The sequence below is a fragment of the Motacilla alba genome, chromosome 7, assembly GCF_015832195.1.
Source record: "Motacilla alba alba isolate MOTALB_02 chromosome 7, Motacilla_alba_V1.0_pri, whole genome shotgun sequence".
Lineage (NCBI taxonomy): Eukaryota > Metazoa > Chordata > Aves > Passeriformes > Motacillidae > Motacilla > Motacilla alba.
In genome coordinates this window covers 30,505,320-30,556,216 of record NC_052022.1, presented here as the reverse complement: position 1 = coordinate 30,556,216, position 50,897 = coordinate 30,505,320, and the positions used below count along the sequence as shown (strand labels likewise).

At 41.8% G+C, this 50,897-nt stretch overlaps 2 protein-coding genes across 4 annotated transcripts; one reads left to right on the top strand and one right to left on the bottom strand.

The window, feature by feature from the left end:
• Positions 1-5,593: 5,593 nt before the first annotated feature.
• Positions 5,594-35,269, top strand: MFSD6 (major facilitator superfamily domain containing 6). 3 transcript variants are annotated; one of them, XM_038142403.1, is made up of 8 exons: positions 7,233-7,389; positions 15,480-17,052; positions 22,081-22,178; positions 27,782-27,943; positions 28,514-28,612; positions 30,382-30,662; positions 32,813-32,831; positions 33,048-33,190. In XM_038142403.1, the coding sequence occupies exons 2-8, from the start codon at positions 15,533-15,535 to the stop codon at positions 33,056-33,058; spliced, it is 2,190 nt and encodes a 729-aa protein (XP_037998331.1). In that variant the 5' UTR covers positions 7,233-7,389; positions 15,480-15,532; the 3' UTR covers positions 33,059-33,190. The 3 variants fall into 3 exon arrangements, with proteins under 3 accessions (XP_037998329.1, XP_037998331.1, XP_037998328.1); XM_038142401.1 differs by lacking the exons at positions 7,233-7,389; positions 32,813-32,831 and adding an exon at positions 5,594-6,314 and having other exon boundaries at positions 33,048-35,269; XM_038142400.1 differs by lacking the exon at positions 32,813-32,831 and having other exon boundaries at positions 33,048-35,269.
• Positions 35,265-50,604, bottom strand: NEMP2 (nuclear envelope integral membrane protein 2). The gene is made up of 9 exons (XM_038142404.1): positions 50,378-50,604; positions 47,922-48,037; positions 46,216-46,444; positions 45,970-46,042; positions 44,872-44,965; positions 44,014-44,128; positions 43,141-43,366; positions 40,758-40,934; positions 35,265-38,728 (listed from the first exon to the last, which is right to left on the bottom strand). Exons 1-9 carry the CDS (start codon positions 50,505-50,507, stop codon positions 38,503-38,505), a joined length of 1,386 nt encoding a protein of 461 aa, XP_037998332.1. The 5' UTR covers positions 50,508-50,604; the 3' UTR covers positions 35,265-38,502.
• Positions 50,605-50,897: the final 293 nt, after the last annotated feature.

The following is a 50,897-nucleotide window of genomic DNA, read 5'->3' as shown; positions in this document are numbered from 1 at the left end:
CTAAAACACCACAGGCAGTTTTCTTTTATACACTGTGGAGACGCTAAATCAGAATGTTTAAGTTTTACTCCACGTTTTTTCTGGCAGTACTTGTGTACTGTGAATTGATAGCATTCATCAAGTTTGCTCCCTTTTTCCACTTTGCCTCCAAAACACCTTTAGTGAGGTGCCATAGCATATGGTTGAAAGCTTGACCTTGTCTAATAAGGCAGTGAAAAAAATCAGAACTGGGACGCGGTTCAACATCCCTTTGTTTCTGTTTGAGAAATTCCTTTGTAAGGTCATTTAGATCCTGCCAACACTTCCAAACAGACTTTGGAAAAACGAGTAGCTGTCCTGCGCTGAAAACTGATACCTGGGAGTGGTGGTGTTGTTCCCCCAGCCACACACAAATAGCTGAGGTCCATTTTCTTATCCTTTACTATATAATTGGGTTGGAAAAACTTGTTGGAGAAAGATGCTTTGGTAACTGTGGGTAAATGTCGAGATTAAATGGAAGGAGCAAACTTTCTCAAAGATATGTTTCAGACTTAAAGAGGAGCTGCTTCCTGAGGCCAGGCTATATCACAGTGGCTATATCATGGCAACTAGCTTAATACAAGCTATCTACTCTCAATCCTTGCCAAACACAAACCACTAATGTAGCACCTGGTCTTCACCTGGAGTCTGACCCCAGTTGTTGTAGTAGAACTTTAGGCCAGTACACACTGCAAAATAAAGTCCTTCAGACCTAAATCAGCATTCTGTTGCAAACTAAGCATATGTTGGTTTTTTTTTACTGTCAATAATTTTGTTTCCAGGTTAGGAAAAGAAACATTGCTGTGGAAGAATCCAATGAAATTATTAATGAGCTTAGTAAGTATGTAACTATTAATATCTTCTGAGATTTTGTTTGTCTTATTTTTATCTTCAGTTCCAGACTCTGAAATAAACAGATGTTCTGAAGCTTTCCACTGAGAATACTACAATATGCTTTCTTAAATACATTGTGCTAACTGGGATATTGTAGGAAACAAGTAAATAGCTGTGTACAGTATTTCTGAAACAATTTGTACCTCTTTACATTAAGTACTTTATCTCACTTATAGCCCTAAAAAGAAAACATCTAAATTATTTCTTGGATGTTATTAAAAGATTTTTCTTTGCAACCAGAAAAGAGAATACAAAACTTGAAAAAAAATACGTAACTTTGTCCTGTAATATTATCAGAGAGCATTAAATCTGCTATTATTATTCCACGGCATGACTGGCAATATAGTTTACCTGTCCTAAGCACATTTTCAATAGCTGAGTCCTTCAATTTGTCAAAAAAGTTTCTATTTATTTCACAATCACTTTTGATCAGAGATACTGCTTTGAGTCCCAGTGTAACTGAAGTCTGTGGCAATCCTCTTACTGAGACTTAGTACTCAGGTCCTTTGTTCTTTACAGTGAGGATATCATCTTGAATTTGGGAAGGGCATCGTTGCTCATTGTTCTCACACTTTGAGAGGAGGGACCCATTTGAAATTCATCTACAAACTAAATTCAACTACTAGTATTGCTTGGATGTTCTTCTGTTAACCAAGAAATTAAGAGATCAACCCATCAGTTATGTTGGAGGTCCTGAGAGGAAATACAGAATAAAAAGATCAGTATGCTTTCTGGGAAAAGAGGCTAGATGGCTTGGCTAACTGTGACTCCCTTCTGTATGAAAAGTGACATTTACTGCTTGTATTTATACTGAGGCAAATTCAGCTCTAGAGGGATTCAGATGTGAGGCCTCTGAAATCAGCAGCCAGCCTTGGTCTGAATTTGGTGCAGTGTGTTCCTCAGTACAAAAGATGATTTCACTGCTTGTGTCACTTAAATGTACAGGTACTAAACAAAAATGCCTTAGTCTTGGTTCAGGTTTACAAAGGCTACATTGTAGAAAATAGGAATTTAAGCAGGGAGATAAAACTACATGGCTGCACTTGCATCTCATTAAAACAAACAAAAACCAGTTCAAATGAAAAGTGCTCTGAGTTATCACCATTTTTTTAAAGTCATATAAATTGTGAGAGCTAGTCCTGTTATTAAAAGAGAACAATACGTAGTGCTGTACAAAATCAAAAGTAATAGTCTTTCCGTATGTAGAATATGGAACCTCAATTTAAATTTCTTTTGCTCAGGGAATATTTTGCCATGCAATGCTATGGTATTTCCTTTAAAAGCTATTGTCAGAAATATAATGTTTTTAAGAGCTGAGAACTCAAATTCCCGTTGACCTCAAGTCAGTGCCTAGTAATTAGGAAACCAGGGATATCTGACCCTCTATGCATTTCTTTGGTGGATGTAAAGGACAATAACAGTAAATAATTTCTTGCTGGAATGCTGGTGTTTGCTCAACCCCTTGCTCTCAGAGGGGATAGAAGGAAGTTCCTAGGGATCACAGAGAAGTGGTCAGTTTGGTGTCCCTTGGTCACATACCTGCTGTCATCAAACACGAGTTTCAGAAGGTACTTGGTACACTCAGAACACAGCATAAAAACCACACACTTGTTTTACCAAAGTCATGTAGAAGTAAGGACTCATTGTGCAAGGACATAGTGGGCAGAGGAGGTAGGAGGATGTGTCGCATTTTTAACTGCTTTGCCTGCCCTACTCATTTTGCATTTTAATTTTAACATTTCTAGTGTTTATTTAGAATAAGATGTACAAGCATGTGGGAGCTTTTAAGTTTTAAAAGTCGGATTTTTTTTCTAGGGACCCCCCCCCCCCCCCCCCCCCCCCGAGGGTCTAAATAGATCAATTTCTAAGCTCTGGCCATTTAAGCTTCATTCCCTCTGTGAAGACAGGCCAATGCAGAATTCATTGCAGGTTCAGTGGATAAATTGCATAAATTGTCTCTAGCTTCTGCCTGGACTACAGGGTCAGCAAGACTTTGCACACTTCCCAGTCTGGAGGGTCATGACAGGACCAAGGACATCATATTTTTGCACCTATTCAATGGCATCAATGTTGTCAGCAGCCCAACTTAAAAATTTATTCTGTGGACAGCAAAACCAATGAAGTTGTATTTCCTGCAGGTTTGTGTATTTGTATTTTTACAAATGCAAATTCCTTGCACTCCCTTGTGTCACCATTTTAAATGTATTACCTGTTTCCTCCCCTTTTTTTTCTAGTTCCCTCCTCTAGTCCCTTACCTGCCTCTAAGTTCTTCACTGCTGCTCAGGCACAAAGAGTGATTCACTGGACAAATGGGCACTGGACACATTGGAGTTCCTGCCCTGGAATTTCCTCCCGTGGAGGGCACTGTCTTGCCTTTCTTTTCTGCACTATGTTGTAGAAACACACTATGTTGTAGGAACTTAATATTTGTGCCCACCAAATTTAATATCTGCCAGTTAGTTCAAAGGTCTTGAGGTGAGGAAAGGTTTCATTACCATGCAAGGACAAATCTGAATTCAAGGGGGAAAATAAAAGGCCTATCTAGTAGGAAAAAGTTGGTGTATACACACAGAGTAAAGACAGTCACGGTATGCACAGTTTCTGTCTTTGGTGTTGTGCATTGCTCTCCCTTTGCTAATGAATGTAATGCTTCTAAAAGTGTTAGATTAAAATTCAGAGGAAGAGAACACTCTGTTTGCCTGCCAAACCGGACAGACCACTGCATGGGTTGTCTTGCTGGCAGTGAATATTTTGTCCTTGGTTACCATTAACATTGCTGCAGCTGTGCCTCATTTGCTGATTCACTTGGTGACTGTTTCTCAGTCCCTCTGTTGGGGTTTTTTTTCTCTAACTGGTACTGTAACTGCTTTTAGTCTTTGAAGAAGTAAGGAAAAGCCACGCTGTTCCTCATGCTAATTTAAAGTCTTCCCAGATTTACCCTGGGATATGTACAAACTGTTGTATTATAAAGAACTTCCACAAGAGGAAGAAATTAATGTCATAGCTGCCTTAATACAATGCCTCTCCTAGCAAAGAATTGACTGTAAAAAGTAGTTTTCATGTTATGCAAAATATATTAAAGGTCTCATGGAAAGTAAAGCTTTTCTGTTGACTTCATTGTATTCTGGAGCAAGTCCTAGCAGCATAAATCTCACCTTTGCCTTATCTTTCTAATCTGACTGATGTAAATGATTGTTTGTTTTTTGGCTCAGAGTTAAAAGCTGCCAGAGGACAGTAGAATATTTTATCTGGTTTATCAACCAGAATTTCTTGATTTGCAAGTACAGTTCCAGCTTATTAAAGAAACTCGTAAGTTCTTCTAAACATGAAAATTTAAGCTCCTAGAAACTAAATTTGCTTTATTTCCTCTTGAACCTAAGGAACAAATCATGGAGTCAGCTGACACCACTTTGTCCTTTACAATCAAAGTCTACTATGAGTCTACACAGTCTACTGGTTAGCCATGTGCAGTCCTAGCAGGTATTTGTAATTAATTTTATTTTACTTTTAAAATATAATTACTTTGCTTTAATTTTTCAGCTCATTTGGTGCTTTCTTTTAGGCATTAAATTTGGTTCTTTTGTTTTTAAGCCATCAAACATTTGTAACTATTTCTAGCAAGCATTCTCTCCATAATATATGGTAAAATTGTATGGGGAACACAAATCAAAATCTTTATGAAATAACATATGCATTTAAACAAAATCCCACAGAAATCCAAAGGCGTGAATAGGTTAACCCAGGTGAGTGTTTGTAGTACAGAGGTTTTATATGGCATGTTTATGTATTATTTATATTAATTTTTAAAAGTATTGATTCTGAATTTTTAAATAGCCAGTGGTCATGTACATATTTATTAGTCTCACTGTCTTAGCTAAGAGAAAAATATTGGTTTTTAGTATATCACATTTAGATAACCATTTTCCTTTCATTCAGAGCTTGAGGTTTTTGAAAAAGAGGTATTTCAATAATTTGAATGCATTTTACACCTTACTCAGCTTTTTGGTTTTTTTTTTTAATGCTAGCAACTATTAAAAAAACCCAACAACTTTATACTTCAAGTAACTTAAAACGACATTTCCTGTTCTCTGAAGACTGCTTTGACTAGAAATATTTGTGATAGATACATTAGGACAGTTTGTGAGCAGTGCAGCAGTTTGTCCACTTTTCTTAATCCTCATTTTCATAGCTGAAAAAACTCTGAGCAAGTGCAGTAATTTGTAACAGGCTGCGATCCAGCTGTTTACACACAGCCTGGCTGAAAGAAATAACCATGCAGAGCCCCTGCTATGTTCAGTTCTGCCCAGGCTAGAGCAGCTTATCAGGCTGGAATAATGCTGTTCTGTGCTCACACTCACCTCACCACACTCAGCTGGGGATGGATTGGGCTTTTAAACTCAGCAAGAAACCATTTTAAATATATATATATACACACATAAATATATATAAACATTGTTCATCACTCTTTATTGGTCATATTCTATTCTCTGATCCTCAGCTGTAACATCTTGTTCACATACCAGGTTATGCATATCCAGCAGCCTACAAAGAAATGTTACGTGTTTGGTCTTGATTCCTCTATTCAAAGAGTGTTTAGATATTTATTTTTTAAAAATTTTATTTAGAAAATGTCCCTGGCACCTCTGAGACCAAGTAGAAGGAAGGGGGATGATTACAATACAAGTACTCAAAAACAGAGCTACAACAAAAGGAAAAACACAGCTCCAAGCAAGGCTGCTGAAGATGGTCATATTCCTAGTGTGATGGGCAACAGTGAAGTTATCACAGATTATAGAAAAACTGCCTTTAAGACGTCAGTAAATGTAGTCTGTGCCTACAAAGATCTGCTTTTCCTTTTCAGTTGACAAACAATGACTGCAAATTATTTGAATTACATGTTCTCCCTAAAAGCTTTTCTAGTAATTTGCCAGAATAGTCTCCATCAAGATGAAATAATTTTGTTTGGAGCTTAGATCTAGTTTATTACAGTGCCATTTTGTAGTAAAAGCCCCACTACACGAGCTAATAATTGTCTGTCTCTGAATTCTGCAAGATTACAGGAGGCCTGCAGTCCTGGTCTCAGACGTGGTTTCTCTTTGTGGTTAATTAGCCGTGGGGGAGATTCTCAGAGATGATGAGTTCTGAAAATCCTTCCAGAGACAGATGATAAACAAGCCTTCTCCTGCCCCAGGTCATCTCCCCTAGGAAATTCAGCTTTTGTCTCCTGCCTCCTTAAGGAGAAGCCTTTACTGTAGAGATAGGCAGGATGTTAATGGGACGCTGTCCACCGTGGCGGGTGAATCCACACACAGAGACCGTGCCCCACTGGTGTGTCGCCGTGGCAGGGGGACAGCCAGAAGAGAGCATTGCCTTCCACGCCGGCCGGAGTCCCTTGCACTGCGGTGAGAACTAAATTAAATAGGTCGAATGCCTGTCGTGCCTCTGTTCCTGTTTGTCTGCCTCAATTATGCAAACTTGTAGTTTTCTCTCAATTTCTTCCCTTGGGCAACATAATGCAAATTATGTTTTATTCTTTGAAAAAAGGGGGATCCTCCCTCAGAAAAGGGAGGTGCAAAATAAGATGCAAGTAGTGATGTGCTTGTTCTGTGGTCAGCAGTGTCTGCCATCAGGTCACTGTCCTGGGCACAAGCTGCCGTGCTGTGCCACTGGGAGAGCTGGCCAGTGGAGCTTGTTCATTTTATCGACCTGCTTGGACTAGGGCCCAATGTGAACTCTTGTGTAAAGAACACCATCATTTGAGCTTAATCCTCGAACAGCTTCAGGACCTCCAGTTCGGCTCAGGGCTGATAAACACCTCAAATCTCCGGCTGGCCTTTCACTTCGTGACTATTCCCCTTCTTTAGTTTAACATTGCTGACCTTTTGATATTGCAGCACGACTGAGCTGTTGCTCAGGAATTACCCTTCCTCCCTTTTTCTGCCTCAGTAATTAGCGTGTGGGGAAGTTTATGTTGTTGTTGTTTTAAACATTTAGGGAATTTTATTTGTGTGCAAGTTCTAGAAGCAATACTACAGAAGAGGTGATGCCAGTGCCGTGAAAGACACCACGGTAATTAATTCTTTATGCTGTATTACGCGTTTGGAACTTGTGAGGAGCAGGAAGCGCCGCGAATGTCATTCGGCTCTTGGGGCCCACGAACGCTGCCAAGCAGTGTTTTGAAGCCCAAGGCCCTGCCGCGTCCCAGCAGAGGCGCGGACGGCCCGTGTCCGCGCAGGGCCAGCCCGGGCCGGGCCGCAGCGCGGGGCCCGCGGAGGCGTTGCCGGGCGGTGCGCGGCCCCCCCGCGGCGGGGCGGGGGGCGGCTCCGTCCCTCCCCGCAGCGCCCCTGCGCGGCGGCGGCGCGGCCCGGCCGGGGGGGCGGGAGGTGCGCGGAGCCGCCGCCCGCAGCAGCCGCGGCGGCAGGGAAGGGGCTGCGATGCTCCCGGCCGAGCGCCCCCCCGGAGCCGCCCCCGGGCGAGGTGAGTCAGCGCGGCCCCGCGGTGCGCGGGGGGCCGGGCCGGCAGCCGGGGCCGCCCGGCGGGGCGCCGCCGCCTCCCCTGCCCGCGCTCCGCGGCGACCGGCCCCGCGGGACGGCCGGGCCGGCTGTGGCGCACCGGGATGGGGAGGCCGTTCCTCCCCGGTGTCTGCCCCGGCACCGGCTCCAGCGCCCTCCCACCGGGGCGGCGGGCCTCTCCCCGCAGCCGCCCGGGATGCTGCCCGTGGGCCCGCGCCGCAGCTTTTCCCCAGCGGCGCTTCCTGCCGCGCCGGGGCCGGTCAGCTGCGCCTCCCCGGAGCCGGCCGGTTGTGTCAGCCTTGACGGCCGCCGTGGTGGGTGCCGACCTCGGTGGGGTGCCGGCCCGCTTCTCCTGCAGCTCAGCATCGTGGTTGAAGCGTGCTGCGGCCGGGCTGTGCAATACCCTCTGGCCTCCCCGGTGACAGAGTCGTAGTCCCGGAGGTGGCCGCTGGCCGGGCCGTGTCCCGCGGGAGCTCCTGCACAGGCATCCCCGCACTTCTCCTTGCCGCCAGCATCCAGGCGTGGCGTTACGTGTGGCTGTCACTCGGATCCAGAGCCCTTACATCCTTAAAATACCGTGGGGTTTAGTAAGCGGGTTGTCGGTTGCTCCTCTGTTTATTGGAACAAGCGTAGGAACAGTTACTTATTTAGGAAGTCAGCGCTGAAGGTGCCGTAGCTGCTACGGATGCCTGCGATGTTCTAAGTTAGATGGAGTTTAAAATCCGTGTCTGTTTAGCGGCTCTAAAGTTTTAGCAGCAGGCTCTTTTTAAAAGTTGTGTTAATGAAAAAGTGCAGTGTTGAAGAGTGATAAACTTGGTTGGATAAACTAGCACAGAAGAGAACAGCTGAATAAACACAGTACTGAAGTATTTCAGTAAAAACTTCTCCAAACATTATTACATTACTAAGATATATTAGGTCTTGTTGTCCACTAGTTGGTAATGTCCAAGGAAAGAGATGCTAGTTTTCTAGCTTGGTTATTTTGTGTTTGTTTTTTTTTTTGTTTCACTGGGTAGAAATAGTGGACAAAGGTGACGTGTATTTTGTTATTTGTATTCTCTGAAGACCCACCAAGGAACAGGAGAAAAACAAACAATCATTCCTTTAAGGGTTGTATTTGTGGTAGTAGTCATAAGTCCAGTAAAAATCATAAGAGGACTTAAATCAAACAGGTGGAGTGAGAATATGGGAGTAGAAGCTGACGATGTGAGGAGTTCATGGGAGGAAGCTGTGATTTATCAGTAATGTAGCTGGTAGTAGGGCACAGCTTGAATGCAGCCTAAAATTCATCTTAATCTTCAGCTACAGTACAATGGGCCTGAGTTTATATAGCGGTGTGGAAATTGTGAGCTGGTGACATGATCTGCCACCTGCAGATGTGGCAGTTGGTCCCGGAGGCTGGAACGGCCAGGAAGGCCTTGCTGTCCTGCAGCAGACCAGGACTGCTGCTGCTGCCGCCAGGCTTGGTGGGGCAGCTGGGTGCCCGTGTCCCTCCCCAGTGCTGGCAGCCTGTGCTCCTGGAATGCCCTGGGCACTTGCCTGGTTTGCAGCTGAAAGGACACTTGGAAATTACTGTCATTAATCAAGTGTAAACCTTGGAGGCAGTTGACAGCTGGAAAACTGGTTAAAAAAACTGGAGGCTGATACCAACTGAAAACAAGCTCTTTAACAAATAGAGTCTACTCAGACATCTTAATGTGCACATATTAAATGGAAAACAAGATTGGAATGCAGGAGTCCTAAGATGTGAGTTTAATGTTTTTTCTTTAATAGACGAGGATTCATAGTGTTCTTCACTTTAATGTTAATACTAGCACTATCGTAGCAACTTCAGACCTATCTTAAGTGCATTAAACCTATTATAAACCTGATCTTGACATATTTCAGACGTCCTATTATCTCCCAATCTAATTGACTAAATGTCTCAGTGTGTAGAGTTTTTATATCCATATTGAGGAAGCAGAAAAACCTATAGCCCAACACATTAAGTAAGTGCATATCAGCAACACAGAATAAAGCAGTTTGAAGTGCTGTAGAACAAGGTGGTTTCACTTTCACGGAAACCCTAATTATGTTGGTTAATGTTACAACACTTGTGTCTTGCTTTACAGTTGAAACAAGTACATTTCCCAGCACCGAGTTAATTCACTCTATGTGAATTATTTCTGATTTTATAAATTCAGTCAGGTGCTCATGCTGGGGCCTCACAGGAGGAACTGCTTACCATCAGAGAGCATGGGATGATGTGGGGCAGGTGGTGCAACCTGTGGGCGTTGTTCTGGATGGCTTGGCAGGGAACAGCCCATCCAAGGGCTCCGCCTGGAGGTTGCCTTATCTGCGAGAGGCTTGGGAACTCTTGGTGATGCAAGAGTGAATGGAGTCTAGGCACTTCTCTGTCATGACGTGAGTTGTTTGCATAACATTCTCCTTCTTTTTGGCATGGATGCAGCAGGCAACAGCGCCAGGATGCTCCTTAGGGGTGAAACTTGCTTGAAAATGGAAAACATGGTCTATAATTTATGGCTGTTGCAGCAGTGCCTTGTAGGCCTGCTTGATGCAGGGCTTCCTTCTGGAGGAGCTGCACAGATAGGCTGCAGAAAGTCTTTGTTCCAAAAGTTTTGGAGCTTGGATTGATGGGGCAGGGGGGCTGAGGAGGAGGTGGTGTTCCTGAGCTGTGTGATGGATGCACTCATGGCAGTTTGACCAGCTGGGGATGAGTGAGGTGAGCCTTCCTATAGTTTTCAAGTCTCCTTCTCTAGCAGACCTGTTCTTGATCAAACAATACTTAGTGACTTTAAAAAAGTGTTTTGAAGAAATGTGTTTTCTATTAACAGATTTTAAAATGTTTGTATGAAAACTTCCTGTGAAGTTTAATGTATTTGCCACAAAGTGAGTTTTCTAGTCAGTGAAAGGCTGGAAGGGGTCAACTAAAATGTGATGCCATTCTGGCTGGCTTTGATTTATCTGCACAATGCAAACAGCAAGCTGGCCTGCTCTGTTCCTCCAGCTGCATGTTGTTTGAGAGATTAATTGATCATTCCTGTTCTGAGTATGTTTTCTGAGGCTGTATAAATATAAATCTTCTACAGTGAGTCATTTTGTTAGGTATTTAATGGGTTAAGCCTCTCTTGATCATTTGCACTGTCTTCTCGTGAACTGTCACAGGGTTTTTTGGTGGTTTGTCTTTTACCATTCACATACATTCAAACCCAGATTTTGAGTCTCTGCTTAATTATATTTTAATTTTCAAAGCTTAGTGAATGGAATATTTATGCTCAATTAAACTTTATTTTAGAACAACAGTACACTTTCACCTCAAATCTAGCTTTCTGTTGGTCTGCAAATGAAGTTTCAATGCCTGGTTCTGTAAGTACCATGGTATTTTCCCTGAGCGGTTTAGGGATTTGCTACCCCAGGCTGATCTCTTGATTGACTTTTCTCTTTTTTTTTTTTTTTTTTTAAATTTGAGATATAGTTCAAAGCAAGGGGTTTTTTTGTCCAAAGTTTTGGGAAGAGTGACTCCAAGGATAGAGCTAAGTTTTTAGTATACTGTAATATTATTTTTCTTTGTTTCTTTTGGTTTGTTTTTATTCTTGTAATGTCAGGTTGTCTTGAGTAGATTAGCTTTTTATCCTTTCTGATCTTGAAATCCTGTTAATTATTAGGAGAGACAGACTAAATGAGGATCGATTTAAGAAATAAAAGCAAGAATGCCAAGAAGATACTTAACTAAATGTAGAATACCCTCTTTCTACCTACCTGCCAAAGAGGCTCATTACAGTTTTTAAATGACCACTGCACTGTCATCACTGAATTTCTTGGAACAAATGGTTCTTCCTCCATTCCCAGGATAGCTGCTCAAAGGTGTAAGTCTGCAGGGAAGTTGTATCTGTTTGCAGGAGATAACTGCATAAAAAACATGTTCTAGATGTAAGGGCTTGAAAGTGGATTTTGACTTGCTGGAGGAATAGGTATTAATGCAGGTGGCAGCAATCTGCATCAGGAAAAAATAATAGTCTCTACGTTGAGAAAAAAATAATAGTCTCTACTTACATAAAAAAAAATCTTATCTGTGCAAATCTTGAAGGGAGAAGAGCATTGTGGTTAACAAGTGCATTCTTTATATCTGAGGAGAAGCACATGCACTTGTGCATAAAGAGGTTCAGAGAAGGCGTGATCTCACGGAATAATCCCTGGTCTGAGAGAGCTGCATCTGCCGCGCTTGCCGTGCAGCTGCGAGCCAGGGATGCGCGCTCCCAGCCCGGCACGGTGGGATCACGGCTGGGGGGAAATCGGCACTTCAGGGCTCACTGAGCTCTCTTCCCATTGTAGCCTTGTAGGGCTGATGGGATGGTGAGGAAACAAGGGCTTGGTTCCCAGTTCTGAGTTCTGTAGCGGTTTGGAAATGTAAGCCTCTGTCAGGATGAAAGCTCGTTTGTTAGTTGGAGGACCAAAGTGCTGTCTTGTGACACACATGTGCTGCTGTGCTGTGCCCTTGCTGTGCCTCTTCCCTTGCCCTTTGCAGGGCTTTCTCAGGATTCTTGGAGGGGTTCTTTACAATTTACATCTTAGGGCTTTCTTGTGTGTTTCTGAACCCTAAGTTTGGGGGTAGCACCTCCAAACCATTATTCCTGTTTTCAGAGTGATGGTACCACTCGGCAGCCTCTCTGATCTCATTTGTCCTGGCAGAGCTGATTACATTCAGCAGGCCTCTACCAGAATGTTGTGTTCTCTTCAACTTCAAATAAGTTAAAATTTATATTCACTCTGAAGTCCATCTGTTGACTGTCTTAACCTTTCTTCCTTACTTCTGTTCTCTGTTGTTCATTCTCAGTTGTGCTTGTCTTCTGTCCTCCTATTGTCTTCTGCATTAGAAAAGTATTTGCAAAGTAAAGATACAGTATTTGAAGGCAATGGTTAAAATAACCAATAGATAATTAGTCTCTTATCACTGAGAAGTATATTGGTTTTTCCATCTGTCTAGTTTGCTGCACATTCAATCCCTGACTGGCACGGGGGTTTTGTCATAGAAGGAAATCCGCATTGGTTCAGGGGTTTTGTAGATTTTTTTTCAGTAACAATACTCTGTTCATTTTCTTGTTTTCAGTCATTTATTTTTAGAATTTAAAACATTGCTTAATATGACTTTCAAAAACCTGACTCCTAAACAAACTAGTGATCAAAACAATAAAGAATGCCATATGGCTCCTACCACTCTTGATGCTTTATATTTCTGAAGAGTATATTCTGTATTATTAATAACATTCAATGAAGCTCTTAGTGTGGGAAAATATTTACTGAAATTATTATGAAATACACTTTTCATAGCATTCTAACCCAGGATGTTCTAGTCAGAATAGCAGGAGTGGATCTTTTGGATTATGGAAATGCAATGCATTAGAAGATGGATGCTGAGGCTGATACAAATTGTGGAGGGGGGAAGAATATGCAGCAACTGAAGAGTTTATAGATTAACAGTATCATAATTTGTTATGTACTCACTATTTATACAACATATGGAATTGAAATTTCACTTCAAGAGAAAAGGGAAACAAAATTAATAGTAATTGCTCTAAAAGCCCTCAGTCTTATTTATATGAAACCAGATGGTTCAGAGCTCATATGAAGGAATAAACTTGTTTAAATGATGATGATTTCAAGCCTCACAATACTTACAAAGAAGTTGTCCTGAAATATCCACATGGTTAAGATGTGAGTTCTATCTTGTCATGTCTGGGGAACAGGAAATCTATTCTTCAGAAGTAAATGCTGTAAAGCTCTGATGCAGCAAGCAAGCAAGCTGCTGTAAACAGATGAGCATATACTGAAAGCTCTGTTACATCCCCTTGACATAAGTGGGGCCCTGCACAAGATCTGGAGTCTTTGTTGTCAAAGGAAGAGAAGGCATAAAGAAAATACAAGTACAGATGATGACTGATCTAATTTAGAAGGGCTTGTTTTATGCATATAGAAATGAGCAAAAACCCCCACAGTTCTTCCACCTGTCAGGTGAATGTGGTTGGCTGAACCAAAAATTGCAGGAGCTCACTAGACAGCTGCTGGGTTTTGGTTCATGTGGCTTTTGATGGTAACAGGTAAGAGCAAGAAAATGTGCTTTCACATTTGACTGTTTTAACAACTTAATTAGGACTGTCTAATCTTTTGACAGTTGAAATACTTTTATTGAAATTTAATCGGATTGTCTCTGAAGAAACTGGAGGAAAAAACTTGAATCTCTGTGTATATGCTGGCATGGTTTTAATTTACTTCTGACCTTGAATACATGAATATTTAAGGTTCCAAGATTTGTATGTAGCCTTTTCTCCCTAAGTGAAACCAGAGATCCTCGTAGATAGTATCCCATAGAAATGACATTTAAAAGTGAAAAACATAGGCAAACCTTATGAGTGTTTGGGATTTTAATGATGGTATTTTTAGCCATGTCTTTCACTGAACTATGTAAGGTTTAGATTATTCTGATGAACTGTTGTGTTTAGAAATATCCATGGCTTGTTAGCTGTTACATATATGTTGAATCAATAGGGAGCAATTAATTTAACATACTAGTGAATGTTAGTCTCTTCTCTCTTATTAGCCTTTCTCAGTATTAAATAATCCATTCCAAGTCCATTGTCGGTATTAAATAATGATGAATTATAATTAATTTAAAGGCACTGAATATACTGTTGCATGACTAATTCTAAGTGGATGATATTGTGCTTTCAGATGAGTAATGAAAGACTTATTTCATTGTCCTCTTCTACTTGAAATAAAGTACAGAACTGCAAAAAAATACTTATCATAAAATGATACTATATCCTGAGTTGGAGGGAACTCGGTAGGATCATCCCATCCAACTTCAAATTTCTTGAGCAGGTCAAGATCTCAAGATCATAAATGGAGTGCTCTTCAAGAAATTACAGGTTCTTCTGGCTCTCCTTTCAAATACCGGTCCTTGAAAAAGTTCCTCTGTGATAGTAATACTAATCCAAACAGCAAAGGATTACAAACCCAAAATATATAAAATGTTTAACTTTCTCACAGTGAACATGAGCTAATATTACTAGGTTAAATTTAAAGGTACTAATAGAGCAAAACCAGTTTTTTAATAATGATTTGGAGCTGATAGCCTGCTGGCAGAGCTGGTTTTTGTTCTTTGAAAAGGAAGTTTTTCTTAGCTAGGCTAGTTTACTGGAATGGGTTGTTTTTAAATGTGAAAGCTGACTGGTCACTCAGTCTAAAGAGTGTTTATTTTTTAGTGTTGCTTATCAATTTTGCAGGCACTTCTGCAGAAGGTAAGTGCAGGCAGCTCCTGTGCTGTTACCTTCCAGTCCACCTCTTTTCCATTTCAGAATTTGACTTGAAGATACCTTTATAGGGCCTGTGTCTGTTTCTTTGCTCCCAGGTCTTTGATGTCTTTGAGATTGTTACCCTAATTTTGATCTTAAAGCCCCATCCTAATTCCCATCTCTTCCCATTCAGTGTAGAAGCTCAAGCCTCCCACCAATTTCTGCTGTAGTTGTGGAGTGCTTAGAAAAGTGTGTTTCAAGAGGAGACTGATGAGCCTTTTGAAGGCCATCATGAGGCATTGGATAGTGTTTTGATGATCAAAATAACCTGGATGTATGTGGCTGCATTGCTTAATTACAAAATCATGACTACCCTTTGGCATAGGAAAGAATACTGGAAATAAAGCAGTTAGCCTTGGGGAAGAAAAAACAACTTGAAAGAAGAGACTTGCAAATGCTAGCACTTAATTGCCACAGTAACTCTGAATATCTAAGTTATTCTCTCTCCTAAACATGAATGATATTTCATTGCACAATATAAAAGCTGATGTTGGGAGAATTTCACAGAATTGGTCATAAACCACATTTTTATTGATGCTACCATGTACCACTAATTTAGACAAATGGCCTTCCCCACCCTGAATACTGCATTTATTGCTCAGGAATATTACATACAAGAAAGAAGCTGTCTTTGTCCTTGATGTCTGGCATTGCAGGTCTGCTCCCCTGTGGTACCTTAACCACCCTGTGTTTTATTTGTTCACAGGGTAGCCCTAGTTCCTTGAGAGTCCACCAGATCCTGGATGCTTGTGGTAAACCATGGCAGCTGATGATAAGGTGGCCATTCTAACCGACGACGAGGAAGAACAGAAGAGAAAGTATGTGCTTGCTGATCCTTTCAATGGCGTTTCCAAGGATCAAGACTTGCCACCCAATAATGAATCCCCTTCAACGGAGACAACCACTGCCCCAGATGAAGAGCTGGATTGGTTAGAAAAGCACTGTGTCAAAATAAACAACGATCTTCTGATCTCAAAGGTCTTTTATTTTTTCTTCTATTCTGCATATGGCTCTCTCTACCCCTTGCTGCCCGTGTACTACAAGCAGCTGGGTATGACACCCAGCCAGAGTGGACTTCTGGTGGGCATCAGGTACTTTATTGAGTTTTGCAGTGCTCCCTTCTGGGGAGTGGTGGCAGATCGCTTCAAGAAAGGCAAAATTGTCCTCCTGTTTTCGCTTTTATGCTGGGTTTTGTTCAACCTGGGCATTGGATTTGTGAGACCAGCCACCTTAAGATGTGTACCAAAGGGCCTTCCCCCTGCACATCCCACCAACGCAAGCAGCCTTTTAACAACAATTCCGCAAAACACCTCGATGTCTTCTCCACTGACCACAGTGAGTGCTGCATCCCCGAAAGTTCGTGGGAGGAGAGACCTGGTCACTTCCAGTTCAGTCACTTTGGAAACAACATTCCTGGTACCTACACAGAGCAATGGTGAGGATTTTACCTTGGAAAACAGTACCCATTTGATTTTGGAAAGCACCACCACTAGCCCAGCCTCCCTAGGGAACACGACTCTGAGCAGCACCCCAGCTTCCATCAGCACAAAGCCGATGCCTTCTGACCAAGCTGTGCTCGTTTATGATCAACAAGAAGTGGAGGCCATCTTTCTACTCATTCTGCTGGTTGTCATAATAGGAGAATTTTTCAGTGCTTCCTCTGTTACCATTGTGGACACCATAACTCTGCAGTACCTCGGCAAACACAGGGACCGCTATGGATTGCAGCGTATGTGGGGGTCTCTGGGCTGGGGGCTGGCCATGCTCTCTGTGGGAATTGGCATTGACTATACTCACACAGAAGTTGCCATTGAAGGTCAAGGATGTAAAGCTCCAGAGTACAAGAACTACAGGATCGTTTTCATTGTTTTTGGTGTCCTCATGACGATGGCTCTGATTGTGGCCACCCAGTTTCGATTTCATTACGCACACTTCAAGCAAGATGAAAATAAGAGAAAAGAGGTCGAGATCTCACAGGTGGACAGAAATGCCTCCAATGAATCTTCAGATAACACTCCTACCAGTATGAGCCAGTCACAGTCCTTCAGTTTTTGGGACCTAATTAAACTGCTGTGCAGTATCCAGTATGGCTCTGTGCTCTTTGTGGCCTGGTTCATGGGGTTTGGATATGGCTTTGTGTTCACCTTTCTGTACTGGCACTTGGAAGACCTGAATGGCACCACCACTCTCTTTGGAGTTTGTTCTGTGCTCAGTCACGTGTCTGAGCTGACTGCTTATTTCTTCAGCCACAAACTCATTGAATTGGTTGGTCACATCAGGTAAGATGGCAGCAATCATTAAAGAGCCATACAAAAAATGGTGACTCTCAGGCTCAGCCCTTGTGCTACAAAGTGAAACTCAAGCTAGTCTTTTTTTTTTTTAATTCCTGCTCATGTGGCTAACATGATGGATTTTTTTGTTATGTTAAGAGTTGAAAATGCTCTGAAATGCTTGCTTTGCTTTTGAGTTGCATGTTAGTGTGTGCTTTCTGCCTGGCACCATAACCTTTTGCAGATGGTTCCAGAAGATATCCTTGTTCCCTGATGCATCACTCTGAGATCTTTACAAATTGCCACCCACTCAAGGGTTGTCTGTTTTGACACACAAATGCCATTAGTTTTTCAGTTCTTTTCCTGCGAGTAGCAGCATTCTGCAGACCTCCTGCTTTAGCCTAGTTCCCCTTGCAGGGCAGTTCATTGCCCCCATGGTAGCCTGGAAAGGTGTCAGCTGTGGGCTGAGAGGGGAGAAGCTGAGCTGAGGAAAGGAGGTGAGCACCTCCTGTGTACATGGCCTCGTAATCAGACTCTGGGTGTTGGCAGAATGAGGTTGCAGCCTGGCAGTGTCACTTACTAGTACAGGGCTTGCTCTCCTCCTTCAGTTGCCGCAGTGGGTGTCAGCTATGAAGTGAGATGGCTGCAGGGCTTGTCCTGTTGTTTTTGCCTTGTGTAAGTGAAAGCGACTGCTTCCAGCGTATTAGTGAACATTGGTTTCCAGTAAATGCACTAAATTGCCTTAATAGCCACATATTCTAAATCCCTCTACTACTCTTTAAAAAAAGGACAGGGGAGGAAAGATGAGGAAAACCTGAGTTAATGAAGCTGCAAAGGTGGTTTTTTTATATTTACTCAGGTATTCTGTGCATCTAAGTTCAGAGCTGTGTGTTGTTAGCATCAAACCCTTTCCAAATACCCAGTTTATAATCATGCAGTCATTGAGATGTAAGTATTTTTAAGCTGTTTGCACTGGGGTTTTTTGTGTATGCTGTTCTAAGGTTTTGCTCTTTGTTTTGCTTTTATTGGGATGAATGTTTTTATTCATTTGACCTCTACTAAAAATGTTTGAGATGCTTAGCACAATAATTTGAGAGATTACTTAAAAGATGGAGTTCTTTCTTACTTGAAACTGAGGAGGATCTCTTTACTTAGAGTCAGTCTTAATGTCTGAATTTGACAATAATTAGTAAGAGAAAATGACACCTTGCATGCAAAGCCTGGAGGAAGGATATGATGATGGAGGAGTGGTGAGAACAGATCACAGTCTTCGTGGCTAAAGATAGCTTGGGTATGCTCTTTCAATGTGTATTATAGTACAAAATTCAGGCTTAGACTTCAACTAAAGAATGAAAACCAAAGGAGTGGTAGGATTGTGAATAAGATTAAATGGAGGGGATGGGAGCATTGGCCAGTGAAAAGAAGGATGATAGAGGGGATTAGCTCCTGTTTTGTTGTTTTTTTTTTTTTGGGCACTGCTAAACCTGTGAAGCCAAGATTGGATCAAGATTGAATTGTTTAAACACTAGTCCCTGTTTGCTATGAAACAACATTCTACATACCTCCACCTGGGAAATGCACATTAGTCATATTGTAGTGTTATCTAATGCTTGTGTTTAGTCATCACAGCTTGAGATGACTCCTCCTGGTTGCCTGCCACCTTGTACTCTCTGAACTTTGTGTGTTTGAGAGGAAGCAAGCTTTTTTTTTTCTTCCCCAAAGAAATACGGATAGGACTTCATAGCTCATCTTCTTTTACAGTTTTGTATATGTGTTGTCTGCTGCCTTCTAGTGCAGATAATAATTTTCCTATTAGGAATAAAATTCCAATAGCCTCCAACTCCATATCGTTAGTCAGAAGCATTTGGTGTTGATATTTTATCTATTTTTTAATAGCTCAAAATTCCTTTCCTCTGGGTTGTTGGACTTCTAGATTTAGGCATTCTTTCTGCAGTATTTGAATATTATCATTCAATTTTTCTTTCTGTGCTGAGTGTTTGAAGACAGGCATGAGTACCAGAATTGCATTCATTGTCACAGTAGCAGGAAAAAATGCTATTGAATGTCCTTTGTAGAACTGCAAGGAAATAGGCTTTACACCTTATCAGACAGAAGCTCAGTTTCCCTTTTCAAGTCTTAAAAATCTTTTTGTTTCTACCATTGTATTTGATGGCACATAAAACCCTTACAACGGTTTGAAACCTCTTAAGTTTTCAGTTTTTTAAACTAATGTGCAAATTATTGTCCAAGCGTTCTACGCATGGCCGTATTAAATACCTGCTGATTAAAATCCCCAATTTCTGACTTCATTAGCTCTACTATTCATACACTTGTGCAGTGCATGTGTGCTTCTAGTGTTTCTTTGAGAGGATATTAGGAAGAAGTTCTTTACTGTGAGGGGGTTGAGGCCCTGGCACAGGTTGCCCAGAGAAGCTGTGGATGCCCCATCCCTGGAAGTGTCCACGACCAGGCAGGATGGGGCTTTGATCAACCTGGCCTAATGAATGATGACCCTGCCTGTGGCAGAGAGGTTGGAACTAGATGATCTTTAGGGTCTCTTCCAACCCAAACCATCCTATGATACTATGAGCAAAAAAATGTACAAAACTGGTTATGAAATATTTAGACCCCACCTGGTGTAGAAGCACTCAAAACTGCTAGTCACTTAAGAAGGTGATGTCAAGCTCTGAAAATAACTTCCTACTTGAGGTTAAGCTAGAATGTGTTTGTCTGACCACAGTTCCAGCATGTGAGCTTTTATGGGAAGCAGAGACTGGTAGTCATGGCTGTAAACAGCTCAGACTCCTTGTCACAAATATAGATTCAGTGCTTTAAATGTTTAACCTGTGAAGTGAGTATGGTGTCTGTGTGGGTGCTGCATATAGGGTTCATAAGGAACATCTGTTTACACTTTCCATTTAGGTCTGATAAGGAGCCTAAGTGATCATTATAAATGCATTTTTGAAAAGACTCTGTAAATATACAAAAGTTTTAGTGTGACGTCCCACTCCAAAACCATATTTATAGAAATCTTCATAAACTGTAATTTACCTAAAATTCTGTACATATATTCTGTCAAATTAAGAGGTAGAACCTGACTAAATTGCTGCTCTTAAACTCCGAATCCAAATCTTTCTGCAAATGTAACATGTTGGAAAAACACAGGTTGGTGAGTGTTAGGGATGATGGAAGAGCTCTGAAGCAGCAGGTCACATCTCTGGTCCGGCTTGCTAGAGAACAGCTGAGATAGGAGGACAGTTCCTGGTGAACAGACAGAGTTTTTGCTAGACAAAAGTGAAATCAAGCTGTCTAGAACTCATCCTAAACAGAGAGGTGCATCTGTACTGCTGCTGAGGAAAAACAGATGTATAGGGTGAGGCCATTCCTTTGTATTCCTCAGAGTATGCATCACCCTGGGCCTTTCTAGTAGGGGGGTGAAGACAGGAGCTGCAGACCTTGGGAGTTTGGTTACCTTTGGAGGCAGATGTGTCCTAATACATTTCAGAAATGTGGTTGTACATAAGAGCTGCATTAAGTTGTGGCTATGAAAGGAACCAAGTTATTTGTTTGGAACAGAAGGCATTAATTAAAGGATGAGATGAAATTTATGATTCACAGCACACAAAGAACAAGTTTCTTTTCTTTATTGTATAACAGTGAACTTTTTCATGGCTTCCCATGTTTTCTTCCTTGAATGCTTGGGCTTTTGTTGCCTAAAGGCAGCTTAAACCAGCTATTCATGGACCTCACATGTATCTGGAAGCAACACAGCTTGGTTTGATCTATGACTGAGGGGGATGACTTCCTGCCAGCTTGCCCTACTTGTTGAAAGTAAATTCATGTTGTTGTGAAATGCAGGGGCCTTTCTTGATATCACTGACATGATGAAAACTCTGGTACTGGATTTTTCACTGTCAACATGTGTATTTGGAGACCTCAGATGTTGACAAGATGCTGTGTTTTTGTGATGGTGTCTCACTCTAGATTTTCCAGTGGCTCTGTACCATTTAATTAATTCTCAGGGTGCATTTGTAGAAAAACTAACTGCAAAAGCAGCACAAAGAATAAAGAGCCCTTTCACAAGGTCAGTGCTTCACCTTAATTATCAATTGCATTTATTTCACTTACGCCAAACCAGGGTTCAGACAACAAGCCCTATTGGGACAACAAATTATCCTCGTCCCTGAAAGAAATCTTTAAAGGTTGCAATAACACCCTTTTTCAAGCTGTAAACATGTTTTCAATTAAGTCTTTGTTTCCCAAGATCCATCTAAAAATAAGAGGAAGATAGCTGGATGAATGAGCACCCCAGAGGGAAACAATGCTAAATCTAAAAACTGGAAGGGAAGAGTCATCAGGTTAAATGTGCAATGGGAAATGCACTTCACAAATAGTCTTTGTATTTCATTGTTTAAAAGCTGTTGTAAGATTTTTTGGGTTTTTTGGTTTTTTTCCTCTAAATTCTGAGATGCAGCATCTGCTGCTTTTCAACAGGATGGCTAAGTTTTATCCTGAGGCATGTTGTTATAAACCATATTGCTTCTGTGGGATGTGTTTTAGAGTAGTTCTGAGCAGTTTGCAGATACTGGGACTATAAACTTGTATTAATTGGGTTAAAATTAATTCCTTTAATACAAACCTGCTCTAGGCTTTCATTGAAATGGCAGAATGAATCTCTGGATGATTAGAAAAGCAGGTTGTTTGGAAAGGATGTTCAATGCACTCAGAAATTCTCTCTCTGAAACACAATCCCATTTAGAGTGTGGCATGGAACTACAGAGCTCAATTAAAAGCTCAGTGGGTTTGCTGTCTCTTTGATTTATTTTTTTTCTACTAGGATTTTGAGTGTGTTGAATGGGCAGGAAGAGAGTTTATGTTTGGCTGTAGGACTTAAAAGATATATTTTGTGTTGACCAAATGCTTTAGACTGGCAAACTGTATGCATGCAATAACTTCTAAATCAGTAAGCTGTATTATAACATACCAGAAAGGGAAAGTGCAGGCTATCCTGACTTCTCCTTTCTCTCTTTCCTTTAGAGTGCTTTATATTGGCCTTGCCTGTAACACAGCACGGTACATCTACATCTCGTACCTGGAAAATGCCTGGACTGTTCTTCCGATGGAAGTGCTTCAAGGTAAGACTTTCCAGCACAAGATCAGGTGCTTCCATTTAGCTTGTTTTCAACTGAACTATGATTAAGTAAAAAAATCTGGTATTTCTCTATTGTTTTGACCACAAATACCCCAGAAGATGCAGGTTCATAAAACACATAAACCATTACTGTTTATCCTGGGAAATATTTGACGTCAAAAGGGTGGGTGTGCATTTGATTGTGCACAGTTCTCTGTTTATTCAAACAGAACTGTGTGAGACCAGCACACCCTTTAAATAAACAAAGAGACAGAAGCAGGAGCTACGAGGGTACACACCTACTGCAAATCCTGTTTGGTGATAAATGTGAACTTCATTCAGTGCCAGAGGTTGCAGTCCTTGAAAGGATGCCGCAAAAAACCTCCAAACATAGTCTGGGTCATTCTGTCTCTGTTAAATATTTCACTTTTTCCGTTCCATTCATACTTTTAGATTATAGAATTTTTGTTTTAATAGCTAGAGCAGAAGTTCTCTCAATAGCTTTCTCAATGCAAAGAGAACTTCTTTAAGAGACATGCCCCTTCACAAACTTATTTACAAGGACGGAGGTGTGGTCTATTGACAAGTAACTTGAGTCCTGTTTTCAAATCCTGTTGTAGAAGTCTGTAAGAACTTCATTGCAATGTTAACATATATGTTGTTCTAGCTTAGTTTTTATGACCTTTATTGTATCTTTTTTGTGACCTTTTTTTGTGGTGGGTACGACTTCTCAAAACCCTGAAAAAGTGGAACTGTTTTACTTTCTATTTCTTCAACATTTGAAGAGTACCATTTTTTACCATCTTTTTAAAGCCAGTATTTTGGTTTTATACAATAATATTTAGAATTTTTTCCTCAGATTATACTTGGAAGTTTTATTCTTCTGTGTGCAGCATAACTTGAATTTAAATTAACTTTTTCTACTATACTTAACAGAAGTCTTTGTAAGGTAGACTTTGAGTTACAAAATGCCATTAGAGAGCACTGTGTGGATCTCTGCATACACACAGAGAGATCTTTGTGTCTTGGCTCCTTAACATTCTGAGCTAACAAAACCAGTTTTATCATATTTTAATTGTCACAACAGCAAGCTTCTGAATTTCGTTATTAAAAAAGCCCCCAAACCACAACTATTGAATTGATGCTTCATTGTTCATAGCAAGTGTTAAAATAGGAACATGTTTGAAAGAACCTGAAGAATCAGTATGTGTTACATTCCCACCTGCTTAAACATCTAGGGAAAACAAATGATGAATACAAAGCTTTGGATGTTGCCTTTTAGGTAATCCTGTTTTGAAGATATCCCCTATCAAAATATAGGAAAAAAACCCTTGTGGTTTCACCAATACAGCCATAAGCTTGTGCCTGGAAGCATCCTATAAGTCATGGCTGAAAAAGAAGCTTCTTGTGCTTTGAATGTGGTTTTTATTCTGCTGAAATTTCAATATGAATTGCACAATATGTAGATTTGCCTTTACACAGAGCAAGAGTACACAGTACACAAATCTTGAGTAATTGAGATTTGAAGAAAAAACTAAGGACCTTCAAAATAATACTTTGTCATAAATGTATCTGCCAAATGTTACCATATTTGGCCACTGCTGAATCATGGGCTCCTTGCTTAATCTGGCTATTTGCAGTTATTTATAGTCAGCAAATGAGAGAGCTAAACCCAAACCAAACCCACGCACAGCTCCCCCACCCAGCCCCCAGGTCTCTGTGTTCTGTGTGCCCTTTTCAGCCTGCATCAAACATCATTTGTTGGTCCCTGATGTCCATGGGTGCCCCGTGTGTGTGTCTAACCACTGCCACTGCATTTGTGGGATTCCAGTCATCTCATTCAGTGTTGCCAAATGGGGGATCAAGGTTATCTTTTCAGATGTACTGCTGACTTCCCCCCTCTTTTATTCATTCCCTTCCTGCTCTTACCAGTTTTCATCTTTCCTAGAGTTGTTTTTTTCCTGCAGCAGTTCCAAGTCCTGTTTCTTTGGGCTCTGCTTTCTCTTCTACATAACCCCTGTATTGTCAGTGGCAGTAAGAAGTGATACCTTAATGAAATTTGGTGAGGTGGAAGCTCTTCTTTTAAGTGAGCTTGTTGACAAAGGGAAGCAAGAGTTGTAGCTGTTTTCTCTATGTAAGGATTAGAAGTATTGAAAACCACAAAAGAGTAGATTGTGTACAACATGTGGGCACCATGTGGGCCATCAGGTTGACAGGTCTTTGAAACCCCTCGGTGAAGTCCTTGCTCTAATTGTGCAGAACTTTTTCCAGGAAGCTCTCACATTCTGTGTAAACTCCAGTTCCATCAGTTTGAGGGGTTTTAAGGCTAACAGAAGTTTTAGTTGACTTCTGTAAAAAATTTCTTTTTCTATTTAATATGTTTCTGCGATACAAGCAGGATTATCCCCATGTGCTGTTGCTGAAGGGCATGGAGACCTTTCTGGAAGATGACTCTGCAGACTGCATCTATTGATTGTAATAAGAACCATGCTGTGTTCCAGCTGCTGTTTGTAGATGGGGTGAGGACAGCTCTTATTGCATTGCACTCTCAAAGGAGTAAATGAGGAAATTTAAAGAACTCCTCAATCCAAAGTTTTCAACCACTGTGCTGTATTGACTTGCACAGGTGATGTACGAAAGTAAGAGCTAAGGCTGAATCTGTAATAACTGAAGATTTCAAGACATCCTTGTAAAGCATTTATATCTATATATATTGCACACAAGCAATCTTGTTCATTTGGCACTTAGCAGATAAAGTTTTGCTATGCTAGTTAGCTGCAATTTATTGTTCCAGGGCACTGGTCCAGGTTCTCTGATAACAGCTATCCTAGCTCACCAATTTGCATGACAGGAATTTTTTCTAAATTACAAAACAATCTTGTTAACCTGAAAATGAGCTGTTTTCACTTGGCAGTTAGTCAGCAAACTCCAAAACAAGTACTATTCTAAGAAGTGACTCCTACTGATGTTCCAGCAACAGTTTTGTCTAGAGAGCAAAGAGTTTGGCCTTTGGCTGACAATAATTATGATACATATTTCTCTTGAAATAAATTTGGATCCCCAAACCTTCAGCTCACGGTTTACGTATGAATTATCCTAAATTCACTAAAATTACAAGCATCACTCTAGGGCTGCTGCACTTGTTGGAACTGTTGTGCAGATGATGAAATGGTGGTTAGTGGTTTTAGCAAATAATGTCACAATATATACAGTGAGCAACTTCTTTTAAAAAGAATTGTGGTTAGCAGTAACAATAATCCAGACCAGACTTCTTATGTAAGTTGTGGTAAAAACTGTTTCAAATAGTTACTGTTGTATAAATAATTATAATAAAAATCACATCAATAATGGATGCATACTAAAATAAAAAGGCTATGCCTTTAAAGGCAAGTGTAGTGAGCTGATTTAAAGGTATGGATTTGTTTTCAGAGAAACTGAGAACATTGTGTTCTAGTGGGACCTTCCCTGCTAAAGATGAAAACATCCAAGAACCTGTCGGTTAAGTTTTGTGGCTTTTTGTGTTCAAGCAAATTCAGTTCAAATAATTTCTGACGTGTTTTTTATTTACCTGGCTTTAAGAATTGACTTGCTCCTAACAGCCAGTAAAACTGCATGTTTTATGTTAATTGATGTATTTTCTAAACCAAAACCATTGTACCTATTTTAAAATTAGCTCTGCTTTGTTATTGGGACAGCTCTTGGTTGTTATTTGCAATGCATCCAGGGATCTGCATTAAAGAAAGTAGAGACTCAGTGAGTTTTAAAACTCTTAAGCTTTTTGCATAGAAAATCTGTGAGTTTTAAAGCCTTAAACTATAAATGGTAATACACACTCATTTTAATGCAAGCTTTTTGTTTTTCAATACAGTGATGTACTAATACCAAAACTTTGAGAGAGAGATACATATACAGGTATATGTGTAATACCCAAAGCTTGAGGAGTTTTGGGTTTAATCCTGAGTCAATTTGACCTGGACAGCCTGGTGGACATCTAACATGTGTGTACCTGCACTATATCCATTTCATATAGTGCTATTTCTCATTTTACCTAAGCAAAATCCACATTATTCTGTATGTTACAAAAATGGGTTTTCTTGCTCTTAGGAGTCTTCAGCCTAAATGCCTAAGTAATTATTGATTGTCCAACTGTTCATTACTAAGTCAAGTGTAGAGGACAGAAACATGTTGACTGAATCATCAGTTGTGCCAATATTTGTTTAAAACTGAGGCAGTAGAGCTTAGGAATTGGTAAACTGTGATGACTATTTTTAATACCTCTGAAATAAGGAAAAAAAAATTCCCACTCAATCTGAGGGGGTGGCAAAATAGTTCAGGCTTATTTAATGTGTGATGAACTACAAAACTGTTTTGTTTTTCTAACTTCTCAACAACCCTGGCTTTTCCTCTCCTGTTCTCCCCCACTCCACACAAGCCCCCAGGCAGGAGCTCCAAGGCAAGGGCTCCACCTGCAGCCAGCCTCCCGTGCTGAGGGTCATGTGCTGGCTGTCCCTTAGCTCTCCTGCAGGAGGAAAAAGCGTTCCCAACCCCAAATCTGCTGGGCGTGTGCTGGGTAGACACTTGCACGGTCTCTGCTGGGGGCTGGGGCTGTTACTGGGCTGTGGTTGGTGGCACTGAGGACTGGGGCTGCCATGGGGCCATGGTTGATGGCACTGAGGACTGGGGCTGTTATTGGGCCATGGTTGATGGCACTGAGGATTGGGGCTGTTACTGGGCCGTGGTTGATGGCACTGAGGATTGGGGCTGTCATGGGGCCGTGGTTGGTGGCACTGAGGACTGGGGCTGCCATGGGGCCATGGTTGATGGCACTGAGGAGGGGCTATTATTGGGCCGTGGTTGGTGGCACTGAGGACTAGGGCTGCAGGAGTGGGTGAAGCGGTGGCAGCGCCCACACAGGATGCAGACACAGGGCAGGATGCAGCTGCAGCAGGAGGGAGGCACAGTGACTCTGCCTCTCAACAGCAGCCATGGAAAGTGATGTCTTTGGCCTACCCTGAGGAGCTTGTGTTCTCATCTGGACCATTCCGTGCTAAATGCAGAGTGCTTTGATGCTGAGTTCAGCAGGGGTTTGCTGGGAGGAGCTGGGTTTTTGCGGGGAGTAAGAAGGGCAGGAGGGGATTAATTCTTGCCTCTGAAATGGCGTGGATATCTCTGATACTGTCTGGATTTTATGACCTTTGTGCTGCCTTCACTGTGGTGGTAAGGAGACTGCTGAGAGGCATCAATGCTTTAATTGCCTGCAGCTTGTCAAATTGGGACTGTATTCCAAAGGCCCTGGGTCACTATGAAGGCACAAGGAATCTGGCAGAGAGACTTGTCTCCCTTGGGACTGTGTCTTCAGAAGAGAAGTGAGATCGTCTTAGAGGGAGAAAGGACAACTCCTGCAGAGCCTGTCAAAAGCTCTGTGTCTCTGTGGCTTGGTTGCCAGTATCACATTACCAAAAGCTGGTTTGTACTTCACAGACATTTGTCACTGGAGGGTTTTTGTTGTTTTCCTCTCCGTGTGCTGCAGCTGGTGAGTGCAGTTGCTCAGATGTTGTGTTGGCACCCCGTGGCCCTGGTACTCCTGACGATGTGTGCTTTCTGCAGGTGTCACCCATGCAGCTATCTGGGCAGCCTGCATCTCGTACCTGAGCGCGGCTGTGCCTCCGGAGCTGAGGACGTCGGCACAGGGAATACTGCAAGGGCTGCACTTGGGGCTGGGCAGAGGATGCGGAGCCATGGTTGGAGGGGTTTTGGTCAATTACTTCGGTAAGGAAAAGTAATATTGAAAATTCTAATTTTATTTATTCTGGTTTTACTGAACTGTCGACTTTAAACTTATTTATGCTGTAGGTATTGTTGTATGTTAAAGAGGAGTGATACACTTTGTATGATCACAGGATCATAGAACTTATCAGGGCCCTCCCCAGCCTGAGATCTCCAGTCCAGGCCCCTGATCAAAGCAAGGTCAGCACTGCATTCAGACCAAATTGCTCATGGCTTTGTTCTGTCAGTGTTCTAGATTGATTCAATATGTTACACCTAGATATTTTCATTATTGTGTCGAATACCTAACCTCATCTGTAAGATGAATGAATCCTTTGTGAGAGAATAGGTTGATACTATGAAGCCTCTTGATGAACAAATGAGACTCTAATTACTTGCTTAAAAATCCTTTATAAAGCCTGTTGAAGAAGTGATGGGGGAGGAAAATGTAATGAAACAAGCTAATAAGAGTCTACACGGGCAATATATAGCCAAGAAGCACATAATGCTGACTCATTTTATTTTATTAAGTAAGTAGGTTCTCAATTTAGGAAAAAAAAAATCTCATTACAGGTCCTGCTGCCACATTCAGAGGAATAGGGATGGCTTGTTTAGTGATTCTGCTTCTGTTTGCACTGATCCAGTGGATGTTGGTTCCTGATGAAGAAGAAGGTAAATGTTTGTGTCACAGAGACACTACAGAATTAGAAGTAGTGAAAAAAAGATCTCTGTAGCTGCTCCTGTATGTTTAGTGTCTTAACTTGGATTTTGACAAAACAGTTCATTTTCAAGTGGGAAGTTTTTGTCCTGAGCAGTGAAGAAATTGAAGTGGTATGCTGCTGCTGCTGCAAGAAGGGCAGCATTGAGTTCTTGAGTGTCCATAGAAGGAAAGCATGATGTATTTTGCTGCCTGTATGTCCTCTCAGTTCTGAGAATCCTTAGGTTAGTCTTCACAGCTGTAGTGAGTCATTTCAGTTGCATCAATTCATTAAGGTCACCTCAATCCCACTTTGTGCTCTCATATTGTGCCAGTCAAAGCCACTGCTAGAAATTGTAAAGTTGGCTTCAGAGAACAAAAAATGTTATAGATTTTCTTTTTAAACCTGAGATATTTCCCCTCTGGGGGAACTTGAACTTTTTAATCTCTATCAGTATAAAGGCTAACCAGAAACTAAATACTTGGAGCAAAGTTAAGGGTTTACCATGAATATAATTCTTACAAAGACATAAAATTCTGGCCAACTGTGAAAAGTCATGAATTTTTGAGCTGCTTTTTACCCAAATACTTTCCAGTAGGAGCTTTGAGTATGAAATAAAAGTTAGTTTTCCTTAGCTGGAATATTAAATTAACTAGTTATCAAGCTGCCTATACTGAAGTGTTCAAATATGTATGTTGCTAGTATTTTCTTCACCTGTGTTCAAATGATAATGGCAAAAAATGGAAAGGTGAAAAGGCTGTTTGCTGCCTCACTTTCCCATCAGCATTCAGTTAATTACACATGAATCTACAAAAGGCCAGTTTGCTCATAGTGGCCTTCTTCTCCTTGTTTCTGTCTTTGGTTTTCATTTAATACACACTACCCATTTTAACAGTGTGTATGGTAATTTAAAGCATGACAGTAATTAGGCTGCTTTCAAGCAGACCAGCTGGATGAGTAAAACGAAGCATGTGGTCAAGTGTGTGCAGAATTAGTCTCTTCATTTCTTCACTCCTTGAGAACGTCCAGCCTTTGCTTAAAATATCCAGTACTATCTAGGAGTTTTGTAAACCAAATGTAATTTTATAGTTTTGAAAAAAAAAATCTTCTTAATCTGTAAAATATTTTCTTTGGAAAACATATTTTTTTCAAAGTTTACAGAATGTGTTTGTTACAGAGAGCACAAAGCTATTACTGAAAATATCCCCCAGTTAATAAAAATGTGTTTAATTATTTTTGTATGAATACTCTGGCTCTTAAAGATTGAAAGGCACATTGGGTTGGATCATGGCAGTCATTTTATGGATGACATTTCAAGATAGTTACAAAAACTATTACAGTTTATTGGAAGACCTGAGATGTAAAGGTCTCTTGGGAGGATTTCTTCCTTTACCTGAAACTCTTTGACAGATGCTTTGTGTCTTCCAGCGTGTCACCATCCTTAATTCTTGTCTCACTAACTGCAGAACTCCATAGGAGCTATTTGCTGGGAACAACTGGGGTTTTTCATGCTCCTCAGCCCCCGTGCAGTGGCACAGCAGCCGTGCTCATCAGGCAGCAGCCACGTTTCCCTAACCACACTGTGCTGTGTCTGGCTCCTGGTGGCTCGTGCCAGCGTTCTGCTTTCAGGGCAATGATATCCACAGTGTGAAAGCTAGGAACACTTCATGCTCATTGTCTGCTTCAGGGTTGTTCTTTTAAGCTTGTTGGCTTTGCCAGTGATGATTTTGTTTTAAACTTCAGAAAAGACAATGCTGGCGGAAAGGATTCCAGTGCCTTCCAGTCCTGTTCCCATAGCAACCATTGACCTTGTGCAACAGCAGTCGGAAGATATCATGCCTCGGACTGAGCCCAGACTCCCTCCAAAGAAAACTAAACACCAAGAAGAGCAAGAGGATGTGAACAAGCCTGCCTGGGGCATCAGTTCTTCTCCGTGGGTCACCTTAGCTTATGCTGTCTACCAGATAAAAGAGATGGTTAAACTATCCAAAACCAATCCCACTCCTGAGAATCAGCCTTTACAGGTAATCTTTTAATGTTCAGGAAGCTCTTATGTAATTTTAGCAGCTTTAAAACCTTTATAGCTTTGTAAATTCTGTTAGTACCTGTAGGTATTTTCTGTCAGCTTGTAGTAAAACTGGACTTGTGACACAGTAGTTGAAATACTGCATGAAATAGAACTGTTTTCTATGTATCATGTAGCAGGAATAACTTTGCAAATATGTCTTCGTGAAGATGGTAGGAGAAGAGACATAGAAAGGAGACTCTGTTTTACAGACTTGGATATATTTGTATTCCCTTTAAGTTTACATTTCTTTTCATATTAGTTGGAATCTGCAGGTTATATGTTTTGTAAAATTTACAAGGTGATAATTGAACATGAAGATGCACAGCTGCTTAACAGACTGTAAAATTAATTTTATTTAGTTTTGCTTCCTTAGATGATGCTGTCAGTCATGTACATGGCTGCTGTGTGCCAGACAGCTACTGATTGGATACAGAACCTTCTTTTCCAATGAAGTTAATCTCTTTTTTACCTAGAGTTACACCAGATAAGAGCCATCCTGGGACTTAAAATACCTGGTGGCTGGTGCTTACTGTGCACCATTACCCTTCTGATCAGTCTCCCCACAGAGCAGCTTGTAATAGCTGCTTCAGTGGTTAGATGGGCTTGGATCTTGAACTTGTAATGCTCTGGCCATGCCTTTCCAACTGGAGCTGGAGCACACTGCTAAGCCAAGTAGGGAGGTGCTGCCAGTCAGGGTTTGGAACAGCATGGTCAGTGTCAGCCCTGTGTTTACCTGTCTGAAGTTCAGAGTGGGTGAGGTTCCTTCTTGCACCCAGTAGGCGTAAACACAGAAATGCTTTTTCCACAAGTGCTGTCTTTAGAAATGGGTAATTTGGGATGCGAGTGTGAATCAGCAGAGCTGGGTGTAGGAATTTCACCTGGTCAGTGACCTCCTGCCTGTCTTACTTGACTTTATTCTTGGAAATGTGTTAGAGGTGGGCTTTAGGTTGGCTGGGGTTTTTGTTTGATTTTGACCTTTCCAGAGTCAAAGAATGTGAGCTGAAGATATCACAAGGTCTCTGACATCAAAGTAATGTGTCTAAACAAACCACTTAGTTTCTCATTGCAAATGTCCTCGGGGTCTTGGTTAGTGTAAGCTGCCCTCTGTTAAATCAGAGCAAAAAAATTACACAGAACTCAGGCAATGAACATGGCAAGAAAATAATGTTTTGCAAGAGTGTGGTGTCTGAGAGGGACTTGTCCAGCACTGCCAGACACAACCCAGCTGCTTCCCTGAGTGCTGCAAAGTGCCAGAAGGGCTTTTGTGCCTGTTCTCTGTGGCACATGTTCTCTTCACAATGCTTTTATTCCCGTAAAGCTACAGTGCTGATACAAAAGTACTTCTTGTTAATGTGCCAAAATTCAGTGCACCAAGAAAATGGTATCATTTTCTTCATCATGTGTATTCTCCAAAATTTCTCATCCCTCCTTCAGTGCTCGAAGAGGACAAACTTGCTTCAAAATATTTCAGGTTTTGTGCTCAGTCATTTATTTTAGGCTGATGATATTAAAATACTGAAAGTAGGAAAAAGCTGCCAAGCTCTCTTACTGAATTTGTTAAATAGCTTCCTTGAAATGAAAATAGATCATTTGGAAGGAGGGTGCACGGAGAATTAGTGACAAAAATGATTCCTTCTTATTTCATTAAGACTTTGGATCAGTTCTGCTTCTGCTTGCTCATAGTCCTTCAAACAAAGGGACACACTAGCCTTATTCTCTATGCTTCAGTGCAGAACAAATTATCATAGGCAGTGCAGCACCTTCTAATGAAATGTGTTAGTGTGGAGGTTTGCTGTTTCAGCCCTGGGAATGTAACTGGTGTTTAAGTGTGCTCTTATGTTCCCTGATAAGACTTGTTTGAGAAGACTGGATAGATTTGTACATCCATACAGCAAAAATTTTGCCAGTCAGAAAGTCTGAGCAGTATCTTGGGGAGGGCGGGATCAACTGAGAAAAGCTGTATTTAAGAAGCGTGAAAAAAAAAAAAGTTATAGACTTGCTTAGTCAAAAGAATTATCTTGTCTAAACACTTTGAAGTCCAGTTAATTGTTTTTTTTCCCCTTGAAACACAAGTTTGTTTTTTGCATGCTTCTTGGGAAAGTGCAGTTAGGAAAAGAGATGGAAGGTAAGCTGCTGTCTGCTTGCTATTAGTGTCATCTGGATTTAAATGTACTACTCTTGCTTTGCTGCTTTAAATTTGACTTGCTGTGTTGCGGGCATTCAAAGCAAGTGCCTTGTGACGTTCCAGCAGTGCCTGAATGCATCTGGGGGGTGCCAGTGGGGACAGTGTCCTGAGTATTTACATTGACTTTTGGCATGCAATCCTTTCCCCTCTTTTTAGAAAACCAATGAGAATTGCAGTGCTTCATCAGCCAGCTCAGCAAGACAACCCCAAAATCCAACAGATTCTGAGCAGTCCAGAAATTGTTCAGCAGCACCTGCAGCACCATCAGAGTCCCAAGCAGGTGGCAGCCGTGTGGTGTCGGATCATGATGCTCAGCCTGCTGCTGCAGGGCCCTGAGATGCGCTCATCTTACCAAATCCAGTGCATGGAATTCTGCTTCTCACCTGGGAAACGCTGGAGTAGGAGCTCAAAAGTAGGACTTCCTTCATCTTAACAATCATAATGTGATGCAGTGCAAGCTTTTAACTATGTAAAGAATATTCATATGACTACACGGAGCAACATGAGCAGGGAAGCCAAAAGGTCGGGTTCTTGAGGGAAGTGATGTGGCCAAATGTAATTGGTAGGAAGAATTCTCAGCTGCTTTGCTAAAGCTGAGTCAAGTGCTATGAAATTTCTTTGCCATCTGTGGAAGAAAGGGAGTTCACTCCTCATTTGTTGAGGCACAGTGTGTCCGACTTGATTGGATAAGTTTTTTTCTTTAAATTTATTCCCAAATCAAAATTAAATTACTTTTTTAAGAGAGACACTGAGTTTCCCTGAATTAGAAAATACAGATCTAAAGAAAACACCAGATCTAATAATTCTAGCAATGTCATGAAACTGTCTCTGGAAAGGTTTCTCAGAAACAGAGTAGCTTAAGAAAGTATCTTAATGTCATGGTGAGGGATGAAGTAAACTGCGCGCATATTCAAAGAATATGTTTTTGAAGCTGATGTTCTGTTGTTTGAGATAGAAGTTTAGTTCTGCAAAGCAAAGGTTTTGAACTGGCGTTTTAGTGCAACACAAAAGCTGGAGGAAGGCTTCTGAAGAAGTTACCCTCTGTGCTTGCAGCCCTGCAGGTGGGCATAAGGTTGTGTGCGTTTGGGTAATTTTCAGTTTGATGTTATATTGAGACAAGAATCTTTGATCCAGATTGCACAGCCCGAGATTGATCAATGATCTTTTTGGGTTTTTTTATTTCATCATCTGTATGGGGGTTTATTTAATGCAGTGTAGGTATTATGGTTATTTATTAAGAAAACAGTAAGCTTTAAGTGCCTAGGGAAGATGGGGGGGTAGGGAGGAATTACCTAAAAATCTTAAATGTTTAGGATTATAGGGGCAAAGTAGTGGATGCAGAAATCAAGTAGAGTGAGAGATTCTCAGGAGGAAGCAAATGTAACTCAACTGCATTATGTTTAGGAAGTTACTTTGCCCAATGTCAAGACACTGGAGGACTTTGGATTATGTTTTGTTACGGTTCTTAATACTGTCTGCAGCCAGCTCATGCTGGTGCATAGTGAAAATTGCTGCTGGAGGGAAATCCTCGGGCTCAGGGAAGAGTCGGGGGGGTTTAGTCAGGACAGTGTTTTGGCCCATTTTCTTAGATGAGCAGCTTGTTCCTGGGAGATCCTGAGCACTCTGCTCCCATGGGACTGAGAGAGCACTGCTCAGCTGCCCTCCTGGAAGCGAGGTGTGTGGGAGGTACAAGGCCTTCCGTGGGGTAGGTCTGGGGTGCTGAACTGGGCCAGAGGCAAGGCCAGCAGGAGCCCAGAGTCAGGGAGAGGAAGGTGGCAGCAGCTGAGCAGGAAAGGGGGTGCACAGGTTTACCCACTTTGACATCTGTTAGCTTGACTGAAGGGGTGTCCCGTAGCTGTGCTTTAGCTGTGCTTTTAGAACAACCCACGTTCTGGCAGTGCCTGGGACCAACACCATAGACAATAAAAAGAAACATCAATGACTAGCCACTAGTTACTTTTTTTGCACTTGAACTTAAATGTACTGTACTCACATAAATCCTCATGACTTGTCTAAGTGTCCTTTAAAATCAGAAATGTATTTATTGTATGTTTGTATAACTTGGGGGAGAACTAAAGACTGAACAGGTGACAGGACAGAAGGATGCTAAAAATCATCTTGAGGCTAACCAACCATTTGTTGAGTTCATGCTGTATGGTGTTACCTCAGCTGCTACTGCATAGCACCTGGATTGTGAAGTGAAGAGCTTGTACACTGTGTTTACACTTCAGAATTGTGTATTTGAAATGCCTGCTCTTTTTGGAATTGTATAGTCATTCTATGTTGCAAAATGGACATGTACACCTGGATTTTGATATTTGTGAAACTGTAAAAACTGTGGTAAGAAATATAAAATATCCATAACATATTTAATAGTATCAACACGAACTTTTATTTTATTTGTATTAGTTGTCAGCAGTGAACGTAACCAACCTGAAGTGAAAATAATTCAGTGATAATGACCTTTTACTAGTCACTGGAGGATGCTGAACTAAGAGCCTGGGAACTACTCTTGCACTGTGTTAAAATAGTATTTGATAATAAAATCTGACTTAGGCACTTCTGTGGGGTGCAGGGACTGTAAGGGACACAAACCAATGCGCGTTGTAAACTGCTCAGTGTGAAAGAGTGCAGGGCATCACTGTGAACACTGCAGAGAACTTAGAAAAATGTAACATCCTTTGTTAAGGGAGAAAGGCTTTTGTAAGAGTTAGGGCAATGGATTAATGCCTAGATTCTGTTCCTAGATTTTCTAGCTGAAAACCAAAACAGTACTTAACAATTGTGTTTCAGTAAGGCTGTGTCATCCCCACATATCACAGGAGCACTGTGCAAGTGAACAGGGCTCCAGTGACAGCGGCTGGTTTTGGTGGGTTTTGTTTATGAAACACTTTCAGTGTTGGACCAAGCTTGGGAGGATTTTTAAGGTCCCTATTAGCTACCTACTAAGGTGGCCATCATCTTTCTCCTGTTGCTACCATTCTGTTTTGCATGCATTTAAGTTTCATGCTCTACTTTAGATAGTATTTACCCATCCCTGTCAAACAATGCATCCCACAATTACATACAGCGTGAGTGGATTTTTATTTAATTTTATTGCTTTTTAACTTCTTTCCTTGTAGAAGTAGGTGTGCCTGGTATTCTTCTAAAACATGTAATTACCTAAACTAAGGGGGGGGGCTTTTCCATTTAAAATATTGCTTAGGTAAAATACTACCTTAATGTGTAATCTGGGCTATTGTATGTAAATACATGTTATGTGTTTACATGCCTCCATATTATGGAAGGGTAATCATCACTACCTCACTAAAGAGAAGACATCCAGAAAAACTATATTTAAGCTCAGACAAATCTGATTCTCTTCCTTGGCCTCAAATTGCTTGGATGGGAGTTCTTGGCTCACTATGAAGTACACTGAAAAAAACTCTGTACTTCAAAACGTGCAAAAAACATTAAGACATCTCTTTGAGTATCCTTTGCCTAGTCCGTAATGATTTTAAGTACTCCATTTTCATGATGGTGACACAAAGATAAAATAAATCTGATTCGGTCTATGGTCATTGTTCATGGGGGAGTTTTCACCCTTCTCCCAAACCAGCCAAGATAATGAGGCCTTCCTCTGTTTTCACCTTGTTGCTAGTGCCAGAGCCCCCTGAGCTGAACCTGACTCCCCAAGTGTGGGTGGCAATTTAGCTCTGAATTTGGTAGCACCAACCTCTCTAAGGGGTGAGTCTTGCTGCTAGTAGCCTTCAGAAACTCTTGCTCCGTTTTTAAATGTTCTTGACTTAACAGCGAGTGCATTTTGGATCACCTGCTTGACATGGCTTTTCTCTGCTAAACACGCTTTAGATTCTGCATAGGTACTTCAAATGTTATGGCACTAACGGGTGTAAAGTGTCTCTTTACTATAAAATAGAAGTGTTTCTTTTAAACTGACGCAAAGCTGAAGCAATACAAAGGAGAAAAGACCACGTCAGTAAGGCTTTAGGGCTTTCAAGCACCAACTCTGAGTCCTTTGTTACACAGAGGAGCTCCTGGATTATGGTATGGCTACACTTCTTAGCACCATTGGAGGTAATTGGTTTTGTCCCTGCTGCAGGAGAAGCCAGGACAGCACCTGCACTGCTGAAGTCAAGCTGCACCACTAGGCATGTTACAAATATCAGACAGCCCTTTTAAAGCAGATAGATCCCAGTCTGACATGCTCCCCATTGCTTACAGTCCCCAGTGGGTCTGTGAGATCAGATGGTGAATTTATCAGAATTAATGGTCTTTTGTTTTCTGCAGTTTGTAAGACAGTAAAGGAAAACAGCAGAGTGAGAACAGAAGAATACAGGGAGGGATAGTCTAAAGAACAGAAGAAAGAAATGGCATCTGCAGGTGGGTGAACTGAGGTACACATACTACTCCCTAGCCTAGGACTGTGTAATATGTAAGCTGAAAAACACGTGACTGCCTAAACTTTTCTCTGGTCCTCCCCACTTCTCCTGTGAGAAGTCCCACAGATGGCTGAGAAGAGAAGGTAAAAGTCAGGTATATTCCCTCATTCTTTTGCCAGGAATGATTTTCTGCTGCTTAACTCAGTGAACAAACTACTGAGTACTCTGAAGCCAGTGGAGCTCTATGTGGGTTATCTGCATTCCCAGTTCCAGGCTCACAGCAGCGCTCTGGCTCTGCTAACAGCAGTTTCTCCAAGCAGCTGAAACAGCCTCAGCCTTTGTGGCCTTTTTGGGGTGCTCCAGAGGCCTGGAATAGACAGCAGCACCTGCCTGAGATAAGCTTGAGGTAAGCTGAGACTGAAACTGAAAGCAATAGCAAAAATGTTTACAGATGGAAAACCTCTCCTAAACCATTGTCAGACGAGGAGAAGTAGAGAGCTAGAGAAAAGTTTAGCAGATCTGCTACAAGAAGGAAGAAAGTACATAATAAACAAAGACTTGGAGAGAACAAAATGCAGTGTAACTACAGCAGAGGTCAAGAACAGAGTAATATGGGCAGAGGGTGAAAAATCAGGCAGCATTCTGAAGAGCAAGGGGAGCTTAAAACTAAAGGCAGAGGCAGGATGAAGCTAAAAGACCAGCCCAGCCAGGAGAGGAAACAAACCTCGTTCAGCTGCATCAACTCTCTATAAAAGTCTCACAAACAACAAACAGTTTATCGACACTCTAACAGCATTATTAGAAGTCTTGACACACAGGGTATTTAGTAAAAGGAGAGTACTAAAAATGGCTTTTCCTCCCTCTAGTGCTCAGCACAGAGGACTGGACGATGGAAAGGGCCAAAACAGATTCGCTGTTTACTAGAGGTAGTGTCCTTGGTAAAAGAAGGCATCCTGGTGGACAGGCTGTCTCCAGTACTTGCCTTGGAAATGCACAATGTCTGTTTCCCTAGTGAAAATACCCATAGCATGAGATTCCTCTTCACTTGAACAGCCCCTATGGTAATCAGGTAATATTGGTGATACAGGAAACAGTTTTTTTCAAAAATCCTTCTTTGTCCACCAGCAACCACAAGAAAAGGCCAAGTGTGAGTTCTCATTCTGTATCCTCCCCTTCTAGGAGAAGTGTGTTTTCTGGGGTTTTTTGTTGCTTTAGTTGTTACTTCTCAAAGCTCAAAGCAGCTCATTAGCATATGGAAATGGAATTTGTGTATGCATTTCATTTTCATTCTCCTCATCTTCTTCATGGACAGAATTGGCTGGCTCATCTTGCTCAAACTGTGCCCTTGTCTCAAACAGCTGCTCTTCCAGGAAGAAGCTCCCAATGCCATACTGCTCATCATGCGCCTTTGTTTCTGCAGGTGAGATGTGGGGAGATCCCAGAACAAAAGCTGCAAACCTGCCAAATTTTGAAACGGAGAAGTGATCAGTTGAGAAATTAAAAGAAGAAATACTGTAAATTCTAGGGGTATTGCTATTTAGGAAGCAGTGTTGTAAGGACATCCCCACAGGCAGTGCAAATGAGGGGAAGTTCCCCTAAAGGATGGCAACAACCGCAAAGATTGGTTTTCCCAACTCATCTTTTCAGTATTTTCTGTAGAAGTAACTTTTGCTTTTCTGGAAACCATCTGCAAGGTCTTGTGACTAAGCAAGAAGATCTAACTTCGTTTTCACATCTTGTCAGTACTTGCAGGGTAATCCAAAGTAAGCATTTGTACAGTGGGGTAGTTGGTACTTTAGCTTCTAAAAATAAATTAAAACTGTAGCATATTTGAGACAAAGGCTGTAAGAATTCAGGTGTGTTGATATTGCTAATGAAAGGAAAAAATGGCAAGAATACTGGACTCCTATGTTGTATGTAGTCACCTTGTTGCTGGTGCTGCGTGCACACTGTGGGCAAGCTGAGCTCAAGTCTTCCCAAAAAATTCCTGCCTCTAGTAAAGCTGGAGCTGCAGACTGGGAATTCTGTGCAGCTGCTCCAAGTAAATGCCTGAACAAAGCATGAACTTAGCACTGTCCCCTATACTGCAATCCCCCACAAATCTTCCTTTCAGTGGGCAACTCCATTGAGGAGAGAGAATGGAGCTGGAGGTTTCTGGCAAGAGGGTGGGAGCAGACGGCAGTTCTGACACCTGGGTAAGTGTCGACAGCATCAGAGAAATGTATGAAAAAGGAAATGCAGCTACATTCTGGAGTTCTGGTAAACTGATCAATAATTTACATTTCAGACTTAACATTTCTGTGAGATGAATGTCGTCACCTCGCTGTTCTTCAGGAAGCTCTGTTAGTCTAAATGGGGAACAGGTTTGCCTTGGGATGTACCACAGTCTGATGCTTAATGGGAGCTGGGAGGAGTTCTCCAAATAGAATTGCTGTTGGTTCTCCTTTTTATTTCCCTTTTCACAACCAGTGAACAGTCTATAACAACTCTAGTAATGAAACGACGGCTAGAAAATATGTGTGTCTCAAGTTGTTTTGTACATTTGGTGGTGTTTAGTTCTACAATACGACAGTAAGCTTTCACTTTTTTATCTCTCCATCATTCTGAAGAAGGCAAGCAGCTTAGAAAGTAAGACTGTTTAACAGTAAATCTATAAAACCTGGCAGAGAGGCTGGCTGTGTTCCAGTCCAAGGAAGATGAAGGTTCTGAAACTGGGTTTAACTTGTTACTGAATAAATTCCAAACTGACTGGGGTTCCTTTAAAATCGTGACACTTGGTTCTGTGGCAAGGACTAAGTCTTTGTGGCTGGCTCATATAAGAAACTCTGCTTCTGATCTCTTCAAGTTTTTGTTTTGCTAGGAATACGCTGTTATGATTCATCTGCAGGGTTATGATCTTCTGCAGGGTTTTCTGGCTTTGCTTGCTTGACCCTTCCTGACCTATATTTGTCTTAGGTTTATCTCTTAAGCTATACATGGCACAGCTCTTCTCCCTGTTCTACTTGCTAGTTGCAGGTATTGATTTCTTTCTCTGTATTCTTAGTCTTAGATAGTGATACTTCAATAATAGGATTCCCTGACTCTGCAGATTTGCAGTTAGAGAGCTTAATATAGGCAATATTTGAGTATGTATCTTCACCGTGCCCCAGTTTTACACCACAGAAAAGGGCACCACTCTAAAAGCTGAAGCAGGGCAATTTCACTGGCTAGAGAGTCACTAGGGTCACTGCAAGAGCTTACAGAGGCCCTGCAGAAGCCTTTAAGTTCTATGACCATGAATTAGCTGTGAAGTAGTTTGTGGTTAGGGAGGAACAGACAGAAATTTAATGCCACCAGCAAGTAATACCCTTGAGAGGTGGGGCTGTGGTCCTGAGTGGGATATGCAAGATAAGCACACCTGCAACCAGTGCCTGAAGTGGCATTTAGGTCTGCAGTGTGTTTAGGTGTGCAATTTGTTTCCTGTTTTAGAGAAGCCGAGTTTTCTTACCTGTGTGGAGCCTGGAGTTTGGATACAGCTATCCATGATGGGAAGTCAGGGCTCCTGCAGAATGAGCGCAGCTCCTCCAGAGCTCTGATCGTTTCACTTTCACCTTGTTCTCGATACTCCTCTTCAGTAAGGTATTTGAACACCAATTTTCTTGATTTAAAGTGATGCTTCATTTTTCTAGAACAAAATTAAAATAACCAGTATTTATAAAGTCTTCTGGCATGTAATTATCTGCCCTTCTTCTCTATACCTGCTATTAAAATGCATTAGTCACCTCTACCCTTTAAAGAGAACAAGCTGTATTCTTACATTTGAGGGCAAGGTATGTAATGTTTGCTAGCCTGCTTACCCTAGGTCTTAACCAAAGCTGTAGAATTTCACATGATATTTAATGAGCTTCAGATGAGCTTTAGATCAAGTCCTTATTGTGTATGCACGGACTAAAATCTCACAGAATTAAAGAGATGGCTGCTTGCTCAGCCATTTTTAGGTGCAAAATGCAAAATGTGTCTGTGCAGAGACATGGGCTGAATCAAAACTCAGTCTGCATATGTTACTTCAAAGATAAGCAATGCTCTAAGCCTGTTGTGAGTTGTTCGTGTTGTTTACTAGATAGTTTCTCTTAAATCTTGCTCTGAATTACAAAACTGAGTAGTCTGAGGCCAAAATGTTTACAATCTGATGGTTTTTTAGCTGCTGCGTAGCAATGTATAATATAATTAGATATAAATTAGAAAGTGTGCCATGTTCTGTTTCCTTCTGTTGACTGCTTTCAATTTAAATGTTGTGATGAGTTAAGATAAGCAAGGGCTGGATGCCTACAAAACTTTCAGCTCTGTATAAAAACACCTGCTCCAACATCAGCAGCATTCAACTTTCCTCCTTATATCCCTTTAAAGCAGAGAACTGTAGTCATTGTTTAGGTCAAATGGTGAAGGGTCTTGCTGGCTCAGTGAGATCCACTGTTCTTAACAAGAAATACTGCAAGATTCTAAATTATTTTGATATCCTTGCTGCTCTCAACTATGTATCTGGCATCGTGGCCTCACAGTTTGGTGCTGTGGCTTAAGGATTTTGAAACAGAAAAATTCGAAAGCCCTTATCATTCTCCTAACAGAGATCACTTGTAGAGCTGTATTTCTTTGTAGAAGCATCACTTCATGAAAACCAAAAATAACTACACGAAGAATAAACTACAGTGTTTCAGAGTAAAACCTGACTGTAGAGTAAAAGTAAAACTTGTGGCCACATCATACTGATTCCAGAGTGTTCTGAACCTGTTTACAACAGGTGCTGATCTTGCATGTTGCTTCTGAAATAGCTGTTGCTCCTCAGCTGCACGCAAAAATTGGTCTGCAACAAATGAGAAATTCTACCTAAAATAAAAATGCTTCAACTCAGGCCACACTTCAGCATGTAAAAAGAGAAGATAAGACTAAAGCAGTATGTTCTTCAAAAGTAAACAGTGTGTAAAAAAAAACAACAAAAAACCCCAAATTATTTGGTTTTTATTATTTTGGTTAAGCCAGTTCTAGCCTTTGCCTTTTCCTACTTCTCTGCAGTTCAGCAGAGTCCACAGCTGTGGAACAGTCTGTACTAAAGACTTTGAAGCTGGATGCCATCCATCACTGAAGGTAAAAAACAGATGTCAACTGGCAGGGCTTTTTAGAATCGTCATTTGAGTGTTGCACTTGTGCTAAAACATGCTTCAAATTCAAGGAGGAGCAAACATGTTGTTCCTGTATTGCTACTGCAAACACTTAGCAAGTTAAGGTCTACCTACTGCAAGCAGTTCCTGTTCAATTCCACAATGTAAATGGGCCTCTAGGAATACTGAGGAATATCTCCATAGTTCTGATAGATTGCTTCTATGAATGACAGGGAGAAAAACTAAAATCATGGAGAGCGCTGTTGTGTGGACATGTGATTTTAGTCTCTGAACTCTCTTCAACCTCCAAGGACTGTCATTTTTGAACAGCTGCATCCTTGGTGATGGCACAGTGTTTAATCCCTAAGATTCCATAAAAGTTCCCTGCAGCTTCTCTCACTACACATCAAACCAAGGCAGTATTCCTGCAGTCTCAGCAATCAAACAGAAATGTTCTGGTTGCCATATGCCGCGGACTAGAAGGTGCTACATTTGTCCTTAAGAACACAGTCACACTTCTCCATTATCCACAGAACAAAGCTCGTGCTTAAAACTGCCAAGTGGAAAATAATTTCTGTGTTTCTAAACCTTTCCTATGGCAGTTTTATATTTGGCAAAATTCTGACTAGTACTAGGAATTCCTAAACCGTTATTAAAGTGTACTTTTTTTTCATTATCTGCTTCCAGTCTTTCCTGGTTCTCCCACGACTTGGACATTCACAAACAGACACAGACCTGGCAATATGACAGGCAGCACCCAGGGGGTAACACAGGCCTTTGGAGCAGAGGCTGACTGCTATGACTGCATATGCAACTTGAGGGATGGTGACACCAAAGTAGATCAGGACAAAGGCTGTTAATTGGAGCGTCCATGTGAACAAGGTTATGCTGAGCTCTGTGGTCAGTGGTCCATGCTGATAGCAAATGGCAAAGCTGGTAATCCCCACAGCCAGAAAATACCCTGTAGGAACAGAAAGGACATGGAGTAAAAGATAGAAACTACTCCTATAAACTTCCCTTTGCTTCACAAAGCTTGCAGCTGCTGTAAAGTACAGCCTGCTGATTCTTGTGTTGTCTTACAGGCTACTGCATGATGTTTGATGTGCTTTCTATTTCCAAAGTAAGCCAAAGAGTTCACAAGGTTAACTCTGAACAGCTTTTAGCCAATGCTGTGGACTGCACATGAATTCTCCTCACATGACCATGTGGAGGCAGGTCCCAGATCAATAGGTTTGTCAGCCCCTGCAGCCACATCCCATTCCCAATGTGTGCACCCAATTCCCACAACCAGCAAACTGCAAACCAGAGGAGCTGCCCTTTTGCTCTTTCAGGGAAAGCATGTAACAGCAGCACATAAATGAACAAATAATGCAAGCAAAATCTGCTCTTAGAACTAGTCCTCTACATCAAACTCTTTATTCAATGATACAGTGTGAGTAAACACTCATTTGAGTGGATTAGGAACCTTTAGAATATTTCAACATCTATGGCTTAGGAGAAAATAGAACTCTATATGAGTCATGTGATTTTCTTTTTTTATGGGCAGGTATTCATCTGACCACTAAATTAAACCAAAATCTGCAGTACATTTTTTGGTAATTTTCTTACCCAACAGGTAGCTTTTGTGTTCAGACCACAACCACTGTATATTCTCTTTGAAGCAGTAAATAAAATAGAGAGAGACCATCCAGGAGCCACTCATTAAAATCCAGAAGGTACTGTGCTGGAAATTTAAAAAAAAAAAAAGTAAAACAAACTTCATAAAAAAAATTCAAGCCAGATTCAGGACCATTGTTTCCAAAGGAACTCACAGGCAAAAACAGATGTGAAATTCTTTAGACCTACAGGGTTTGAGACTTTCACTGCACAGTCCTCTGCATGCTACAACAACACAGTATCAATTCCAAGCAGAGCAACTGCATCCATGTATTTGTATTTCATGTCCCAATGTCCCAGTATAACCCTACTGACATGTGTTCCCAATTAACATATCTCAGCAATATTATGGGAATGCACAGACTTTATAAAACTCAAGGAAAAATTCACATCTGCCTTACAATGAATTGTCTTTGGTGAACGGAAGAGAATATGTCTCAGTTGCCACTGTATTTTTATTTGAACTGATTCACAGATTCAAAGGTAAGCTTAGCTCCAGTTCGATGAAAATAATTTATGTTTCAGAATGAACTCTTCTTGTACATCACCAATGCCTGTTCACTTTAAACTCAGGAGGAAGTTAAACAGAACTTGACTCTGACCTAACTCTGTTTACTTGATTCAAGCAGTCCTGCATTATTTCTTTACTTGATTCAAGCAGTCCTGCAAAATTGAATAATTTTGCATTATTCAGTCCTGCAGTGCAGTTACCTGGCCACAAAACCAGAACAAGGTCAGAATCTGGCTCTGTACTGTCACTTCTTGTATTATGATGATTACTATTATTTTGTTTTAGAAATGTAGATTTACCCTTGGAATAAATCTTTTAAGTGTCAACAGGACAAAGACTAGCAGAGCAAGAACACCCAGTATTATTCCAGAAAGGTAAAAGAACTTGGCACTCCTGTAAAGAGAACAAGAGAGAATATGGTGAGAAGTATCATTTGTAATTGGTTAAGATGCCAACATTTGTAAAAACAGCAGTGATTTTCAATAAGAACTTAAATCAGCTCTAAGTTAGAGTTGTAGTTATATGGTTAACAGGCCCAGTTCAGGTATTAAATCTGTGTAAGGAAAAATTCCCAAAAGATACTTAAGGTCACTGGAGTTGTTACAGGTTAAGAGACTGTGCTGGGGTTTTTAAACCTCACGCTACTTCTGATTGCATTGACCTTCTAGTCTCTAGTACACAGAAGAAAATGAAATAACCAAGATGGTTCTGCACTGCAAGAGAAGTTTTCTTTTAATTTAAAATGCAGAAAACCCTCCACAAACCCACAAGTTTTTTTTTTCCTAAGCATATACATTTATAAATTCCATCTTCTTCATTCAGAGTTAATGCTATAAAACCTATTGCTGCTCTGCTTCTTTTAGAGGTGCCTCCTGACAATTATTTTGTGACTCACTTTGCTTTGAAGTTGTAGGCACATATTTTGCAGCAACAACTGAGTATCCTCTCTTACATGCTATGAAAAATGTGCATCAGAAGAAAGGCTGGCACAAAGGTGGGGGCAGAAAAGGCCCCAGATGACTTTATCTTAAATATTTCCCCCCAAGGAAAGGCATCATTAATAATCAGCATTATTTAGTATGCAGCTATCCTCAGTGGTCTACAAAAGGGATAAAGAGCTTTTCTGATCCACACGCATGCCCACTGAGGATTGATTGTCTTGATGTCCCCCAGAGCAGGAAGCCTGGATACAAAAACCCTAACACAGCTGATTGATAAACAGAATTAGGCACTCCAAGATATGTCACAATCTGTCCAAACACAAATAGTATGAGGAAGTTTGAAATATATATTCAGTTCCTTATTTCACTTTCCCAAAGAACTGCCTCTTTAGCTTAGCAAACAGACCAAAGATGCACAGGCTTTGGGAAAGAAGGTCAAAAGCAGCCAGTACTCACCTGCTCAGGCTGTTTGCAAAATGGAACAGAAAAATTCCAGCTACAAACAAAAACAAGAGCTTTCCATCTAGCACTAAAAAAGGGGGAAAGAAATAGAAATTGACTTTAGACTAATTCAATCTGAAATGCTGATTAGATAAAATATCAACAGAAAAGTCCCAAGCTTCTTACAGAAGAGATGGTACATTCAGTAGCACTGGCAATGCCAAGCCCTCTGTCATCTGAACTCAAAGATTTGGTACTTACTTTCTCTTTTCACCCGCACAACGTACGGTTCAATTTTGAAGGGCTGTATTTTGAAACAAACATCCTCTCCGTATTGTTTTATGCTCAGAAAAGTTTCTGTACATGTCTCTGGCTTCCAGAGGATTTGAACAGCACATGCAACAAACTCAAAAACAGTTTCTGAATTCTGACAGTTGTTTTTTTCTGAAATAGGCTCAAACCGGAACTTTTCTCTGCTGTTAACTTTTATCTGGAAAGGAAGAACAGAATACAAAGAGAAGCAGCTTAGAATCACTGTGGGCTTTTTGTGAACTATGCTGCATATCAGCCATGCATGTGGTAATGAAAATCAATCTTAATTGTTTAGTATTGGTTATTTATATTATGAAAAGATTAACTGTTTACAATTAATAAAAGGTAATTTAGAGAACTCACCAGCAGCAAAGTTCAGTGGAGGGAGCTCAACCCATCCAAAAGCACAGTGGGTTGGGTTTTACTGTGACACTTGCCCACACATAATTTCTAACAAAGCTAGTAATATCTGACTGACCACAGTTTGTTTTGTGAGTGTTCATACCCCTCCTTCTTCCCCTCCTGAACTGTAACAAATTTGACTTGCCTTTCTTTATAATGCAATCTTCATGTTGGGGATATAAGAGGGATGAGGAAAATGAAAGATAGCATAACCAGAAATTAAATGGAAGCACATTCCTGTGGATATTTTGGGGGTTTTTTGCTGGTTCTCAGTGCCTTCCCCCACCAAAGTGGTAAAAGATCTTGTCCATCTTCTAAGTTGAGGTGATTTCCCTGAGGACTCCGATACATTCATCAGAGCCTACTAGACAAGAAAGACCCATCTGCAGAAAAGTGATGCAATGGCTAATAAACCAGGTTTGTTCTGGGGAAGGAGAAAATGTGTCAGCAAGCAATTGTGGCGGAAATAATTTGAACTTCCTGCTTTTAAACACTGACTCCAGGAAAGTTTGTGTGACTGATGGGAGGATTTTACCACCTGGAGGCTGCTACCATTCATAAAAACACCTGCAACATATTCCTGAGGAAAACAGTCCTGGGAACAGACAAAGAGATGTTCCACTTTCTCATACCTGAGAGAAAAGTCCTCCAACAGAGACAAAATGAAACGGTTTCCTTCCTTTGTCTGGAGACATACTTCTCAGGAAAGAAAAGGGGCCATGGAGATGGTTAGCTTGTTCCTTTAGCTGTTACTGCTTCCACTCTTGAAAGGATTTTTATTTGCTTCAAACTAATCTCTAAATGTGTGTCCTGTAGGATGACCCTCTGCTATTCAGGATAACAAACACACTGCTGCTGCTGTTTGTTCATTAGTCACAATCTAACGAGCCTTTGGTTCTTACACTTTGGTGTGCTGCAGTGAGAGAGCCACAGAACTGCGTGTAGTCCTCAGATTTAGAAGTTCCATAAAGGCAGTTGGTGATAGGCAAAAGCATTTGTTGCAGAGCTTAACAGTTATCCATCAACACAAAAGGTGTGCAAGAAAACAATACACAATCCTAAATTAATGTTTTTGTGGCACCATCACAGGTGCATCTAAGGCAGAGACCAAACCTGCATCCCAACTGAAGGCTCATAATGCTGCATTATGGTCCCAGCTATTTAATTCCATAGAGATGCTGCCCTGATCCTGCTAACTGGCTGGGAAAAGCTCACATGAAGTGTACTGACTGACCCCCAGAAGAGCCTCTCACCTGGATAGTTGACCACAGGTACTGTAAGTGAATGGTTCTGTTTTGCACATAGCAGTAACAGTTTTCATCCTGCTTCTGGATGACATCCATTTCGTGCAGTAAGCTGCAGTTTTTACCTGGGGGGAGCAAAAAAGTTAATTTTAGGCATGTGTCAAATACTAATGTCTAACTAAAGTCCATTTGATTGTTGTAAATGCTGACAGAAAGGTGTTCAATATGATTTAGATGGAAATTCAAATTGCACTTTTAATCAAGTCATTTAGGCTCCAAAGTAAACTGCAACACCTTTGGGAAAAAAAATAACCAGGGTGGTATTTTTAAAAAACGTAATCCAGAACAGCTTGGCTTCAGTGTTTTGATGGCACTGGAATAGGGCCTCTGGGCCAAATTCACTGCTGGCATGAGTGGGTGTAACTCCACCAGAGTTCCCTGTACCAGTGGTGAATGCAACTGTGGGAGTCTGAGCAGGTAAACAGCCTCACATATTAACACAGTCATTTAGCACATGACACAGCTGCTGATCACAAAAGTCACACTCCTCTCCCTCGGAAATGTTTCTGGTGTTAAATCACACAACTCTTCTTTTTTAGAACATTTTTTCTCCTGTCCCAGTCCAGCCATGGCATGTAATAATGGAACTGCACTGACAGCTCCCCATAAATCGTTGAATTAGCGATGTGAATTGTTCTAACCCTCCTGAAACCTTAGTGAGCCCCTATGATATTCAGAATTAAGATTGCACTTTTGAGCAGAAATGGACCTAAAAGATTAATGGAGCAAAGTTTTAGAGATATATATATATATATATATATATACACATTCTGATCTATATGAATGTGTAAAATATACCCTACAGTACATTACCACAGTGTTTCAAGAACATAATTAAAGAGAAGCACAGAGGAAATAATTACACATCCGAACAGAGGGACTCATCTGGCTTACTGAATAGAAAATGTAGGTCTCAGCCAAGCTCAGTAATAACTGCTAACATGCTGTCATGCACTCAGAGCAGCAAAATGGGTATGTGCAATCTCAACCCAGACAAGGAGATGCTGTTTGCAGGTAAAAACCTGCTGTGTCTCTACAAGGAAGATGAAATTAAGCTAAATTACATTTTAACAAATTTAGTTAAGCCAGTGAAAAATACTGTGTGGACGTTCTTACTCAGGTTTATTATAGTTCTTACTTAGGTTTATTATAACATTATAGAATTATTGTCCACACATGATCTTACTAAACTGGTTTAACCTTAAAATTTGGGAATTTTTTCTTGTGGAAAAATTACCCATCGGATTAATTTTCACCTGTTGCAAATCCAGCGGGAGGGAGCACAACCACTGAGACAAACACTGGCTGTACCTTTAGACAGGCACTTTCACAAAAGTCATCGCACGCTGCTGCAGAAGGATTATTTGTCACTGACGTGCTGCTGACTGACACAGCAGGGAGGTGAGGCTGGGCACTACCCAGGCCTAAAACCAGGATAATCCAGTAACAGGAAATGGCAGGGCCAAAACAGCCCAGAGCGTCCACACCTCCCCCGAAGGGCATCTTAGGATTTCCTGCCACTATGGATAAAGTATCCTTCCGTGTCAACGGCAATGTCATCCACGTGCAAGGCTGGCAAGTATTTTCTTACTACCCATAGTTTTGAGGCATTTTTCTTGAGAAAAAAACAGCTGTTTGAGATGTTGCATCAGCTCCACATAATGAAACAATGGTGTTCCAAAAAGAGAGATGCTTCTGAGCAGGTAACTCTTAAGTGGTGCTGGGTTTAGCTACTGGGAGGACACACAGGTAGAGTAATTCTCAAATTCTGAGACTGCAAGCAAAGAAATTCGAAATTAGGAGCCATCAGCATCTGCTGCAGAATCCGGAGGATGCCCAAGACTCGAGAACGTCAATGCAAAGAGGAAGCCGGTTCTCGAGTTCCTTACTGCTACTACAACTGAGCACAGCCTTTAGGGGTTTGCCTGCCCTCAAATATGTTAATAAAAGATCTGTTCTGCACCCGATTCCCTGTCCCGAGCTCCTGAGGAGGCCAGAGGGAGTCGCACACCCAGAGGCAGCTCCCGGTTCCGCCGCTGGAGCGGGCGGGACCCACCCGCCCTGTGCGCGCCGCGGTCCCTTTGTCCGTGAGCGGGCTCGCCCGGACCGCTTCCCAGCAACCCTGCACCCCCGGCCACGGCGCGGGGCCGTCCTGCGGGACCCGAACAGCGACGGGAGAACAGGGGGACACGGCAAAGCGCCTCAGGCCGCGGCTGCCCCGGCCCCGCTGCGGCTGCCGGGCAGCGCCATGTTGGGCGGCAGCGGGAGCCGCGGGAGCCGCGGGAGCCGCGGGGCCCAGGGCCGGCGGGAGCGGAGCGTGTTCCCGCTCCCGCGGGGATGGGCCGAGGAACCCCCGGCCTGTGAGCACCCGCCCTGCCCCGGGGCCGGGAGGGGACGGGCAGTACCTGCTGGCGGCGCCTCCCCGCTGCCCGCGGCCGCCCCGGGCAGCGCCAGCCGGACGAGCAGCAGGAGCAGCCCCGGCCCCGGGCGGGCCCGCGGGCGCTGCCAGCGGCGGGGCGGCCACGCCGGACCCATGCGGCCGCCGCCGGCTCCAGGCTCGGCCCTCGCGGCCGGCGAAGGGCGGGGCAGGGGCGGCGCGGCCCCGCTGCCCGCTCCCCCCGCGGGGCCCGGAGCTTGTGCGGGGGCTGAGGGGCCCGTCTGGAGGGTGGCACCCGGCCCTCGGCTCCTCTTACGCCTTCCGTGAGGTTGGGAGGGTGCGCTTGGAAAGGAGGAGGAAAAGCATCGGGTGTAACAGCTCGGCCCAAGCGTGTCCTTGCATTGTGATCGCCTCAGAGTGAGAGCGTTGGCTGCCCGGTAAAGGTGTAAAGCGGCTCCAAGCCAAACGTGCTTGTTTGTGCTTGTGGCGCTTGCAGACCTCAAGCCAGGCGGTCACCCAGCTGAACGGGAGGCGGTGGATGTTGTCCT

Coding starts and splice junctions, on each gene's coding strand:
- MFSD6 (XM_038142401.1), top strand. CDS start 15,533: ATGGCAGCTGATGATAAGGTGGCCATTCTAACCGACGACGAGGAAGAA. Junction 17,053..22,080: donor GAATTGGTTGGTCACATCAG/GTAAGATGGCAG, acceptor TCTTTCCTTTAG/AGTGCTTTATATTGGCCTTG. Junction 27,944..28,513: donor GGTTTTGGTCAATTACTTCG/GTAAGGAAAAGT, acceptor ATCTCATTACAG/GTCCTGCTGCCACATTCAGA.
- NEMP2 (XM_038142404.1), bottom strand. CDS start 50,507: ATGGGTCCGGCGTGGCCGCCCCGCCGCTGGCAGCGCCCGCGGGCCCGC. Junction 48,038..50,377: donor CGGGGAGGCGCCGCCAGCAG/GTACTGCCCGTC, acceptor TGCTCCCCCCAG/GTAAAAACTGCAGCTTACTG. Junction 44,129..44,871: donor TTAAAAGATTTATTCCAAGG/GTAAATCTACAT, acceptor TTAAATTTCCAG/CACAGTACCTTCTGGATTTT.